The 61,394-nt window shown below is 39.1% G+C and overlaps 1 protein-coding gene across 1 annotated transcript; it reads right to left on the reverse strand.

Annotated features, from left to right (window-relative positions):
• Positions 1-8,597: 8,597 nt before the first annotated feature.
• CPSF6 (cleavage and polyadenylation specific factor 6) lies at positions 8,598-25,129 on the reverse strand (the record flags this gene model as incomplete). The annotated part of the gene is made up of 9 exons (XM_079539347.1): positions 8,598-8,784; positions 9,808-9,961; positions 10,251-10,366; positions 12,661-13,165; positions 13,809-13,982; positions 14,561-14,706; positions 15,631-15,734; positions 17,384-17,593; positions 25,070-25,129. The coding sequence occupies 9 exons, from the start codon at positions 25,127-25,129 to the stop codon at positions 8,598-8,600; spliced, it is 1,656 nt and encodes a 551-aa protein (XP_079395473.1).
• Positions 25,130-61,394: the final 36,265 nt, after the last annotated feature.

A 61,394-nucleotide genomic window follows, 5' to 3' on the forward strand; every position in this document is an offset into this window, starting at 1 on the left:
AGTCTGAAAAATGGAAACATCTGCTTCCTCCTGTCACATCTAATATACAGCTATGTACAGACCTGCGGCCTCGGGGGTGGAGGGAAGGGAGAAACACATAAGCACTAGCTCTATAAAACTGTAAACAACTGCAGGATTATTGGTTGTTTTTTTTTAAAAGCTAAACTTTGCACCCCTCAATGTGAACGGTTTAAGACCATGCAAACAGTTTAATATGAATGGCAGCGTCGACTAGGATCAAGACCGTGTGAAAGACACATTTTCAGCGTGCTCCTATCAGTGATGTGGGAGCACCTTCCTCAAAGCAAGAGAACACAAAGAACTGCAGTTTTTACAGTTTTATATGTCAGTGAGCAAGTTCACAAGCCACCCAGGTAAACACTGCTAGAAAGCAAAATAGCATTAGAGGTTTTTGTAACCACCTGCCTTCGTATCAAAATTGAGTGTGTGAGAGCAACATTAGTAAGTTCAACTCACTGAATGCAAGATTAGGTTGAGGCATATGCAAGAACTATTGCGATGTTTTTAAAGACAGCATCAATGTTTTCATTGTAACATTATCTTTAAATATTGCTGAACACAAGACTTTCCCTGAGGTGTAAACATCAAATAACTTGAACAGCTTTACACATCAGCCCCATTAAACAGTTTATTACAACACTACATCTACTGTAATCAAAGTGGTGCTGTATACAGACATTATCATATGAACATTTTAACATGAACAAACTACTATAAAAACAAGCATTTACTTGACTTTTTCCAATTGCTCGCACATTATAATTGCCAAATGTATATAACCAGTAATGAAGTTGCAAAAGCTATAAGGTTTAAATCACACAGGTTTCCCTCAAATAAAACAGTTAAGCAACATAAAAAAAGTAAAAGAGCTACTGGTTACCATGTATGCAGATTTGCTTTATTCAGATCTATTCCTGTTCATTTTATCCATGAATCCTTACAGGCTCAGTTCAATCACATGAAGCAAACTGCCGGACAAGCATCTTTCCTTGAAGAACGTATCTTGTCTTGTACGCTGCTCCTCTTCCTTCAGCTGTAATGTGTCAAAATTTGTGATGTAGATTTTGCTAGTCCCCATAATACACAGAAAATTGTTGCCTTATCTATACATACACAAGTCGTGCATCTACTTCACCATATGTAAACTAACACAAGCTAGCAGGAGCAGTAGCTACTTGTTTGTGCAATTGCTTTAGGATATGGTAATTAAAACCAATTGTGCAACAAAATTGAAAGAATGTGGATCCCACATTCGGAAGTATGCAGTGATAAAGTAGAAATAGCTACTGTTCCTGTGACTGATGGAAACATTTATAAAGAGCATTTTCTAAAGTATGGATTCTGAAAGAATAAACCAACAAGCATGTAAGGTAATTTTGCCCGCAGCTAGATTTTTACATTTTTACCTGCTCACTTACAGAAGTTTTAAACTGATTTAAATTTGACATTTAAGTAATGCACTGATTGTATCACGAAGTGGGAGGCTCACAGCCCAGTAACATTTAAGAGCGCACAGAATTTATAGCGACACTTCCAAATTCCCAGCCTAGTGGCAAGCAGGATGGACTTGACATCTAAACATACACACTCACAGTTTGGTCGCACAAACCCACTCTTTGAGCAATACAATACAGACCTGCAGGTCTCCTCCTGCCCTAGGAAAAAACCCAAGCCCCTACTTCCTACTCCCATCTACTTAGGCAACGAGGAACCACACCATTCAAAGTGAATTACTGTAAGGGTTCACAGAATACTTGGGACGGTATAATTCCATACACTGGCTTTCAGTTGAATTCCATTACAAAACAATTGACTATCTTCATTTCATTAATAATTCACAATTTCAACATTCAGTAACTTCAAAGTAATTTAAATCAAGTTCTCTAAAAACCAAACACATTCGATTGTTCATTTGAAAAACAGACATTTAGAGGAGCAATTTCATGAACGTATACCAGTACACAGCTGTCAAATATTCTTTTGCTATTATAATTGCAAAGCAGTTGGAAAAACAAAACATTCCACGTTTGTATAAGCGATTGACACATTTCTTCTTCCCTTCCTCAACACGATCATTAATGGCAATGTTAAAAAGAAGAATGTAAAACCCAAGCAGCTTAGGCTGTATACCCTCCAGTAACTGGGTCATAACTGATAAAGTATGCGGGCAAGGCTGAAGCAGCAGCTGGAATTTCTTTTATTTGCAACCTTTGCTCTCAAGTCGTCAACTAGTAACTACTCTGGAGAAAGTTCCCTCCCCAGAGGCCAAAGTTTCTGTAGATGTTACGCGTTTTTCAAGTGAACTTTTCAGAGGCTTAGCGACTCGGACACATTCCGAGGTGTGGGCTACATCAGCACAAACAGATGGGAGAATTTTGGGTTTTAGTGTACAAAAGGTATGACAGCTGTGAGACTGCATGTCAGAATTTGCTGCTCTCTGATACAATTGCTGCTGCAAGTCATGGATCTTGAGCACTTCTACGGCAACAGTTAACAGATCCAAAGCACCACGTGTAGGATCCATAATACTAGCATGAGAAAGCTTCTGTTCCTGAGAATAATTTGCTAGATTTGGTAGGCTACTTATGCAACTACAGGAACTTTCAAGAAAGCACAATGAACAGTATTTACAATTAATGCTTTCCAACAGGGATCCTAAGATGGTCAACACCACTCTAAAACTTTTAATTTTAATATTTTTAATTTTAAAACCACACTGCCAACTAAAATCCAAAGGGGTGCTAATTTTGACTCCAAATATTCTGCCAGTATATCCTGGCAAAAATCAGAAACCTTTGCAGTTCCAAAAGGAAGAAACATATGTATGGATTATACCTTCACTCTCAGCCCTTTTCAGTATTCTACAAGCAAGTAGAATATCGAAGCAAGAAACGCTTTGGGGAGAAAATAAAGATGAAATCTCTAGCCAATCCTTTGTTGTAATGCAGTTTTCCACCCGCCTCAAGTTTATACGAGCTATCTGTCCCAAGCATGTGCCAGGTTTGTACAATTTAACATCATACAGCAATCAGTTTTTCAGCATTTCCACTGATGATACCCAAAGAGCAGACTTATCTGTTGAATAGTTTGTTGTGGTTTAAAAGCTAAGGAGCATTTCACAAATGAAATCCCAGAGCTTAAGGGATCCAACATTTTTATATTTATGCAAAATGCAACTTAAGCGTTGTTTTTCATACCCAAAGACACTCTTACACCAAAACCCAAGAGATTTCTTATATATATGTAAGTATCTCACAGTAACAACTATTTTTGCCTTTAATTCCAATCATCAAGCAAGCATATGAAAGTTTTAAACAGCTTTTAGAAGTGTGAAAATTCTACAGTAATTTAAAGCCTTATGTGCATACATCTGACAGTTTATAATAGTGATTTATCAGATAGTTTCAGAGACTGAATTTCAATCTCACAAAACGTTGACATTTGAGTAAAACACATGATACATATTTGTCATCATATTCTGATAGCTCCTATGAATGAATGTAGGTCTCATTTATTTTATTCTATACATAGGGGAAAAAAATACACAAAAGCAAAAATCCCATTCCAAAAAAAGTTTGAACTTAAACTAGGTTCCAGACTGTCAGAAACCTTCAAATATTGTTGTTCAGCTATAACAGCACAACAAGAATTAAAGAATTTCAAGCTTGACACTGTATTTGCCATTCTGCATGTCAACTGAGATACGCTTCAGTCTTTGCCCTTCACACACATACAAATTACCTACCCTACCATCACTAGCAGCTGTTCCATTTGTTGCATTTTTCCCCCGTTATTAGTGTACTTACCTGATATCTTTGACTTAATGTTGCTCTTAAATGAAACACTAAGGCTGAACAATTTCCTGATGTTATAAACAACTTCATATGAACAGAAAAAGAACACTCCCAAACTACAGTTTGTTTCATTGCACGCTTCTCCTACTATCCCAGCCTGTCTATTCGCCAGAGACAGATGATGAGCAGAGGTGTGTTCAGAAAACCAGCTTTTTAGTTTACAAATTCAAATACTATGAGGTTGGAAAGCACCTTTCACATTAATATACGAGGAAGACACAAAAGGTAGATCAGGCTGCCACAGGAAAACATAAAATGAAAATAGTTCTCTCTCTCTTATTTTTTGAAAAAAGAAATCTTACTTCTCAAACCACAATGAGCAAAACAAAACAAAAAAAAAGTTTGTTTGTTCTCTGAAGAACATTGTACAAAACCCATGTTTTCAGTGCAAGTAATTTCTTTGTTTCAAATGCTGTAATTCTTTATAGACAAATTTCTTATGGAACTTCCACACTGCTTAAATTTGCCAGAACTACTGATTTCGCAAAGCAAGGGGAAAAAGCAGAGGCCACAAGGAACAGAAAAATGTGTGTGTCTTAAGACACTTCAAAAGGCAGCAAAATTACAGCAACATTCATGAAAAGAAGTAATAAGATTTTCAGTTCATTTGGTTTTCAAACCATCTTATCACCCTTAAGAAAATGAAATTACTAAACATTCAGAAACAAAACATATGCTTCTGTAAAGCACCAGAATAGCTATCAAACAGCCTCGAGGAGGCAAACAGAACAATGGCACCGTTTGTCTCTTACACTCTTAAGGTGGATTTCAGCTATTGAAACAGATGCACAATACATGATTTCTGTGGTAAATGCTAGAAACATAAAAAATGCCAACCCCACATACACTCTTCCTCAAAAACACACATAAAAAAAGGTAGGTAAATAATGTTTGTTACAGCTCAATACCAGTAAGATCTGGAACCGTTCTAGACATGAACATGCATATCTAGGGTCTTGGACAATGCTCCTATACAATTCACTTGGAATTCCTTGTTATTAAAAGCTTATTATTAAAATAATTTACAAAAATAAGCATCCTCCTTTTAATTTTCTTAAAAGGCTAACATCATACTTCATTTGGTGCTTAAGCATTTGCTAATACACTCTTACAGAAGAGTTGCTGCTTACGCAGGCAAAAATATAATGCATCTTTTTAAAACTATTAAGTACCATTTCCCCTCCTACTGACGTTAAAAAAAAAAAAAAAAATACAACCATATTAGTTCTTAAACCACTCCAAAGCTGAAACTATTTCAGATACCTGAGATGAGTTACTGAAGAAGCAGACCAGCCCCAGCAGTGCATTAGTATGCATTTGTACATCTGTACAAATGATTTTGCTTACAGTGGTTTGAGAATAGAAAAAAAATAATCAGAGAAAATTCATGAAAAATGGAATACAAAGTCCACATACATCATCAGCTGTTACAATGTTAGTGTATTCTTTCTTTGTAATTCAGTCCAAATCCAGTTTAAATAGGAAATCTCAGATGACCCAGTAACAAAAACATAAAATGAGAAACTTAACATTCAGTAGTTATAGAAATTCAGACAGATTAAGATTGGGACAATGTATCAGCTAGAAATACATCATTGAGTATCAGATAAACTAAAAAAGAAAAAAATCTGTCTAAAAAAAGAACCAGGACTCATGCTGATGAAGTTACAATACTATTCTGTTTGTACACATTTTGCTTGTTTGTTAATCCTAAACACCATTCTGTTGGACTCATAGCTTTCTTGACTAATACAAGTCAGACATTTGTCTTTTAAATCCATCATTCTTTTATATCTACAGACTTTCTATGTGCAAAAGATAGTTTAAGAAAATGTTTAGTTTACAGCGACTCTGGAGAACAGATTACTGATGCATGTGAAGCCTTCCTCAAGAGAAGGCACACAAGAATCTTGCAAGAATTTAATTTTAAATCATTAAGTGTACAAACAGAAGTGTAAATACCTGCAATGGTACATCTGAACTTTTAAAGTAGAGTTTTATAATGAACACATCCATTGAGTTATTCCAATTTAATCCATCTCTAAGTGTAAGTAAATACAATACAAAGTGAATTTTACTGTATACAAAAATATTCACATCTAAACTAGATGTGTAACACCCTTTTTTCTTTTTTTTTTTTTTTTAAATATGCCAGTACAGTATCACATTTATGACTATAGGTACACACAGAAATAAGGAAAAGTACAGGTGCCGACCAGAGGGTGAGGGCACACAGGCAACTTCACGTTACTTGGTCAAACAGTAACAGTAATGTGGGGAGTGACTTCAGCACTGCTGATGTTTATTAAGTGACTGAGAGTTAAATGTGTTTATGAAAATTAACTAATGTAAATAGCAAAACAAAAAAAAAGTATGGCAACATACATCTTGGTGAAAGTGAAACATACAAACCAAAAGTCACTGCACTTTTTTTTTGTCTGTATATATATATATGAATATATATATATAAAAACAAAGCTACAGTAAAAACCCCTCTTCATTTAGACAGAAACAAGACAAAATGTTTACAACTTAACTTCTAAAAAAATACCAAATGTCTTCATTTAGATGTGGAATATTTAATTTGCTCTTTAAATCAAGTTCTTAGAACCTATATTCTTTGTGCAAGGGAATCTTATCTATGCAACTCCTTTGAAAAGAAAGCTCCCAACACACAACAAAGTCAAAGTGGCACATATAAATCCCACCCAAACTGAGTCCAGTCCCACAATAAGATTGAAACTAATTTTGAAATTGTGTTTTGGATATTACATAAAGTGCAACCTAATGGTATTGGACATGTTTTGTTGGGGTGGTCAGGTAGGGAAACTGTACTTGACACAGAAACTCCACCAAGGCATACACAATAGTCTAAGTATACAAAAATTAGAACTATATTAACAAAGTATGTCAAGGACAAAAAAAATAGCTGCCAAACCCCAGATTAACAATTTTTAGCTCAGCTCCAATAGAAGTTAAAAAATAAAAAAATTAAAAAAAAATCTGGAAGTACATTCATCATTCAAGCTCAATGGTTACCTCCTAGTAATAAGAACTATTTGCAAATATCACAAATATTAATTTATGATAAAAGGGAAAAATACAGTTCGACAAAAGAAACTGCATTTGCTTCTGTTAAATCTTGATATTTAAGCTCTGACATTTTACAATTAAAAACCACAGTTGCTATTTTTATGCAACTCCAGAATGATTTCTACCAATCCGTTTTTCATGACAAAAAGTGGCATTAACAGATATGTACTACTGCCAACTTTATTTCAGTTGCCACATTTACCTTCTCTATTTAAGCCTTTGACTCCCCAGCTCAAGGTACATTACTACTTTTTTAGAATATAGCATCATCAGAGTTGGAAAAGACCCCTAAGATCATCTAGTCCAAACAAATAACCCAGCATGCCACTTCGTATTTAGTAGACTACAGAATTTAATTTGTTCTCTCAGTGACAGAAAAGCCTAGCATGTAATACATGACATTCAAATACTGTAAAACTATAGGAATGTTTTCACTTTGGAGTAAATTGCAGTTTACATGATTTCTAATGAGTTTTGTTCTGTTTGACTTCTGCAAATTAGCTTACATGAATGAACGTCACAAGAAAATCTGGAAACTAAACCTGAGAGTAGGCATAAGAAATGGAAGCTGGGCAGATCAGCAAAGTCTGCTGGGTTTCAATTTGAGTGTATGTGTAGTGGGAAATTCCAAAAAGGAAAAAGACTATTGCAGCAAAAACAATATGTAGAGTTCCTTTTTCCCCCTAGTTCCAAATATAAGGAATCACGAGCAGCTTGGATTACCAGTCCTTGAACCAGCGTGTTAAAGGGGAATGCTCACACATATTTTAAAGCTTTTAGCAGCACACTAGAGAAAGCATAATTAACCTGCTACTTGGTAGCTATCCACATATTTGATGCATGCAAGATTGCAGATACATGAAATGAAAGAACATTTTAGTATGTGAATAATCAGAAAAGAACCAATCCTTGCGTCATACACTCATTTACAAGTCTTCAGAAAATGAGCCTACTGTTCAGAGGAGGAAGAGAATGACAAAGCAGGATGGTGAAGAAAAATTGACCACAAATTTTACTGGCAATAACACCTAAATTTAGCTAGGAGACAGAAAAAAGTGAGAGGCCACGTTTTTTACAATAAGGTCCAAAATCCAGCTACATTTCCTGAACTTGAATAATACTTACTGAAACAAAAAATTTCTACCAGTGCAAGGACCTGCATGTATTTGTGTTCCCTACATCGAAATAATACTCACATGTCATACGAGGAGCTAATTGCTGCAGTAGATTTCCTTTGCTTTTATAAGATACAAATGAAAAATACAAACATACATTTACTATCACCTTTTAAGATTACGACAGAGCAGAATTACCAGTCTGGCTTACTGCTTGTTAAGAGTTGGTTCAACTGCACATCATAAAAACTGCAAACATTACTACCATCTAGAATTAAAAAGGCAGCATGCCAGCTGCAGAAGGAATCACACCAGTTCTCCCTCCCAAGGCCAGAGTTACCTGTCATTACTTACCTAAGTTCATTTCAGATGCTAAAAGAAGAAAGTAATTCATTATATACTGCAGGACCATTGAAATGCAAGCATTCACTGAGTAAACAATCCCAAATCTAGAGCAGTAACTTCAGTTACTCAGTAACAGTAAACTTCAACACAAAACAAACGCTCACCTTCTTTAGCGATGGCGATATTCTCTCTCTCTGTCCCGTTCTCTGTCACGATCTCTATCACGATCACGATGTCTCTCTCTTTCTCGGCTTCTTTCCCGATAATAGTCATCGTGACGATCTCTGCTACGTGATTTATGGCGTCTACTTTTTTCTCGTGACCTACTGTGGTCCCTCTCCCTGGATCGTTCACGTCTTCTAAAAAAAATTACTTCATTACTTTTTTTCCCCCCCCCCCCCCCGAACGCGAGCCACCCGCACGCCTGTTTTGTATTCTGTTGATTGGTACAACTTGGATCAAAAAAAAGACATGAGAGAAATACCTTCTCAGCCATGAAAGAAATGTCTCTGCACTGTGATGCAGATATTTTTTATGTAACAGGGAAGATGGCTGGGGTGGCGGCTAAGAACAGCTAACGGATAGTAAGATGTCATCCACTTCCAAACAAAGGAAAAGTCAGAAATTACACATTCAGAATGAAGGACAAGACAGCTAACACCAGCTGGAGAATGTGATGTGCCTCAAACGATTCCTATATCACGGCTGCTCACTGGCATTCTGAAAGCGCGGGCCAAGATCAGCTGCCCATGTTTTTATTACTCAACGTCAGCTACTCTACTCCTACAATATCCAAATAAATCCAAAGAAGTTAGAGGCTCAATGGTTGTTGCAACTCTGAAAGGGTTGTGAATAAGCAGTGCGTAGCAGGCTGTGAGTTTTAAACCTATTCTCAATTTTTTGACTGCATGAGGAGGAATAAGAGGAAAAATCATTCCGGCCAACCTCCTTCCCTTGCCAAATGTGACAGGTGAAGAGAAAGTTACTACTAAGCAAAATAAAACTGGTAACAAATACCCTTTAACTTAATTTTCAATAGAAAATAATGATAGAAATTATATATGTGATATACATTATATACAATATATTATATCTGAATTGATGAAAGTAATTCAATTCTGAAGTTTACTTTTTGCAATACTACCATATAGAAAAGGACACAAACTATAATAAGTTAAAAAGCTAGCCAGATCCACCTTAAAAACAAGAGTCAGTTAACAGACTATTTACATTCAGAAGTTGTATTTGGCTCTTTCACAAATTTCTTGTGCAGCTGAGCAAATCACTGAGCTTCTCACATGACTCAGATCCTCCTCTGTGAACTAGTCTTGTCCTACACCTTTCCCTTCAGAAGGGTGGATGGAAAAGGAAAGCTTTACCTGGATCCAGAACCATAGGACTTGGACTCGATTCCATGAAGGCAGTCTTGAAGAGAGCTAATAAGTACTTTACAACGATCATCAGCAGATACTTTGGACTGTTTAATTAAGGAAATTGCAGTTACCAGGGTCTCTATAGCACTTCCATAGTCCCCTGAAAACAATATAAAATCATGAGATTTTTATTTGTAGTAATAATAGAGTTTGGAATATTTTCCTTCAATAGCCTTCCAAATCATTTACTATAGGACTAAACATTACAACACTGTCCAGATCAGTACTCAGAAGACACTCTCAAACATCAGTACAAAAAGAGTCATAGGTTGTACCCAAATTCAACCTCCTAGTAAAAGGAAGTGGCTTCAAGGCCGCAGGCTTCCTAATAGGAAAAAAAACCGTAAACTCTTTTTGCTTGGGCAGAATAGAAAGCAAGTCTTACTAACCAGCACTGGCATCTGATACAGCTCTTGAAATGGCACTGCTTGAGATTGCCCTATTTCTGTTCATGATTTCTTCAAATTCTGCTTCACTCAGAGGTGTCCTTGCAGCATCCATCTCTCTGCAAGCAATAAAAATTAGTATTTAAAAGGTTAAGAAAACATTAATGAAACATCATTGCAGTTTTAACAATCCAAGTTTGCAACTTTAAGCAAAATGACAAATAGAAAAGAAAGCAGGATCTGGGTTGTGTTAAGGACCATGTTACAGTATAAAATCCTGAAAGCTTGAAAATAAATAAGTTAAAAAAAAAAAAAAACAATTATCACATCTGCTAAATGAGTAGAGTTATTCTTGTTCTACCAATCTAGTTTGAAGATTCAGCAGCACTTAAACCGTGCTTTACAAATATTTAACGTTTTCATAAAATCCTTCAAGGTATCTAAGCAGACATTACACCAGCTGAGTGAATGCAAAAAATACACATACATGGGTAATGCAACTTTCAGCAAAATTAGAAATCTTTTTATGACAATCTTGGAATTACAACTATATGATCCTGTTTCCCAGATTCTTAACTAAGACCAGAGGGCTGTAACTTATAAGAAGCAAATAAAGTTCGTCATCGTTAAAACGCTCAATTTTCTGAACGACACCAACATTTTACAGCTAATTCTAGCTTTTGTTTCTGGTCAAGTTCAAGGTGCTCCAATTTTATCTCCCAATCATAGAAAGGAGAAAGCAATTAAAGTGAATGCTTACACTCATTATACTTTTAAACTCTATTAGCTACCTATACACAGATTCTAAAGTAACAAAATTTACTCATACAAAAAAGTTTCCCACAAGTTTTGCAGTGTTCTATTAGCCAGTCTCTGAATCATATAGAAAACCTGAAGAAATGTGTTAGAGACAAAAGTTGAGACTGTCAAATTGATCCACTGCTTGATATTTCTAAAACAGTGTTAGTTCCTCTGGTAGAAAGAAAATGCAGAATAACAAGCAATACTATCCTCTTAAGTGCAAGAAGTGGAACAAGATCCTATAGCCAGTTTAGCATAAGAGGAAATGTCTAAAAATTCATACCTCCCTGAGTTTTGAGTATTATTTTTCGTGTGCCTCCCATAGAATGGAATATGTAATTTTTCTCTTATGGACATGTTATTTCCAGTGAAACGCCTATGATATATAATTAATGACAATTTAAATAGTTATGGATGATAGTCTTAACATTTTTAATGAAAATAGTGGACAGAAGTTCTTCTGTCCTATCCCCACTCCTTCCCTCCCCAGCCATTCTATAAACTGCAGACAACTTAGATTTTGTCCATCAAAAAATACAAAGCACCTTATTATTTCCAGGCAATTAAGCCAAATGCTCGGATCTGTACAATTTCTACAGGAACACAGTATGTACAATTGTTCTGTTTTTTTGAACTTTGTGCTCATATGTAAAAGGAAGAATCAAAGTGCCTTTGCAGAAAACACTTCAGGCAAGAGAAGACTCTCTCAACTATATCAGTAAAATCACAAGTGAAAATTCCACATGTAACTATGTAGAAAATATCTCTCTTAAAATCAGACCCCAAAAGTTCTACGGAATACAAGTATGGTGAAAATTAAGAAAACAGTGGCAAGACAGAGATGCTTGAAAGCACAGATGAAAAAGATGTTTCAAACAAGATGCGAAACACTTGACTAGTCAAGTCAGAGGGAAAAAACCCTGACCCAGATTGGATCAACTACAGAAAAGGCCACTGCTACAAACACAGAAAGACTGTACAAAATTACAAGTAGCTTGACAGGAAAGGAAAACAGAAGTCTTGCAACAAATTCCCACCCGGCTTTTGAGACAAAAGCTAACTTTTAATTGAATCCTTAAGAAAAAAGGAACAAGCAGGATTGCCAGAAGATGAAAATGACATGAGCTTGGTGCGGCACCATCCTCAACACATGCACATATCCAAAGAGAAGAACTCCAGAGCATTTTACAGTGACAGCTTGCAAGGCAAGATGGTGAAGGGACAAGTGAGAATTTCAAGTTATGACAGAAGCACAACCAGAAGCTACCGGCAGGAAGTGATATAATAAGCTAGCATGTAGAACACACAGAATAATGGTACTGTGAACAATGTACACAAACAGTTAAAAGCTGAAAATGGAAAGTAAGATTACTAGCATTGCATTTTAGGATTTTCTTATTGCTACAAGCACATTTACGAGTTCATATACTAAGAAGTAAATAGGCAAATCTCATGATTGCAGGGATCCCCTCCAGCTTTTTTCGTTTGTTCTTTTTTTCCCCCCCTTCTTTACTTTTTCTAACATTTGCATTAAAAACAAAACAAAAAAAATTATGTGTTTCCTACAAGGAATAAAGTTATATATAAAGCACGTTGCACCAAAAACACTCACCTTCCAGGTGGCCCATAGTCACCTCTGTCATACGGTGGAGGTCGGCCATACGGATCTGTTGGAGGTGGGCCACGGCTGTCTGAAGTAGGTATGCCACTATTGGCAGGTGGGGGGAAGAAAGCTGGATTCACATGCGGTGCGGGTGGTGGAGCACCTGGAGGTGGCCCAGGGAGATGTGGAGGAGGAGCAAGAGTCAGGGGTGGCCCGAGAGGGCCAGGTGGACGAGGGGGAAATGGACCCGGAGGTGGAGGTGGACCCTGCTGAGGTGGTGGCGGACCCGGTGGCGGCCCATAGCCTGGAACTGGTGGTGGAGGGCCTGGAGGAAGTGGCCCAAGTGGAGGCTGACCAAAAGGCTGTCCTGGAAACAGAACTGGTGGTGGTGGGCGGTCACCACGATTAGGAGGTCCAGCTAAAGGAGGTGGGAGGACCTGACCAGGAGGTGGGGGGCCTGGTGGGCCCGGAGGACCGGGAGGGCCTAAAGGTGGACGTGGGGGAGTTTGTCCAGCTACAAAAAAAAAATAGAAAAAAAGTTAATAAAGAAATAAAACAGTCACAGAAATAATTAAGATTCTTGTACTTTTTTTCTTTTCTTTTCTTCTCAGACAAAAAACCCTCACTGAACAATCCACAACTTGCACAAGCCATGCATAGTCCCACTTTTGGGTCCAGTAGCTTAGATAAATTTATAATTGGTGATCTATACTGAAAGAGAACAGTAACCTGAAAACAGGTGCAACGTATATTAAAAATGCATGAAAAGCTATATTGGAGAAAGTACAGTAAATGCAGCACTCAAAACGAATTTCATGTCCTTGTTAGGGGTTTGCTGCTTTTTTTTTTAATTATCATTTGTTTGTTTTATTTTATTTGACTGTGTTCCTTCGACTGCTAGTAGAAGATACACAGAATGACATTTATTAAGAATATTGAAGCTGAAATGAGAACTTCACTGCAATACAAACCTGACATTTAAACAAAGATTTGTCCCATGTCAGATACCTGACTATATATGAACACCTCCACTTCAAGTTTTTGGCATTCTAAGTGCCTGCTAACTGCCCTTGACTTCTGTAATTCCCAAATAAGCATACTGCATTAACAGAAGAAAATAAACATTAAACTGAAACCCCATACACTAAATATTTTACCTGGGAATGGTGGCGGTGGCCCTCCTGGCCCTGCTGGTCCAGGGAATCTGTCTCCACCTGGAATAGCACCGGGGAAACGGCCTCGCCCTCTATTACTAGGTGGAAATGCTGCTCTTGAGCTTCCTCCTGGTGGACCAGCTTTACCTTCCCCAGACATCTGGCCAGACTGTGTGGCTGCAGTGGAAAAAATTAATTATGTAAATCAAAACAGTTTAAAGCTCTTCAATTCTTGATCTAAAGTTTTATGTAGCACTAAAGCACCACTATGATCCTCAGTACCAAAAAGGAGCAAATGCTTCACTAAGATTCAACAGCGTTCCAGTATCCCCACACCACACTAAAGGAACTTGAGAAACTGTCAGTCCATGAAGTTAATCTAATCTGCCTATAAATGCTGTACCTTTAAATATTCTCATGCTTTTTTAAAATTAAATCCACAAGAAGGAATTGAGAAAGCTTCTCCAACCTTAAGAAGAGTTTTACAAAGCTGCATGATAAGCGCTTCCAACAAGTCCCATCTCCTAGTAAAATCACAGACATTCATTATATTGAATGATTTCTTTTATTTTCAGTTTTTAAGAGGATCTTCTATTTTATTTTTTTTTTAAGAAAAATTGCAACTTCATCCACTTAAGTATTTTACAGAAATTTTAAACTGTGCAGAAATTATCAAATACTGAGAGAAAAATTGCAGGACAACTTTTGGAATAAACTTCCAATTCTTTCCACAACGGCACATGAGACAGACTTACTTTTCCTTGACTGCATTTCAAACTGACTCAGAAATTGTTTATTGCATGGAGTCACAACAGGATTCTGTCCATGCAATTCTCTTTTAGGCAACAAATCCATCAACTTTTTGGAGGATGCTTCCGATCCCACACCCACAAGGGCAAACCTGAAAAGAAGGAAAGAACAGTCACACTGCAGTTTTTTTGTTCCCTGGATATCCTGATACCTCACAAGTAACATTTAACACAGTTAGCAGAAGAATATTTGAAATACAGAAACTTTCACAAGTCTTCTTCCAGTTTTAGAGATAGACAAAGCAATTCATTCTAGGACACAGATGGAGAACCACAATGTAAGTCCAAGATGCAGCAACGCAATGAAGGTAGCTTTCTCACACAGTATCAATATACCATCCAGGGATTATTATAACCAAGTTGTCATTAACAATTCACTGTATTCTCATTGCTACTCTCATTAGTAATACTGAGAGCGAAGTCAAGTAATGAAGATTACATTGCCAGTGAGGAATCAAGTCAAGTGCTTGCTTTCAACAGTTAATGGAAAAACAAGCATTTAAAATCATTCAGTAACAGGGATGGGATAGGTAAAAATAGCACTTATATTATGAAGAACAACATACATCACCACTACACTAACTGAAACTTAGGAATAGCCTTCATGTAAATCATAGAATCATAGAATGGCCTGGGTTGAAAAGGACCACAATGATCACATAGTTTCAACCCCCTGCTGTGTGCAGGGTTGCCAACCAGCAGACCAGGCTGCCCAGAGCCACATCCAGCCTGGCCTTGAATGCCTCCAGGGATGGGGCATCCACAACCTCCTTGGGCAACCTGTTCCAGTGCAAATGCCAATATAATTTAACTCATTAAATAGTAGGAAGTTAATATCCCCATAAAATTTATGCCTGGAATTTAATTAGTCCAAAATAATACACCCAATCATTGTTGGATATCAATACACAAGGGCCATAAGTTCACATACTGACAGAAATATTAGAACTCTTTCCTCACTTAGACCCTCCTAAACTTCAGCCAATTTACAGAAAAAGCAGACAAGAAGGTCTTACCCTTTAGATTGGCCATTAGCACGGTTTTCAAAAAACTTTATCTCCAAAATATCATTTACCCCCAATGAATGAACCGCTTCAGTTAAGTCTTCATCTGTCGTCCACTGAAAAATATAATATTCAACTATGAAATCTTACCAAAAACACTTTGATGCTTTTCCACGCTCTTATTTTGTAATGTAAGTGGTGAAGAGGAATACTTTACACAAGTTGTCAATATTTTCTGACTCCCAGAGGACCATCATTTATACTATACTGTGCCCAGAAAATTCATTTTTGAAGTATGCACTTCCTCACACACCACGCTGTCCAAACCCCTTCACACAGCAAACCAGCTCACAGGTACCAAAAAAATTCCTGAGTAACTTTCTGAAAGCACTTTTTCCAAGAATATTAAGCCTAAGCTGAATCACTTAAATAACTGCCACATTTTTTGACATCCAATCCTTTTTTTTTTTCCTCCCACTGACTCTACTTCCAAACCCAAAAATCAATTTTTAAGACCATATTAACAAATTTGCTCGCTCCAAGAGCTTTAACTAGTGAGGGCCTACTGAACCACATATTATTTTGCACAAAAATAGCAATATTTACAGACAAAAACAGGAAACTAGCACAGAAAACATAGCAACAACTATTTAATCTTAACCAAATCTCCTTGCTGTAACTTTCCATTAGTTACTATCTAACATTCAACAACTACATATACACTCAAAGGGATACAAGACATTTATACTCAGAGTTTTCTTCCTCTTCCTGTAACTCCATCACCTCTTTAAATCCTATCTGGGAAGTACAAAGCAGGCTTTCAAGATCCTGAATTACTTATCTGACCTTCCTCAAATCAAGGCTTCTTTTAAAAAATTAATAAATTACTTTGCTGAGATCTAAACACAAAAAAAAACAAATACAACAGTAATGCTCAAACAAGTTAAGTCTACTTTTAGTGGATAACTTCATTTGCAAAGCCTAACAATGAGCAGCAGGTACAAATTACTGCACACTGGCCTACCTACTTTAGAAATAGCCACATTTGACTTGGATGAGCTCAGCTGATTGCATTCCTGCATTTTAGAGAGGTACAACTGTGAAGTCAATTAACTCCCTTAGAGCCATTAGTTCCTGAAATTAGGTTACTGTACTAATTAGTGAAAAACACTTAAGAATGCCTAAATCATTCTTTTCCAAGCCTCCACCTAACAAAAATTTCTTCAAGAAGGGAAAAAAAACATGAAAGAGATTTTGCTTGCATGGACTCAATGAAATGGATTTCAGGTAAAGAGAGACCAATTGCAGTTAATTTAGCTGTTCAAGAGCTACTTGCACTTTTGTTGTTTAACTACAAATGATTTTAAAATACTTTATTGCTGACTAAAGGAATTGTCTGAAGGGAAATGGTAGTTCAGTGAGTTACCCTAGAGATGTTACTCCCAGGAATGCAAAAAGAAGCCTAGAGGCAAATGAAAACAGCTTTGTTCCAAGAATCAAAAAGGAAACAGGAAAAAGACAAAAAGTAAGGAAATCCCAGATAACCCTGTTTTCTTCTTCGTCTAAAAACTTCAGGAAGAGCTCACTGAAAACTGGATTTGTTTGACAGTTTTAAACTATCTCCAAGATGCTTGATATCTTAAGCTTATTCTCCTTCATCATATTCTTTGAAAAGACAGCTCTTCAAATAAAAAATATTTCACGACAAATCACGTTTGCAATTTTCAAATCGCTGGCCACTCCTGGATAGGAATAAGATACTCACCCAAGTAAGGTTTCCAATGTACAAGGCAATTCTCTTTCCAGTATATGTGTAGACAACATTTGGTGCAGCTCCTTTACCTACATCGTCTCCAACTGAAGGTGGGAGAGAATCCATATAGTCACGATCTTCTGGGGCATCTCCATTATTCGCAGACGGAGAGATTACATCATCGTACAGATCAATCTGATCATGTCCACCATATTCAGCTTCCTAAAATACACAAAGCACCTGGGTTATATTTAACATTAAACACTTCTCAGAAACAAAATAGTCTGACAACTGCCACTTTCCATAGACAGCTTGACCCGACACCTACACAACATCCGTAACGAAAAGCTAAGCCCCGACTTCAAACACATTCAAATATATAAAATTCTTATGTCTTCTACTGTATTCCAAACTGATAAAAACAAAAATACACCTCCAGCAACTGCTTTGCGCTGCAACACTCTTTACCTTGTAATATAAGCAGAAAACTAAAAAAACACAAGCTCTACTCCCACAATTATAGATGTGAACAAGTATGAGCAATGTGCAAAACAACAGGCTAATATCAGCAAGCAATTTTTGTCATGAAAATATTTGGTAGAAGGAAAAGATCAAACCTGAAGTGGTCTGCTCTGATAAAATTCTGCATTTCAGATTTCTACTGCATTCCTAATTTTATTTTTATCTCCTCGTTCACAGAATGAAAGAATGGAATTCTATTTTATGTCATTAAATTTAACAAACCATTGAGTTTGTGTGCATTGCACATTTATTTATTCCTGGGCTACAAAGGAACTATTCTACAATATCAACGCTGCCTCTGGAACACTCTGGTTGAGAAGAATATCATGGGATTTCGGAGTGAATCACCTCGTCCCCCAAGTTGGTACAGTTTACAGCACAGTTTTGTCCAAGTGAACTAGATCTCTTTCAGAGGGAACAGAATCATGAGTTTATTTACAAAAGCTCTGCTTCATGCACTTGACAACTGCATACTACCTGTTAAATGGGAACAGATGAGTCAAAATCAACCCGTGGCCCTTCAGATACCTTTGAACTGTAAGACAGGATGAAGTATTTGATCCAAAAGACCAGAGGAAATTTAGCCTGAGGCAGACCATGTAAGCAATGCATTAGGGGGAAAAAAAAAAGTAATAATAATAACAAAAAATAACCCCAACACTTCCCACAGTGCATTTAATTTCATACACTTCCATTCATCATACATTGGACAAAGTCCAGAAGAGGCCATGAGGACAATCAGAGGGCTGGAACACCTCTCCCACAAAGGAAGGCTGAGGCACCTGGGCTGTTTAGCTTGGAGAAGAGCAGGTTTCCAGTACCTGAAGTGGGCCTACAGGAAAGCTGCGGAGGGACACCTTAGCAAGGAGAGTAGGGATAAGACAAGAGGTAATGGCTTTAAACTACAAGAAGGTAGGTTTAGACTAGATATAAAGAAGAAATTCTTCACAATTAGTGTGGTAAGGCACTGGCATGCCCTGCTCAGAGGAGCTGGCTCAAGGCCAAGCTGGATGGGCCCTGGGCAGCCTGAGCTGGTGAGTGGCAGCCCTGCATACTGCAGGGGCTTGGAACTGGTATAATTTGAAGGTCCTCTGCAACTCAAACCATTCTGTGATTCTGTGATATTCTACAGTGATCAATTCCTATGCTGGGATGTTGCTGAAAAAGAGGCACCATCTCGATTTCTACTGACAGGAAGCCAGACCACTGTTGCTCCCTGAGAAGTTACAGAAAAAGCTTAAGAGAGCCTTTATATTAACTTGCAAAAGTTGCTTTGCCATACACAAAGGCTGCAACTTCCAAAGTTCGTAGAACATTCCTGGACTCATCCAGAATGATTCAGAACACAAACTGCCTCATCAGGTTTTGATATCAGAGATATTTCAGTGGCTGTTATCTTGTGATTTTGTATCTAGAAACCCACACAAGTGTCCTCAACAGAGTAACTCAGAATAACAGATACAGTGACTAGAGAGGATCAGCGTGGATTCCACAGCAAACAAGCTGCAAAGCCAGCAGTCTTGGTTGAAAACCAAATATATCCACGGTCATCGTCAGATATCAGCTCTTCTGAAAATATGAAAACATTCATTATTCACTGCTGTTCTTAGAAGGGTATCACTAGAATAAATAAAATCAGATATGCAAGTTTTGGCTTTGTCAGTCAAGTAGATTTGATTCTCAGTGAGCCGCACGACTGCAAGACAACACCAAACTTCAACAGAAAAGTAATGTTTTCCCAAGGAAGTTTATCATCACTACATTAATAAAGCTTTGCATTTTCACTCATTCTGTTCAGCTCTCCACCTACATTTGATTTCTCATATCGTTGTAATTAATGAAACTAAGGTCAAAGAACTGCCTGGGACAGGCCGAAACATGCTATCTGATGGTAAGCTTAAGAGCGATGTCACAAGGCAATTAAGGAAATCCTCTACTAAACGTGCAGCAATTCTTGCCATTTATGTGTGTAGATGAAGACTTTAGGAAAGAAGAATGCAGTCCTGGAGGACAGATTCAAACAAGCAGGCACCAGTTTTACAGCAGATGTACACAAACCTCCATCTACGAGAAGGTGGAGGTCAGCAACTGCCAAAATACCAACAGGAACAGTAAAAGTCTGCAGCTATGCTGTGCTTCCTTACTGGCAAGAAACTCCTCTGAACTGGTTTGTTTCTGTTCTGTAGGCTTTCAGATCACCATCACAGCACAGAGAATCCGTGAGCAGGACAGTGCAGGTTGCACCTAACTTTTCTGGGGCCTTAATTTAAATCAATGAAGAAAAAAATTGACACTGCTCACTAAAATTTCTACCTACATCGTGCTGGTTTTGCAGCAAGCATGGAATGCAATGGCTCAATGGCTGTTACACAAGATCCAATAACCCTTCCTCTTTCACATGCATACCATGGAAACTCACCCAAACACACCCTTCTTCCCTAGAGGTAGAAGAAGAAGAACCCAAGCAGCCTCACTTCTCTACTCTTAGCTATTTCAACAAACATTCCACCCAGATCACAAATTGCTTTTGACATCTTCCGACTTCTTTAGTTATAAGAGAAAGCCATCGAGCATGAAAGGATTTCTGCTCATTGTCATTCACACTCTTGCAGATGAACATCCTACAGAAAAGTCAGCACCATCACTGTCACTCCTCCTATACCCAAATCAGAGTAGCAGCGTTTCCACAGATCACGCTTTAACAAGATCTCTGTCTGAAATCAAACATCGTTTGTTCTGGAAAATCAAGACTGAAATTTCACACTCGGCGTTACTCAATGGGCTTTGGTGAATAAAAAGGGTAATGAAAAGATACACTGTCAAAAACTCACTCCAGACTAGCTGTTACGCTTCCAGTTACTCAGCCCTTCTCATGTATTTTGTATTTCAATCACTGCTTGCAGCATTTTGCAACATTCAAGTGAGAAAGGCAAACCCAGGGAGCATCGCCATCTTGTCCAGAAGGGATAAATTGAAAGTGTTACTTTGTTTTGAAATTCAGCAGCCCTACTCTTGTGCATCCCAGAAATTCCTGGTGTCTCCCACTCCCCTTACAAAGGAAAACAGTTTTTTCCTTTTTTTTTTTTTTATTTTTTGGGGGGAGATGGGAGGGTGAGGGAGTAAAAGTTCTTTAAACTGTACATTCATCTGAGATACCTGAGATTTGTTTCCTCTCTCTGTGCTATTTGAGAGTCAAAGGCTGCATGCCCTAAAGATATTTTTAAAAAGATGAAATTCCATTTAAAATTTTCTATGATTTCTGAGAAAAATCACTTAATTATTAAAAAGCAAATTATTCACCTTCTCCTATACCATTTTCTCAATTCAAAATTACAGTACATGCAGTCAAAGACTTCAAATGGATGTTAACAATCTCACTTCAAAAAACATCCGCGGGTCCTGAAAAATCACAAGTTGAAGGAACAGGCAGAAGTCTATCTGGTTTTGATTAGCTGTCTGAATGCACAAACAAACTGGAAGAAAACAAAAGCCCTTGTTTCCAAAATAGCACACAGCCCGTGGTGGACAAGTTTGTTAAGCCACAAGACTCCCATTAATTTTAGAAGCCCAGACACTGCAGCTCCACCAGCAGCACACGGGCAACATCTGAGCAATCCAATCCGTCAGCCAATGTGAGAAGAACAAACTTGCACACGGTCAAAAGCATAAAGGAAGTGCAGGCAGTATCACTGTTTGCATTGCTGCAAAGCTAACAGGCCCCAGCTGAGACGATCTCAGGTTTTCTTTGTAGAGTGATATTTGCAAACAACAAAGGTTACCTCCTGCCCAGTGCCCTTTCAGTAGATCTCTTGGTCAGTAGACCAAGACAATCAAGGAAAACCAGCCATACAGAGAGAGAAGTAAGGCATCACACACACTTTTTAACACAAACACAAGGTCTGCCGGCTTACTCATGACCAAGACAGTACTGCTTTTCTGAGTAAAAAGGTATCATGTCACAACATACCCATCTCCTCCAAGACAGCAATTGCCTTCTTGACATAATGGCTGTGTTCAGTAGTCAGTTTTTACACAACCAATAAATGGCAGCATTTATTATTTATTGAACAAAAAGTATTTTTCTTTGTGTTCTAGACAAAAAGTTGAGAGAGTAACAGAATCCACAGCCACAGTGGTTCCTACGTAATAAGTCTCTCAGCTGCTTTCTCCACCTAAAGCACTTTCATTACCAAGCTACAAAATACAAAGTCAAAGCTCTTTTATTTCTAATTTGTTAGTATTTAATTATTGAACAAGAACTCTTCAAGGTATGTTTACAGAAACCCAGCATGCAAGTACGTAAGTACACTTATCAGAGTATAAACAGCACAAGCATTTTTTTTCTTCCCCACAGCATTAAAATAAAAAGGTATTTCTGATCAAGCAGAGGATGTAAAGCAACAAAAAAACCATATACACACACACTCAGAGATAAAAAAAAATATGTTACTATTTAAGATGGTGGTAAATAATGCGTAGCATGTTTTTTTAATTTTATTTTAAAAGTTTATTTATGAGCATGTGTGTGCATTCACATACAGAAAAAAACTTGGGGGAAAGAAAGCCAATCAGACCACAAGAGAGCTTTACAGTGTGGTGGTCATATCTTCAGTGCAGGAAAGTAACTCAGTTCACTGGCCAAAGGTACAGGAAACCTTGAGGCAGAACCACACCAGCCTCACGCTCAGGCTCCTCACTATCTTGATATCATGGAGTAACACTCAGTATTGTGGAGTACAAAAACACATTCTAACACTTTCTAAAAGCACCTCTAATGTTACCATGGTCTTCTGCCACCAACAGGATGCCAGCTTCAGCCATTTGTATGCGGATAATACACTCTTGTGCACAGCACAGACGTAAATGTTTGTGGAAATGATCAAACCAGAACACACCATGCCACACGTATTTCATACAGGTTGCAAGTGATGCATGCAAAAATACTGTGGTTATGGGACTCTCAGTTCAGAACAAGACACTACATAATTATGAAAGACCTCTGGATGGGGAAGCCAGCTTAGCATAAAAAAATGAATTGAGCAAATTATCAAGAAAAGGGAGGGCAGGAAATGAAAAGGAAATGCAGTTAAAACCAATTTAAATACAACTGATGGGAGACAAATTGAGTAAAGCATTAAACACAAGGACAAAGGACACAATTATGATGGTCAATAGATTAATGAAAGAGGCAACACAGGCACATACAGTTTTGATGAGCACCAGATGGAAAGTTGTGTTTTCACTGCAAAGATGTGACTTCAAGTCCAGTGAGCCAGCTCCTTGCAACCTGCAGTTTTCATTCAGTTTAGCCAGCCTGTATACCTGGGGTCTGGAGTCTACTTCAGCCTTGTAACCCCTACTTCATTTAGTGCTAATCAGGCAGAACATCCTCCCACCTCATGGAAGCAGGCATAAAACAAATCCCCAAAGAGCTCCAATGATAAGCACATTGAGGCCGAGAGCAGGACAGAGCAACGAAGGGCTCTCTCAGCCACAAAACCTAAAAGATTTATTTCCTGCAAGTAAAAACATTCTGTCCCAGCTCTGCTATAAATACAGTTATATTGTACTTGGAAGAATGAAGAAGCTACACGGTATGTTTTCAGTCCCTGCTACTGACAAAACTAATGGGAAGGGTTCCTGCAGTCCAACTAATATTGGCAACTGAACACAGCACCATGCAATTCAAGAGAAGTACGTTGTTTTACACATAAAACAAATTTTCGTTAGAAATACAGCATTGCATAAAATGTGTTACATAAATTACCATCAAATTGCCATCATTTTCTCCCTACAGCATTTGACAATTGTCATCTTCACCCTTGCACAGACATGCTGAACTGTAAGTCCTCTCTTATTAATTCAAGCTGTCAGCTTCAAATCAGAAGCCCTGAATAGAGGTTTCAAGAGGACTCATCACAATGGCATCAGAATTAGAGGTAGCAGCACTGTAGGTGGTAACAATTGGCTTTTGTTCATGCTCTGCAGAAGGAAATGGAAAGTGCAGAGGTGTCAATCTTTGCCAGTCTACCTTTCTATTTTAACGTAATATAGTTCAGCTGAGGGGTGGAGACAACACGAAAGTCCCAGAACTCAAGCTTGGAAAAGAATAAACAGAAACATTTTGCAAAAATTAAACAATCTCTGTCTGCACGGAGGTTACAGCCACAAACTGCAGCACCTGGAGGTCTCCCCCCTATGCGAATCTAGCACTACTAGATTCAAATTATTTTTTCTGAAGAACTTGATTCGTTTCAGTTTTTTATGTGGAAGCGACTAACACAAAACCAAAGCTGGTACAGAAGCTGCTGAGATAGAATCAAAGAACAGCTTAGGCTGAAAGAGACCTCAAAGTTTGCAGGGGCAGCTACAAGTTGTTCGCGGGTCCGAACCCCACTGTGTTCTCCAGGCAGCCCGTAAGCGCGGGGCTCTCGCGGCAGCTTCGTTCTGGGGCAGCGCCGCCCCGAGAAGCGCGGCACCCGCACGCGGGACGGACGGTCCACAAAGCCGATAGGAACGTCGCCTTTGGTGGGAGGGGAGGAACGCGGCTCACGAGGGAAAGGCGAGTGAAAAAGGAACCGGAAAAATCAGTCGGTCAGTCACTCAGCAACCCAGGAAGTTCTGCGCGTTTCACCGCCACTTCCTCGCGCAAATCAATCCCCTCCGCTCACGAAGCGCCCGGGCAGCGCGGGCGGGCTGCGGTCCCCCCAGCGGCACAAGGCCGCGCTCCTCCCGCCTCCCCGAGGGGCCACCGCCGCTCCTCCCGCGCCGCGAACAATGGCAGCACGCCCCGCCGCCACCGGGAACGGACCGCTCTCCCTGGCGGACGGCCGCAGCAGGGAGAGGAGAGCGGGAGGAAAGGCGCCCGCCCGCGGCCCGCTTCTCTCCCTCACTCCCTCGTTCCGCCCCCGAGCGCCGGCGCTCCCCTCCCGGTCCAGCCCCGAGCCCCCGCGGGCCGGGCCTGAGGCGCGGCCTCGCGCCGTCCCGTCCCGCCCCGCGGAGCGCCCTGCGGCGCGGCGGGAAAGCCCTGCGGCGGGGCGGCCGAACAATGGCGGCGCGGCGCGGCCAGGCCCCGCGCGGAGGGCCCTGCAGGCGGCGCGGCGGCATAAGGCGGGCGAGGAAGGAAAAAGGAAAGCGAGGGGAGGAGGGACCGGGCCGCGCCGCGCCGGCCCGTACCTGGTTGAACTCCTCTCCCACGTCGGCGTAGATGTCGATGTGGTCCACGCCGTCCGCCATGATCCCGCCCGGCCGCGCCTCGGGCTGCCGCCAGCCGCGCCCGGCTCCGCCGCCGCTGCCGGGAGGGGGGAAGGTGCACGCGGCGTCACTTCCGAGCTAGGAGGGGGAACTTCCGGCGGCCGCCGCTTCTCGGGGGGCCGCCCCGCCCCACCCGCCCCCTCGGGGCCGCCCTGGGGCAGAGGGAAAGCGGACCGCGCCCGCCTCACCCCCTGGTGCTGCTTGGGCCTGCGCCCCAGGGCCCTGCCGTTCCCCCTGCGCGCCCTTGCCGGGCCGCGGCGCGAGGTGCGAGGCCCGCCCTCGGATCCTGGAATGCGGAGCACAATGCGCCTAACGCTCTGCGCGGTGCGTCGTGTTGTCCGTTGTATATGGTGTTGCTCATCCGAAAGTAAAGCTGCCTTCTGACAACGAGAAGTTTCTCTTTCGCAGACCGAATGGAAAGAGCTTTAAAGACTACAGGTGGATTCAAAATTCTTTTTTTCTGTGAGTGGGAGTGCGTCCCAGCTCCTGGATCAGCATCCATGTCCCAGAGCAGCCCTGCTTCATATTGGGTGCAGCGCTCGCATGCATGCCTTGGTGCTCTCACAGTATAGTTTTATTTGAAAGGAAAGATTTGTGTTTTCCTGACAGAAAAAAGGTGAAAAATCAGAGAGCCACAGCAATGGATATGCTGTGGAGTATGCAGTCTGATGGTCCTGCTGTACCTTGGGCATGGAGATGCTCAGGTTGTCCCTGGAGTTCTCATCCAATTTGTGGCACACACAAAAAAATTGTAACATGTGCAGACCTCTTGTGTTGTTCTAGGTGTTAACAGACAGAAAATCTACAGCTGGGTTTGTTCTCGGGTGTATGGGCTTTCCTGATGGAGGAACTAAACCCTCCTTCGAAAGAGCTCTTTGGAAAGGTTCAGAATACCACCTGAAGAAACATTTGCTAAGGTGTATCTAGGCATTGAGTATGGAGATTTAAACCGGATCATGACTGCTTGATGATGATCTTGTTACTTGTAACAACATGAAGCACTTTGATGCAATACTTCTGTCCATCTGTCCAAATTGGATAAAATTACTGAAGAAAAATTAACCCTTCCTATCCTGACAAGAATTCATGGGAGACAGCAGAAAGCTCTCTCCTGAGTGGCTATCTGGGCACTGGGACAGGCTGTCACAGGAAGAGGCCATAGTCTCAATCACAGAATCACAGATTGGCCAGGGTTGGAAGGGACCTCAAGGATCATGAATCTCCTACTCCCCTGCCACATGCAAGGCCACCAACCTCCACATTTAACACCAGACCAGGCTGCCCAGGGCCCCATCCAACCTGGCCTTGAACAACTCCAGGGACAACCTCTCTGGGCAGCCTGCTCCAGCACCTCACCACTCTCTGTAAAGAACTTCCCCCTGACATCCAAGCTGATGGAGTTCAAGAGGTATTTGGACAATGCTCTTGGAAGTGTACTTTGAATGTTGGATGGTGCTGTGTGGAGCCAGGAGATGCACTCAGTGATCTGTGTGCATCCCTTCCAACATTGGATATTCTACGGTTCTGTAATTATATGATTCTATGTTAGGTTGTGTGCACCTAAATCTTTTATGTGCATCTGGATACTTTATGAAAATTGCACGTAGATTGTAATTATGTTTCAAAGGGTAAAGAGATTAAAGAATGAATGATAAAGTCATTATGCTCACCTCAGAAACCACCTCAGGGATCACCACTAGCATTTCAAGGACCCTCCAGGGGTCTTTGAAGAGACAGGAAAAGGCATTGCCTCTTCTTTGCTCTGTGAGAGAGCAGAGAGTGATAAACTTGGACTCCCGGCCTCATGCTGTTTTTCTGTGCTCAGGAAGCTTCTCCGCTTTGGAGCCTTTGTAAATAGATTCAGCAATTTATTGCACACAGACACGTACAAAATTTAGTATGATTATTTTTGTTCTTGTATACATACCATTAAGCAAATTCTGTAAACAATGTAGGAGACTAAATGTCATGCAAGCTGTTCTATTTACGCTGTGCTATGTTTTCATTCTTTTTGTGAGTAGACTCAATAAATACGTCTCCAAGTTTCTTGTAGTCAGCAACATCTTCTTTATGAATAATTCCCTCTCCATGGAACAACTTAAGATAGATCCACTCTAGTGAAAATGTTAATGCTTCGTATTTTGTGCACATGAAAATCATTTACACCATATGTTGCCTTCGCCCAGTAAAATTCAGCAGGCTGAGCTAGTGTGAGGGCTGAAGCAGAAATGTGGTTGTGAAAGAGATCTTGGTGGCACAGCCTGGTCTTGGAGATTGTGCTTCTGAAGTTTGTTGGAGACAGCAAGTGATCAAATGACTGCAAGCCTTCCAGACCCATCTCTGAACAAGAGAGCACACAGATGAGCAGGTGTCTTCCCTCAGTTCTTCTTTCACACTGGTTTCCAACTGATAAAACAGCTGGAGCTTTCTTCCTATCAAAAGCAGGAAGGAAAGGGGGCCCTGACAGCTATGCATAAGAAAGCAGCCCATACCTTAAGCCTGTGTTTCTCATGGATCCCCAGGAGCCTATTTACTTGTATATCGCTCCCTTAGTCTCTGGTGCTGTAATGATGCAAATTCAAGCCTAATCCTGATTTTAAACCTAAAAGCAGCAGCTGGTGCTGTTGAGAGTCTCACTATACATGCCTCACCTGCCCACAGACCTTTGTGCTCTCCTCCCAGAGCCCTTCAGGGCCTCTCTATGAGGATGTAAACTGCTGCAAGACAATAGGGAGAAGAAGGCTTTTCCACCCATTTTTATTGCATGTGAATATTTCAAACTGCGTGTATATGTACTACTTTTGCTAAGAGCAGCAGAACCAGTTTCAGTAGTACAGAAATTTTAAAAGTGATCTATTTTTGCTAACATCAACACAGGAAAAATGTCTTTTTATATTAAAAAAAAAAAGAAGTGAGAAATTTCCCCAAGGAATCAAGACTGAGAATGGCACATGAATTTTCAAACAGACTACTCCTGTAGTAGTGCTAAGGACAACTAAGTGAGAAGTTAAACAATTCAGTAAAATGCTGCATAAATCAACGTGGTGCTCAAAATCAGAAGAGGCCTCAGCCTCCTTGAGATGGACAATGTATGCTTTGTTATATAAACTTATGTCCAAGCTATGTTAGTCCAATGGTACTGAATATATGTTTTGTTTGCTCAGCTGTAGTCCTGAAGCTTTTGATCTTTCCAAAGCTGCCTGGAGCCATTGTACAAGCACTTTTATTGTTGTGTTGTGTTTTGTTTTGTTTTCTCCCAGTAAAATAATCCAAATGGTAGAAATCCGTACATCTCCAATGGTAAGAAATTGTCTTTTCCACTGAAATTCCTCAGTTTATAAAACCACACAGAGAGCAACTGAGGAGAAAACAAAACAAAGCAAACAAACAAACAAAAAAACAACACAACCACAAATAAAATGCAAACGGGCACAAATCCTTGTTCGTATACTTGCTTTCAAGGGCTGAAATTTTTGGATTTTTTGATGGTAAGATAATACAGGCTGACAAGGAAAGGGGCAGTCATGCTCATGCCCAAGCAAAGGTAGCAACAGCCTGTGCAAGAAAAGAGAGAGTATTTCCTCCTCACAGGTAGGTGGAGTAAGTCTAACATGAAAGTACAACAAAAGGGCATCCACAAGACCCTCTGCTGACAAAGCTGCTGTAAGAAAGAAGCAGGTGGCAACCCTGCCCTCAGCAGGGTATTAGAACTTGCTGATCGTTAAGGTCCCATCCTACCCAAGCAATTCAGTAATTCTGTGTAGTTCAGTAGATTCTATGGTGTCTTGCCCAGATTTGCCTTTTTATAGGTATTCAGTTCTGTGCTCGGAGTTTCATAGTTTATTCACACTGCACCTCCCCATCAGTCTGCTCGCTCTCTTGGTTCAGCTACATCCCCTGTAGTTCAGAGCCAGGTTGCAAATTATGGGGAATCAGGAGATGATTCACAAATGGCGTGGATTTCCCAACCCACAAGGCAGGGAGGCGTATTAAGAACAGCAATTACAGGATGAGAGATGATAATAAATTTTGTTACCCCATTTGAATCTACCCTGATATAGTAAGTTAGAAGGCTCAGTTAGCTTCAGAAGGAGTACGATATAGAATTTTCAGCTTTAAATCACACACTATTTTGTATAAATAGCTTTGTTTAAAAAAATTTCTCATAATTTTACCCTTAAGAAAAGCACTAGAATATTTTATGCAATACCTTATTGCAGCAAATTTCCACTTCTAAATCAACTGAAAGTTTTTAAACTCGTTCAGTGCATTAAACACCTTTGCCTCTGAATGGGCTACACAATATGCAAATGAAACATCCCAGTACAAGTCACTTTCAGATGTTTGTCATTTTTCAAAAAAATTTAATATCAGGAATAAGTTAATTCCATTGTTTTTTGTTCATTTGCTAATTTATTTTTCTTAAGGACTTCATCTGAATTAAATATATACATATATCTATACGTCCTGTAGTTGACTGGGGCCATTTTCTGCGACAGTACTATAGTAAAAGAAATGGAAAAAGAGGAGAGGAGAAGAGGTTGGACAGGTAAAAGCCACATCAGGGTTTGGAGGAGTGTATCTCGAAAGAAAATTTTGGGGAAGTAGTTGAGGCTTGCCTGAAATTGTGAGCTAGACAAAGGGGACTATGTAGATGCAGTGGTACAATGAATTCCCAACTAACATCGTGCCATCCATTATGGCACACTCTGCACATGTGGCATGCTGCTCTACCCATCTGGCTGGGAGCAGGTACCCCACTTCCCCACAGCAGTGCACCAGCACCACACCAACTTCCACCTCTTGCTGTGGGACACGTCTCCAGCCACAGAAAAATGGCGAAGGAGAGAGAATATGAAGCTAGGGGCCAAAGCTGCAGAAGATGCACCCATGTGAACAGAGGTGGACAGCAGGGCACAGAGGTGTCATGGCTGGGAGAAATCTACATCTTCATGTGAATGCCATGGGGAACAAGCAGCACTCTGGCAGCTGCCTGCAGGGAGGATGGTGGTTCAGAGGTTTTCCTTCAAACATCCCATCACTATGCCTCCCTTGAGTTCTCTGGGTCAAGGCTGATGGACTCACAGGGGGATTTGGTGTCAGGGTGCTGCAAAGTCAATCATGGCAGTAACACTCCTGGCGGCTTCTCGCTACCCTGCTTGTCAGAGTGGAGGGGGCTTGCCCTAGAGAAGCCCTGCCAGCACCATAATGATACGTGCACCCATTGCAGGACTAAGGTTTGTCTTGAAAAGGAAGCAAAAGGAAGTCTCTAAGCAGAATTTAAAATATTAATACATGTGCCCCGGTGACCTGGCACCATCAGCCTTACTATCAGAATACTGTTATATAGCAAATTCATATTTTTCAAGGCCATTCTCAAGGAGTGTTTTGATGTTGATTTCAGTTCTCTAAATAGAACGTACTTCTGCTGTTAACAGCTTAGTGGCAGAAAAGCATTCCTTATTTTGACCAGGATTGTTTCTTTAGGAGTCTAACAGATATATTAGGAATAAATAATTTTTGTATGCAACAATTAACTCCTGGTCTGTAAGGGATTCTGATAGCTCAACTTCATTTCATGTTACAGAAGATACACAAATACTCATCATAATTTTGCATTTTTCCAACATTTTACATCTGAGTTTACTACATGCTTTACAAATTTTAGTATATATTCATTAACACTCTCCCTTGTAAGTTAGCTAAGTATATAATGATACTTATTTTAATAAGGAAGAAATATTTGAGTTCACATTTCCAAATACACCTACTGAATTTGTGAGGATCTCTTATCCAGAGTGCCAGCCACTACAGCTGGCATGTTGATAAATCAACATTGATAAATGCTGATAGAATTTAGCACCTTCACCTATTTGAGCTACTCAGAATGAGTAGACATTATAAGAAACATCGATTTTTCTTTCCTGCAAGTGTGAGGTCGTAACATATAACCAAAGCATATAAGAAAAAGAAGCATCAAATTTCAGAAATACTGGAAGAGCAATTCAAAGAATGAAAATAGTAACAAAAATTGTATAGTTTGATGAATTTTTAATGCAAGTAAGTGAATACAAACTCCAGTTTTGTATTTGAAATCCATCTGAATGATTGAAGATGAGAAAACTGCGAGAAGAGATGAGAGTATATATTAGATTCTTATAAAGGATGATATCATCCCAGTGTTAATCTAATACTCCATTAAAACAGAAAAGCAAAGGAACAGCACCGATGACTAATTTTGTTTCTTATGTGTATCTTTATTCCTTTTGTTTGCCCAGTCTAGCTAGAAATAGACAATTATTGTAGATTGAGCAGAAATATATGAGGAGTGATGGAAAGTTTCAGAGATGATATAATAAATGTATATTTGGGCTTTAGGTAAGTATGCATCTGTGAGTCATTTTGCATTGAAATGGAAATCAAACATGAAAAGAAAGAAAGGAAAGCAAGAGAAATCAGAAAAGCAGGATCAGGAAATGTGAGGTTTGTCAGCAAGATATAAAATGGCTCTAATGGCTGTTTCTATGGCAACTAAAAATGAATGGCTCCGAAGATAAATTCAGTTTTTTTCCTCAGCAGGACGTTAACATTGCTGTCTGTTGTCACGCTCTCCAGATGACAGGCTTGGCTCCAGACTTGTACAGGTGAAGATTGTTTTACAGCAATGACCAGCACCAACTGTCATGGACGAGATGGACCCCTGGCAGAGCTTTGGCCAGGCCACAGAGTGGCTGCAGGCCTTGCTGCACCGTCTGACACCCCAACAGCAACAAAGCCATAGCTTGGCAGACCATGGTGAACCAGGTCAGAACAGTGGTCCGGCTCCAAATGACCTTGGCAAAAAGAATAAGACTGCATGAGGCCACGTGAGCCTTTGTGTGAGCAGGTGGGAGTTAAGGGGTCGAGCACACCTGGGGATGGGCTGCTGGGTCTGGGAAGGGTAGCATGACCTCTTTCATTGGCAGTTCTGCTTTATCTGCTTTCAAACACCTGTGAAACTATGGCCTTGCTTAGCACCTCAGTTTGTTATTTGGTTTGTTAAAGGTCTTTTCCAGAAGTTCTGGCACCTTACTTCATGGAAAATGGCCATTTTTTTTCAGCTCTGTATATTTTAAATGTATTGAACAAAGGCTTTCAGAGAAGAGTGCCTTTGGTTATGTGTTTTCACATAGGCATACTGAAATTTAGGAACAAATTCTTTACTCAGAGGATGGGGAGGCATTGGCAGAAGCTGGCACAGGCTGCCTAGAGAAGCTGTGGATGCCCCATTCCTAGAGGTACTCAAGGCCAGGTTGAACGGGGCCCTGGGCAGCCTGAGCTGGTGGGTGGCAGCCCTGTCCATGACTGGGCTGTCAGAACTAAACAATATTTAAGGTCCCTTCCAACCTAAGCCACCTGTGATTCAGTCATTCTGTGAAACTATCAGCATCAAACACAACAGGCTGAAATGAAATTAAATTCTTAGAAAGTCTGATCTGGGTCACAACTGACTTGCAGCATTCTTTATGTTAGATGACCTCTCAGTGAACTGTAATATCATGTGTTTCTTTAAGGCTTTTTTTCCATTGCTGAATAAAACTTCCAACAGAAGAATCATTCACAATACCTGTAAGAAGGAGAAGAACATACAGTGCAATTCTCTGGAAAGAGGTAATTAGCTGGCTGTAAATCTCCTGTCTTTGCAGTGCAACTGTCAGCTGCTAAGCAGCCTGAGAAAGCAGCAAAGAGACTGCTTTAAAGAAGTAGGTATCAAAAAGAACAGAGAGATTCAGATGCACTAGCCTGAGGCACAAAGCAGTAGGGGCTTATGTCAGATTTCATGTTCAGTGATGCAACAAGTTGTGACCTGCAGCTGTGAATCCACCTAACCTGTAAGCTAATGCACACATTTTTAGGAAGAAATGAAGTGATACATGGCTGCAGGTTAAGTAAATTAGTGGATTTTGTCTAGAGTGTGGACAGTAATCAGAGCATGCAAAAGCCGTCTCACTCTCCAGTATGAAGATTTCTTTCTTTGCACTTAGAAAACCAAATACAGACAAGAAATGGTGCTATGCCTGTTTGTTCATAGTGGTATGTGATGTAACTACAGACTTACATCAGTGTGGAGGGCCTCTGGAACATAATTCTGCTCTAATGATTGTATAGAAAATGAGATGCTTGGATGTCACTAACTACTCCCAGGGCTGTCCTGACTACAGCATCATGATAAACATCTAGGCTGCAAAACTGTGTTGGCTATCCCCATTCCTAAGAACTGTTTGTGTCCAGTCATGATACCAACAAGTCAGAAGGCTCTCAGATGGCTCCTCCACATCTGCTTGAACTGGGGAAACTGTCTCTGACTAGCTTCCATCTCTCCAATGTGCTGCAAGTGTCTACACAACGACAAGGGTTTCACCCTCGGTTCCGCTTTTGCAGTCTCACTGCAGGCATTATGTTCTGTCAGCGTCCTCTAGTATTTACTGGTATTCATTGCACTAGGGCACTGGGGGAGAATGTATATGTAAATGTACAACTTTGCAATCCTGCTGTAGGGCACAAACTTCAACTCTGTGGCTTCTTTTGGGGGAGGTAGGAGGTTAATTTTGGCAAATAGTGCATTTAATAGTACAGAAAAAAAATGCTGCTGCAGTGGTTCAGAGGAACATTCATCTGGTGTAGGAGCCTCTCCAACAGCAGCACTCTTGTAAGTTACAAAAGAAGCTGTGAAAGCTCCAAACGTGGCAGGTACAGGAAAATTTAACAGCAGAAAACGTTCATTCTAATTCAGTATTTTAAAACTGGCTTTTTTCAGCCATTCTGAACCGCAAAGTAATAGTTACAGCCACTCAAGAAGTCATTTTTGTAGTCTCGATGTTTGTCTAGTTTCCTAATATCGCACTCTAACCATGTTTTTATCTCTGGATGTCCCTTCTTTTAATATTCATAGCTGATAGTATTTTGTATGCTCCTAAGCTCATAACTTGATTTGATTTCAAGTGCAGCAGAAGGGATTGAAAAACATGCTCAAGACTGTGGCTGTTACTACAGTAGGTGGCACTACAACTTAAGTCAAACAAGCAAGTCAGCTGAGCTGGGATCTTACATCCCTCTGCACAATAGGACTCTTTGTGCAATTTTAAAGAACATTCCAACAAACAAAGTAAGGATCAGGCCTTTGGCATGCATCTGTGCTGGGACCAAATTCCAATTTTAGGTTTTCAGGTCAAATTATTTCCTTAGGAAAACTCTGAATCATGCATAATAGTTCTTTCCATCTGCTTGCATTTCTTCAGTTTAGATTTTTTTCTCTGTTCCTTACAATATTTCACCTGAAAAAAAGAAAACAAAAACCAAACAAGCATATATCTTGTTTTTTTTATTAAATTCTGTGAAAACCCAGTTTTTATTGACAGCATATAACATCATGATCTAATCTTGCTATCATAACAAAACCAATCATCCCTTGCTGTAATTTGTGAAAATCACATCCTAGAATGATACCACACATACTCTATACTTTGTATACCTGAGCTAGAATGTATACCTGACTTTTTTACCTGTAATACTGGAGCACCCTAAAATGATTTACTGTTTCCTCTGTTGTAAAATCTCAGGAGGTAAGATGGAAGTGTTTCCAAGTAAAAAGCCAACAAACAAGAAGGCCAAATAGCTTCACTTCATTCTTGTAGACACTGTGTTACAATGAGTACTTGAATTCTATATGGAATATTTCTGCATTTCAGATGTACATAGAGCGCATTTTTGTTTGCACCCCTTTTAAGCAAAATAGTGCACATTCTTCTACTGTGTTGTTTAGGCTCTTGTGTTGTTTTGAAGCACTAAGACTTGATCTGAAACAAGTCTTAATTATAAGTCCTATATACTTTGGAAAGAGCCATAAGGATACCGAAGATTTGAAATAAAAATGTTTGCGTAAGGCAAGAGCATTTGTACATGTTTCCAGTATATTAAAAAAAAAAAAAAGAGGACAACACAGAGCTTTAAACAACTCTTTCCCTTCATAATGTGTTTAAAACAGAAATCTAATAACTCAAAGTAGAAGAGAAAGAAATTATTCCTCATGAAAGCATAAGAGATGTAAACAATTCCCATGTGCATCGTTTTATTGTTCAGTGTGTACTGAAATTCAGCTGTGGCAGCTACTGCATTCCAACAGGGTCATAACTTTCCTCAGGATAATTTTGGATATGTGTGGACTCTTGTTTCTTCAGTAATACACAGCCAAAATAGATTTTGAGGTGCAAAGATTTTGGACTGTGTTCAGGAAGAATGCTTGGTATGATTTACATCATCTTAATTGGAGAATGTCACATTCAAAAGAAAAATGAAGGAAACAGCCTAAATAATTTCATTTTACACTACCAAAAAATTGGTATTTTCTCAGTTGATCTACCTAGACTAGAGGTATCTGCTCCTTTATTACGATAATGACTTCAATGGAGAAGCAGTGCAGAAAGGACATGGCATTTTTTATTATATTTCTTGGCATATACATTACTATGTTTGTCAGAGCTAGTTTTTTCTACAATGCATGGACATGTTTTTCTAGTATAAAAAAATGCGACTTAGAAAAAACAAGAGCTGAATCTGGAAAGTCATAGAGAACAAGGAACTGCTGCCTTAGGAATATTATTAATTTAGTAAAGAGGTTGTCACAAAGCCTTTCCAAAAGCTAAATCTTGTGTGATTCAGGTTTACATTAGAGTACGCTAGACTGCCAGAATGAAGGGAGATAGAACATTTTTATATAAACAAAAAACTGTTCCGTAAAATGAGAACTGTTATTCGAAGTGTATGTGTTTCTGAAGATTGTTTTCTTTTTCTTACATTAGCAATCGTGTGGGAATTCTCAAATGAACAGTAATTGAGGACATAATTTGAATCAGTGAGCAAATAGCAGTTGGTGAGACAAATGATTGAAACAGTGAAGTAGTGAATCTAAGTGAATAAATGCAAACTGCAGGCACATTTTTTATTCCAAAAAGATCAGTTGCTAACAACTATTTTATGAATAAAATCTTACAGTGCAAATTTTGAAGGAAATTATATCCACTATGAAATACAGTACAGTTTGCTCATCTTCAGTATCATAGGTGTCTTCTTTCTATACAACCTGTCTTAAAAACAAACACAGTGAGGGTTTTCATATACCTTGTGCTTAAGGTCTTTATGCAGGCACTGGAAATAAATTTCTCAGTTAGGTTCCCTGAGTTAACCAGGAGAGGAGCCTCACTCACTCCATTAAGAAGAGGCTTCAGAAATGAATGCCTTAGTTCAAACAGCATGACTGTCCTTCTCAGGGTACTCTTATTTCATAATGCATTTTGTTGGAAAATGACATACTATTCAAATAACTTGGATATTAGATGTTACTGCTACATCATTAAGCGACACATACAGTAGAAGACTCAGAATGCTTAGGCTGAGGGTACTGCTTTAAGAAATGTGTCTCTGGCAAATCTATGGCTTAAACCAATTATCTATGTGTGAAAAAATAATCTTGAAAAGACGTTTTTGAAATAGCTTCTTTTCCAGTTCTTCAGCCTTTTCATCATCTGTGTCTGGAAAAAATACTATTTTGTGCTTATTCGGTGGGAGTGTAACACCTACACAAAACCGGTACTGAACGGAGGCCTTATGAGCTAAAATTTTGGCTAAAACACTGAAATGGAGTAATGAATTGGCATGAGTTCTGATCTAGTTTTAATCCAAATAGGTAGACTTTTCTGCCCATATGATTACAGACGTAGTTCGTAGATCAAAATGAAAATGATTATATTTATATCATGGAAGGCCAATATTGTCTCATACAAGGATAAGTGTTTCTGTGCCAATAACTGCTTTTTATAAGAAAAAGTAAATATAAATATTCCTCATTGCATTTAGTACACTTTCCAAAGCATCAAGTTTATAGTAATTATTTGATTCCAGGTATTACCTCATGTATGACCAAACTGACCACCACTGGCAGGAGAATTACTGGCATTTTTTGTTTGTTTTTCTTTACTTTTAAAGAGAAAATCAGCATTTAATTCCTCAGCAGATGCCTGTTCTTTTGTGGGTATGTTGAATTTAACAGACATAAGCTGAACAAAGCACATGCATTTATCAGAAAAGCTTAAGAACCAAACAGGAACAGAGCAAAATCTCCAGGGTGACACTTGCCTTTGGAGACAGTAGTAACAGGCAATCACATGGTTTCTTGCATTTGTCATTCTTGGTGCCATGCCAAAATGATCAGGGCTGTCAACCCATCTTTTTTCTGACTTCAAAAGAGCTTCCCAAACCCTGAGCAAAGTCTTCAGCTTTAATTGAAAACACCTCATGCCTGTGTTTTCTACAAAGCGAGACAATGTCAAAATATTTATCTTAGAGACAAATTATTGGAAAAGTGGTGGCCTGAAGATAATTTGTTAGGACAACAGGATAATTGGTTAGAAAAAGGGGATGATTATGTAAAAAGATTTATGGCTTGTGCTGTTCTCTGTGTTGGACTGTGGTATTCCCATAAGCAAACTTTTCCTCCGGTTCTGCCTCATGCCGTGTCATTTCAATGCCTATGGTGTATGGAGAAGGGAAGAAATATTGTGAGGAAATAGTGGGCAGTTCTGCAGTTCTGTTTGCTTTCAGACATTTCGTTAATGCATTTCTATTCTTATAAGTATGAACTTAATTACGAGTGAGATCTCAAAATATGCCAACCATAGAGGGAGCAGGTAGGAAGGCAAAAGCCCAGACAGTGTTCTTCCTTCAACTGTTCCATGAAAAACAAGGAACAAGTGATTTAGCAGCAGTATTTCTAACCCATACAACCAACAGGAAGTAAAAGGGCTTCTTGTTGAGATGGCAGACACCAGCAGCTGATTAAATCCAGCAGAGGAATAAAAGGGCCGCTTTTGCAGGAGGTAGCTGATACCTCCCAGCTACAGCAAAGTGCTCGAGTTTCTTAAACGAGCTTTTGTTACATTCATGCTCACAAGGGGAATGCTTAACGTGGGTAATCTTTCTAATCACTATGCAATCTGAAAGTTTATTTTTTCTGGAAAGGTCGCTGCTAGAGCTCTTGAGAGAGGATGAAAAGGGTGTGAACTCTGAGAGGTTGTAAACTGAGAAAAGAAGAAAATCCTGTCCTTGTGGGGCTGTTCCCTTGTGGAAAAGCAAAAAGAAAAAAAAACAAAAGAAGGAAGGAAGATGAACCAGAGAACAGAGTGTAGCAAAACTGTCACAAGCTGCGTGAACCTTCTGTAAGGGAATCAATGGGAGCTGCATGCAATCAGTGTGTAAAGCTGGCCACGGAGACTCTCAGGATAGCAATGAACGCTGTTAGATCAAGGAAAAATATCTCCAGATGTTGTTTCTTTTCTTTTGCACTCCTTGTTCTTTTGTCTATTCTGATCTCTCTCTCTCCCTTGTGGAGGTCTATATCTTCTGCTTTTATCCTTCTATGTGTGGACAGATGCATTCTACACAGAAAGAATTCACAGCCATACAGAGAGCAGAATTTTCAGTTCTAGTAACTAGAAAGACTAAGATATTTCCCCCCATGAGTTTCAGGGGGACAAAATAAGCTGAATGTGTATCTTGATGTGTGTGTTGTAAAGTATTTACACTCTGTGCATTGTTAGTTAAGCTTATTCTGAACACTCTAATTTCAAAGAAAAGCAGTGCATTATATTTGTTTCATTGGCAGGACTTACAGTGTGGCAGTATGGAGTCTGTTTATTTGACGGCAGAAGTCCCGAAACCCCACTGTAAAGGTTCCTATATCCACTGTAAAGTCCTAGACTTTCAGGATAATGATAATTAAGGTTGGAATGGATGCCAAGAAGCCCAAAGCCCAGTCTCCTGCTCAAACGAGAGTCAGCCACAAGATCAGACTGTGTAACTCAGGGTTTAATCCAGTTGGGTCCTGAAGACCTCTGAAGATGGAGGCATCTTTGGGCAACCTGTTCCAGCGTTTGAGTGTTGTCATCATGAAAAATATGTATATATGTTGGTGTAAGCCAGTATCCACGTTGCTCTTAAGGAAGGTTTATCAGTCGGAAGTATAAACAAGCACCATTTTAATATTCAAAATTTCACATTCAGATTCCTGAATTACTTTCTTTAACCATGATGTAGGAGTGCAAATGTGTGTGCAAGGCTGAAGAGAGTTCAGAAGACAGCTGATTAAACAGAGAGCCACACAAATACCCAGCTGGCTGACAGCCAACCCAGATTAATATTAGGGTATAAAAAAGCATAGAATTTATACTTTTAGCTGTCTATTTTATGAAATGTCATGCAAGAAACATCTGTGGCTTCACCTTCTAATGAAAGGAAGTCTGGATTACAAAGCTGTCATAGTAATATACACTAATCTATGCAGTTCATGGAGATTTCAAGGAGAGGGGAACACTGAACGGTTCTCAACCTTCGGAGCTGGGAAGCGATGTGAATCACAACCCTTCAAAACCCCAGAGACAGAACTTAATGTTTCATGAGATTAGTTTAAAAATAGAGATTTTAAAAATAGTAAATGTTCCTTTAGTTGGTATGCTGGTTTTCAGTCCATTTAGGTCACACTTGCTGGCTACAAAGGCCTGAAATCCATTGAAAAGTACAACTATTTAAAAAGCAACTGAGATAGCAACTGAGACCATTGCATAATGCAGTGGCACTAGGAACTGAATTTGTACTGCTGAAAGGAGCTGTTATGCTGCAAAAGTACAAGCAAGAGTCAGGTCCAAGAGAGTCAAACCAGACCAATACTTTCTACAGCATGATGTTAATTAAAAGCTAACATACTAAATTAACAAATCTGACTCAAGATAGAAGAAAGCTTGAGCTGGAGCCATTTTAAGCCACCATTCTGAACTCCTGTTCTACAGACCACCCCTCTTACCTAAATAACAGAGAGAGGCCAGCTGGGGCGGATGTTGGCTGCCTTCTGCATGTTGCCCTGCTAGCCCTTGCTGCTCCCTGACTGCAGGGCTGTGTACTGCAGTGGCATTTCTAACATGCCATCCTCTGCTCTGTCCCTGAATTGCCCTTTGCACTGTGACTTGGTGGTGTTATTAGGAGACATCCTTACAGCCACTTCCCATGATGCCTGCCTGCACTCCAGAAGCCATCTCAATTACAGAGTGCTTAGGACTCTTCCACAATTTCAATTTCTTTTTCTATTCTATCCCCGTCTCCAGAGCATAAAGGTTTTAGAGTGCTGATGAGAATCTTGTGATAAAGGGTCCCTTCCAACCCAAGCCATTCTATGATTTTACAATTCTGTGATAAACCAAACTTAATGTCCTCACTCAGATACCGTTTAAATTTTACTCAATCAAAACTCCCACTGACTTCACTAACTCTTCTGAGATTTGGCCCTATCATATTAGCACATTGCAGTCAGCTATAAAAATAATGACAGAACTGAATCCCAAAGAGTAACATCAGAGTAGCATGCATAATTTCCATCCAAGCAAAAAGATCTTCCAAGATTTTCTTTTCTGGCCAAATCTAAGCTAAACACATTCCTCATCTGTGCACAAGTCTGCTTGCTTGCCAAGTCAAAACTCACCAGAAAAACAGGAAATAATAAGATTGTGATATATAAAACTAGGTTGCTCTATTCTGTTAATTTGTTACAACCACAGAATGTGTTTTCCATTAGCTTCCAAGTACAGGGTGAAATGTTTAGCTCAACTATCCATCCTTCCTTCCTTCCATCCATCCATCCATCCATCCATCCATCCATCCATCCATCCATCCATCCATCCATCCATCCAAACATCCTTGTTTTTTTTCCTGAGCAGAGCAAAAGTTCAGAGCATTTTTCAGCTATACAATCCCCATGAAAAAGAAGTAAATGAGAGTCAAGGACTTCGTGCCTAAAGGTACATCTCTGCTGGCACCAGTCCAAACAGCTTAGAAAGTGTGACTTCCTACAGGAAGCTAAAGGCTAAGGAAAGTCATTGGAAAAATCTTACTGAACTCCAAGTGCACTGCATTATTTGGATCATTTGCCTCTCATTTTCAAGCTCCTTAACCTGCATCCTCTCACTGGACATGCAGTGATCAACCTCCAGATCTCTTCACTTTCTGATCATGTTTTCAGAACCAAATGAAATGATTCGGTTAACTGGTTTTCAAAGACTATTACAGATGTTTTAAGAGTATGCATGCTGCATTTAAATCTTGGAATCTGTGGCAATTTTGTCTGCCTGTGTAGAAAACAGGGCTTAAAAAATGTAACATAGGTCTTTGATTTTGTAAACTCCAAAAATATTTATGATTATGCTGCATAGATGTGGAAAATAGCAATCATCCCTGAGAATTAATACACCCAAACACTCAATTTTTTAATAATTTGTTGTACTAGAAATAAATGGTTATGTCTGGTATTATTTTTACTTATGCATCTATTATTAATTGTGCTTGTAATGATTCTATGGGAGAAGTCAGAAAGTCCCATTTACTTGCAAATACATTAATCCTAAAAATAGAGCCCAGGTAAATCTAACTCAAGTCTTCCTCTTAATATACTAAACTTCTGGACAATATTAAGCCTTGCTAGTGTCTAAAAATGTTACTAAACACACTGGTATAATAGAACCCAAACTGTCAAGCAGATATATTTAAGATAACTTTTCTATGACTCTGTAATACTGTAATGCTGTAAGGTGATGGAAAGTACAGCAATAATAGCAGAGTGGCACAATGTTAGCCTACAGCAAATGAGAACAAGTCCAAATGCAGCAGCTGTGGATGCAGAAATGAAGAAAAACTGCTTACTTTCAGAAGGCCTCTGGTAGGCATACAGATTGAGTGATTGCAGCAGATCATCCTTACAAAACTGAATGAATGCTGGGAATGCTGAATGTGTCTTTCAACAGATTTCATGAACATTCCACAAAGGATACGGATGTGAGGATATCAAAATACCAAATTATTAATTGCTTTCATTATAAAAATAAAAACTACAAAAGGACAGAAGCTGTAACGAATTTCAGAACTTCTGAGGATCACACAATGACCATACAATCATAGATGTAATTTTGGAACTGGGTGAAGCCAGAAAATGTCAGGTCAGTGAGAAATACGCAGATTTATTCAGGACCAACCTCATCTTTGTCCAGGTGAGCTACAAATGTGAAACCCAAACTAATTATAGGCTTGGCTTCATGTTGTAGAATAAACCGTGTATTAATATGTTAAGTAGATATTTACATCATGGTACTAAATTTCTCACTGACATGTACAACCCTCTCTGCCAATAACTGAATGCTACATACACCCCAGACATGTAATTGCCACTGTGGTATTGCTAATTTTTTATTCATTAATGATTTAAGGGACAAAACCAAAAATGTTTGCAGCTCACGTGTGTTGCTGAATGCCATATACTTCAAAGAATGTCCAAGAGTGTTAAGCAGTTCTGCAACTCTTTCCAGAATCAGAGTTGCAAGGTAGGCCCATGTCACATAGACACATAACAGTCTGTTAGGCTGGAGGCAGCTGCAGAAGAAAGCATACAGAGAGAGGAAAGTTGATGCTGTAGAGGCTATCCCATATGGGAGAAAAACAATTACAAGATAGGGCACAACCCCAGTGCATAAGCTGAACAGCCGTACCTGCAACTGTGAGCTTCAGGTAGGGTCTGTACAACAGCAGGAGGTCCTTATGGCATGGAAGAAGGCTCTGTGCTCTTTTATAAGACTGGGATAGGATACAGGCAAGGCATTGTTATATCTCTGAGAGTTCCATATTGTTTTCTATTTCATGCAAACTACTCTGTACCTCATCAGAAACAGATTTTTTTTCTGTCAAACTGTCTTTGGTGGTCTGTTCCAGGAGGACTCCCTCTCGTACACCAATGGGACAACCATGGAGGCTGCTAATTTCACTTAAGTCATGTTGTAGTTGCTGTGGTACCATCACCCTCTTTTAACAGAAATGCCCCAGAGTCGCAATCCTTGGCCCACTACTTTGCCTGGGAGCATTAATGGCTCCTTTTCCATATCTCCTGTCTTTTTTGAAGGCTAACTTAGCCACTGATCCGTGAGTTACTCCACCTTCCACATGAATCTGTGCCCCTATGAAGAAAAGAATTAGTAATTTCTTTGGCCAGAGGGAATATCCAGAGAGAGCCTGGCTCTGATTGCAGCCCTCGCTCTGGTAAGGCAGGATGCTGCTGGTCTCTTGGCTACCAATGAGCAATACAGAAGCCATAATAAAGTCAGCATGGGAAGAGAACCTGCCCTAGAGGCTGTTCCTGTGATACTGGAACAGAGACTGATTCCCACGAGCTGCTGTTGCTCCAGACAGTGTCTGAGACTTGCCACTGGGAGCAGCAGGACAGACAGAGGAAGCTGGGAGAAGCTGGGAAGGAGAACGCTAGGGAGGGGCCACCAACAGCAACGGCATATCGGAGGACTGAGCACGCTCATCTTCTTCCCCATTCCCTGCCCCTTGCAGCCTCCCCTGACACAGGCAGCAGCATGGCCAGTGGAAAGACATCAGAGACTTGCATTTCATGGGAGACAGCATCAGTGAAAGCCAATCAACATGACACTAAATAAATAAAAAATTTCTCTTCTGAGAGCAGATGCTGGAGTTGAGCTGACTGCCTTGTCACCTGGGCAGCCATCACCCTTTTGCTGGCATTTTTGCTCCGTGAACTTTGCCCGCAGCATTAAGGAGGTAAGCGCTTGAGCAGTGAGCACGCTGTGCACCAGATTCACACTCTGCAGGCATGTTCCTTAACTGAGATGTGCCTGCCCATTATGCTGGCTCTGTGACTTATTGTTTGCCAGACTGAAAACCCTAATCAACAGCCTTGTGTTCTCAGCGAGTTGTTATGTGCTGGGGGAGTGGGAGGGTTCAGTGGAGTTCTTCTTTCCCAATCTTCATAAGCAAGCAGCCTCTTTCTTTCCTCCATGCAAAGCAAACATTCAATTATTGTGGGAAAAAACTCACTGCAGGGACAAACTGTAAACTTTTTCAGCAAAAAGCACAAGCAAGTCTGACTCTTTGTTATAAGCATTTCATTCCAGGTTCATGCATGGAAGGTCTGGATTCATGCAGTGTGTGAAGCTGAGTACAGAGGCATAGAGAATGAGGGATTAAATCAAAGGGAGGGTGGGGAAAAGAAAACCATGGGAGTGAAGAACAAGTGGCCAAGAAAGACTGGAGGCGTGGAGAGGGGATGGGAGAAGGTACAGACAGCTGAAGAATGGGAACTGGCTAATGGATGATCATATGAATGGTGAGAATCATCCTGTGCTAATCTCTTCTTCTACTTGTTTGATACTGCAGATACCACTTGGCATTTTTCCATGATGTCCTTCCGAGAATAGAAGTATCTCTTGTTTCTGGTGTGCAGGAACTGAACTATTAAAAGTTAAAGACTAGAAAACAGTAGCTTTTGGAAGACATGTGGCACCTCACAGATCTGAAAATAGAGCTGAGCTGGAAACTTCATTAAAATGTTCAAGTCATTGCCACCTGGCAGGTTTCCTACTTTCTGAGGGGGTGGTTGCTGTCCAGTAATATATTTTGCTAAACCGTGGGAAATGATTCATGTCTAATGTGGCATCCCTAAAAGAATTCTTTTCACTGAGTTGCATTTTTGCCTTCTCCTAATTGATTTGAGATGTGTAAATATCAATATATTATGTTTGTAACTGGAGTCAGTTCCAGACTTTTTGCTAAACTAAACGTACCATCCACCAGACATCCGAGCATTTTCATAAGGAATGGGAAGACAAATTTTAAAGGTTTGTATTTCCTCAAGGGCTGCAGGATTTGGCTAGTCCAGTTGCATGTAGGACGTATCTGTCTTTAAGACTTTTCTGGATCTGGACAGGGATCTCTTGTACTTCATCTTCTACCACAAATATCCCCCTTGAGATATATTCATCTGTCCCAGTAGTACTGCCAAGAAGAACTGATTGAAGTAGCAACTAACAGTATTGTTGACACTGTGATTTTAATTTCCAAAGTGACTACAATAATTTTTTTCAGCTGAGCCTCAGTGCCCTTGCTGGCAGCCATCATGTTGGAGAGGATGAATGTGTTCTTCTCAACTGTCAGCAATCTTCTTTTGCCAAATACTTTCTTGATGGTATTTAGAACAGTTTGAATGCATCTGCTGTTTTGTTCTGGAGGATTGGGTTGGAAGCTCTGGAGGTAAATGGATATCCAGATACATGTGGTCTTGGCACGCATGTCCCTCTGTGCCATGGGGCCCTTACCCTAGCTGCACTCCCCAAGTGGACTACGAAACCGGCAGAATTTGACTCTGTTTTTCTTCTTTTGCTTAATGTAGTGGTAGCTTAAGGTCGAATTTTATTATGAGTATAAAATTTTGAAAAAGTGGTTAGTTAGAGGGAGTTTTGTTTTACAGAATCATAGAATCATCAAGATTGGAAAAGACCATTAAGGTAATCTAGTCCAACCATCAATCCATCACCACCATGTCTACTAACCACATTTCTCAGTGCCACATCTCCACGTTTCTTGAACACCTCCAGGGGTGCTGACTCAACCAATTCCCTGGGCAGTCTATTCCAATGTATAACCACTGTTTCAGATAAGAAATTTTTCCTAATATCTACCCTGAACATCCCCTAGAACAACTTAAGGCCATCTCTCATCCTATTGCTGTTATCTTGGAGAAGAGGCCAACCCTCACCTCACCACAGCCTCCTTTCATGTAGTTGTTGAGACAAATACGGTCTCCCCTGAGCCTCCTCTTCTCCAGACTGAGCAATCCCAGTTCCCTCAGCTGTTCCCCATAAGGCTTGTTCTCCAGATCCTTCACCAGCTTCATTGTCTTTCTCTGGACATGCTCCAGGGCCTCAATGTCTTTCTTGTAGTGAGCGGCCCAAAACTGAACGCAGTATTCAAGATGTGCCCATGTACAGAGGACAGTCACCACTCTGCTCCTGCTGATTACACTGTTTGAGATACAAGCCAGAATGCCATTGGTTTTCTTGTCCACCTGGGCACACTGCTGGCTCACGTTCAGCCAGCTGTCAACTAGCACCCCCAGATCCTTTTCCTCTGTGCAGTTTTCCAGCCATTATGCCCCAAGCTTCTAACATGGGTTTGTTGTGACCAGTATGCAAGACCCAGCACTTGGTCATGTAAAGCTCACACAATTGGCCTTAGCCCATTGACCTATCTTATCCAGTTCTTTTTGTAGAGCCTTTCTACTCTCAGGCAGATCAACACTTCCTCTCAGCTTAGGTGCACTCAATCCCTTCATCCAGATCTTCAATAAGGATATTAAATGGGGCTGGCACAATTTTGCCACAGTTTTGCTGATGAACCAGCAGTGACAGCCATTGCAGAGACAAAATTAATGGATAGCAAATACAACACCATAAGTTAGATTACCATTAATATGTCTAAAATATTAGAAGGAATGATATACACACAATATAGGGAGATCATCTAGCAGCCCAAGCTTGAAAAAAGGAATGCAAGATCCGTAAATGAAAGCAAGAAAAGCTGTTTTCCTCGTTTTGAGCACAACTGTGATATGTATTGCAAAGTTCCTGCCAAACAAAAACAAGGAAAGCCCACCCAGGGACTGCTAATAGGATGAATCAGAAATAGCCTTCACAGTCTTTAGGTCTTAGATTTACCTCTGTGATGCTGGAAACCAAAAAGGTATGTAATCATAGAAACGAAGATCATGGCATATTTCCAAATAAAACTAGAATCATCAGGTTAGAATTTTTTGAATTATTTATGTGTTCTTCATCAGCTTAGTTTGTCTGAGGTTGCATTTTATCTGTAACTAATTTGAAAGAATAAATAACCTGGATAATGTTGCATGGGCAGGTCTTCCCATAACCTCAATATCAACATGTGGAATTGCCTTAATCCGGACCTGGAACTGTTACCTAAACAGAAATAGTCCTTTTGTTTTTTGCTTTTTAAAACTGATTCCAAATTCCATGTCCTTATTTCATGGAAATCCTACTCAGCTTTCCAGTAAAACTAGAAATTTTTATTTATCAATTGTACTTTATTTCCAGTGAGACACAAGGAACAGTGTTGTCTAAGCCTGCTGTCAGAACTTTTCAAACACAGAATGTATCAACACAAATCATGCCATATGTTCTTCAACGCTGCAAATTGCGTGCCTTCTGACAACAAGATGGAAGAGGAAGATTTATCAGGAGAATGTTGCCAGATGCTGTGCGGAGAACAGAGGCGGTCTGTAGCTCTGAGGCTAAAAGCTTATTCCATACCAAGCCAATAAACTTCTGGCATTGTAATAAATGTGTATGAGTATTTAAAAGTTTGAGAGGGAGACAGTGAATAATAAAGTCTGCTAGTTGAATAGGAATAGTGTTAGCTTTTAAAGCTTCAAAAGGTTTGTTAATTTTGTTTTGTTTTGTTGTTGTTTTTTTGCAGATTTTCATATTAAAGTACATCCCATTATAAAAACAAAACAAAACAGAAACCCTTAGATGTTCCAATTATCTATTAAAATAGATGTTTGGTATAATTTGTGGAGGCTGTGAGCTTTAGAAAGATGTTTTGCCTGTTTGGTCCCCTTGATGATGACATTGGAATAAACAACGAACTAACTTTGAAGGTAACAGTTAAGTGGCCTTCAGCTAGTGATTGGTAAATTGCTCATTATCTCATATGAAAGATCAGGTTTGTTTCTGTGCTGACCATGTTTCTGCTCCTACTAAACACACAGCACTTCCAAAAGATGGAAATAAATCTTCTATTCCCTATTCCCAGACTAAAAATCACAAGAGATAAATCACGTGAGAAACTAGCAACAAGAATAAGAAAGGCATTATGAATTTGGAGAAAGGTGACTGAGTAAAAGCAATGAACAAACTCGGGGAAAATATACTTGCTCTGTTGAAAAAAAAAAAAAAAAGAGGCAGAATGGAAAAGAGAAAATTTTGCTCTTCTTCCCACTTTTGTTGTTATCTTTTCATTTGATGTTTTTTATTAAATTTTATTTCTATTTTTTTACATTTGTGGAATCTGTAACATGGCTTCTAAAATGTTCTGGAAGAGAGAGCGCAGTATGCAAGAATGTTCCCACTTGTTAACAAATCAAAAGCATCTGAAATGGGAGATTCAAGATAAGCAAATCTAAGAGGTAGCAGCATAAAAATTAATAGATCAGGTTTAATGATGGCAGCGTTATGAAAATCAGTGTGTTTTCAGTTGTGAACCATTTGTGTGATTACGTGCTTAAATAAGATCCTGCAGCAGTCTGTACATCAGCTGCACAGTTGATAGGGAAAAAAAGATTAAAATGAATATGTTCTGTGAGTACCAACATGAGTAAGAGTTGAAAGAAATGTGGGTTAAGGATATACATTTGAAGATTTGAGATGGAGAGAATGAATTATCTTCTCATTGAGCAGGGATACATTTGGCTTTGGAAGATGGAGCTCAGCTGTAATTGTGTGTTTCTGACCACCAATGTTACAGTCAATTTTGCTGTTTATTTAAGGAGGGACTGTTGATTTAAGTTAAGCTGTTTCTGTCTTGTTATAGAAATGGAAATAGTGGGTAACGTACATAAAATGAGGACTGATACACAGATCAAAAGAAACTCCAACAGTAGCTTAGATTTGTTTAAATTTTTTTTTGTTCTATTTTCATCATCACATATGTGCAAACAGAAAAGATGTGATATGATCAGATTGATTTCTCTAACTGAACCTAAAAAAAAATACAAACAGAATGAGGTGTACAAATAGATCCCATATTAACCATGCCATCTCCAAACACATTAAAGCATTTCTCTCAGTAGGGATAAATGTATGTCTGTTATTAATAAGAATCATGGCTAGCAGCTCACTAATATATAGGTGAAATGTCTGTATATGTAGCAAAGTACATACAGGCAGAGGAGTAAAACATTGAGCACTTTAAAAAAGAGGAGGCACATCAGTTAAGAATAGAAATGATTATTACATTACAAAGTTCCTTAAAATTTTGGAATATCTTACATCATTCTACAGCAGCGGAATTAGGAAAAAGCAACACTGTACAGAGTTACATTGAGTATATTTTTTAATGTTGATGAGTGGTAATTGATCAAAAGGAAATATCACATGGCTAAAACCAGAGGTTTGTCACTTGTGGACAGTAATATTCAAAGATTTACGTTATTTGTACACTCCAATTTAATAAAAAGAGGCATTCGGATTTTTTTCCTTCTTTCTTTTTTTAATTAAAAGAGCCAAGCAGGTAATTTGAGAAATGTACAATGGTGTTTTACACTTAACATATTGCTACTGCTGTCATAAAATCTCACGTTCACCTGCTTGCTCAGGTATTATAATCCAAAACGTGTACTTTTTTAACCCTGCTATCTGTCTGTGAAGATGGATGAGAGCAGGAGTAAGCTTTCTGGAGAGTTTAATTGGCCAGATATTGCTAGCTCAAATTGCAGATCAGCCTGTGCAAAACAGCTGTGAAGACCTGCATTTACAGGTCAGAAGACCTGCATCTCTTTTGATACATGAGGACATATTCTGTAAAAATTTGCTTTCAACACAACAAAGAGATTCTGAAGCCAAATTCCTGTCTGCTAGAATGGGAAGGGCATGCTGGTAGGAAATGGCATTACAAAGCATATAGTCAGAGAAATGGAAACAAAACTGCAGTGTCCTAGACGTCAGAACAGGCCAGATACCGTCAGCGAAAGGACAAGATTGGCGCAGTGATATGCATCCCAGAAAGGCAGGACAACAGCCCCACTGTAGTTTATTTCTATGAATACAGAGAACTAACACAGTAACAGTCCGTACCAGAAGGCAATATGCTGTGTTAGTGGCTTAAGGACAATATTAAATCTTCCAAAACATACGAAAATCTCCGTGCAAAGCAGGCTTTACACAGACTGCTAGTAGAGGATAATTTTATGATAAGGAAGACTGGCTTGTGATCCTTCACAGGAAACCTGTTCAAAAAACTATCTACAGAGTCCTCATCATTGCAAAAATATGCAGTACCTAACACTGGTTTGTGGCAGCCCCATAAGCCACCACAGAGAGAGATGACATTCATTGACACAGGACAACTGTTGTGCAGCTCTTCACTCAACGCATTTATTACACGGAATTTTTCACACTATAGATTGCAAGAGCCTGGTATCCTTAAATTAGCCTCAGCATTCTTGGAGTCATGTAACAGAGGATCCAACAGTCCGCCTCCCAGTAGCAGCAAAAGGCCACCCCAACCTCCATGTCAGGGCCTGATCCTGCACTGCAGTGCAAATAGTCTTCTCACAAAGTTGTAACAAAGCATAAACAGATAAACCCTCCCAAATAAAGATCTCCATACGTGTTAAATCTCCTACCAGCATGTACTTTTCTTTCATTTACCATTTGTAGAGGTAGAGCACTTAACATATGGTAAAGTGCAGAGAGCTCCTGCAAGATGAGACCAAACTGATTATACTATGCTTTAGGCAAAATAGTATTATATCCAGCACTCTGGAAAGGGCTATCCAGGTCCTATCTTGGTTTGCCTATAAACAACAGATTCACTATATAATTTTTATGGGTTTTTTGTTGTTGTTTTTTTTTTTTTCCAAAGCGTTAGGCAGACCCTTGTGAAATTTCTGTAAAACACCTCTCTTAAGCAAACAGGGCACCAAGCTGACGTTCAGTCTTTGCTTACATACACAAACTGAAAGAGCTAAAGGTGTAACAGAGCTGCTGCAAACTCCCTTCTGTGCCTTGGAGGAATCTTACACTAGAATGATAAGGACTTTATTTGACCTTTCAATTTAAAGTCTTTCCTGATTGTGATCAGTGACAGTATTTTCAACAACATGAGAGTTTGTTACAGGAAATTTTAGTGAAGGGCTCTTTTGTTCTGCCTGTACTATTCTTAAAGTATTGTCATACTGAATGCATGTATCTGTCAATTTCTTTCAATGATTTGACTGAGAGTTGTAACTGGTGATGAAGCCAAGGTCCTGAGCTTTGTGTCTTTTCAAAGTATGAAGTGATGGGTTTGTCTGTTTACAGAAAAAAAGAATGAGTTGGAATAGTCAATTCTGGATTTATCCAAGGCTGGATTTAGCCTTAAGGTCTGGACAAAAATTCAGTGTTTTCACCTTGGGTTTTAATACTCTAATATTTCTGTTTCATTAATATTTGGGTATATTTATTTTACCGTCCTTCTGGTGTCATTTCGCTGCATATGTCTTGTCATTCTTTAGATTGTAGTATTTAATATGAAGACTTTCTTTCTACTCTCAATATTTTGTTCCTTATGAGAATTATGTTATCTAACTATGTGTATATTTAGACATTAATTTAGCCCTTAAGGAACTTGACATACCTCCTACACATTTGAAGGCACTTGTGTCTATTTACAGAAAACCAAATTTTGACCTGCAGTTTTCTTTGTAAATAAGGAATAAGGAACAACAAGGAGCTTAGGTCATTAGTTAAGAACCAAGTCATTAATTGTACAAATTCATTGCAACTATTCCTTTGCTTATATTACATAGATACTTCAAAGCCTTCACGTCAATGAACCGCTAAGCAACTCAAGCTTCTTGAGTTTCCTTGATAAGACTCCTCTGTGCTCAGATTTTTTTGCTGGATGGATGGTACTGAATCAGGACCTGAAAACCTCAAATTACCAGCCTGATTGCTGTCTCTGACTTTATAGTTCTCTCATTAGTAACAATTCTGTATTGTGGAAGTATGAAAAAGCTGATAATATTTGGATTTTTAATTGTTGAGAGATACGTACAGTATACTTAAAAATGCTCTTTTATTATCAGTACCTCTTCTCTCATTCTTGTTGAAAATTTATCATTTTAAAATGAAACTATCCATTCTCCCCAGTTCATTCAGGTATTTCTTATGCTTTCCCAAGATATTCACTCATATCCACTTATTTCATAATCTGTGCAATTCTGCTATAGTTTTGTATTTTAAGAGCAAATATTCTGTTTGCTAAAAGGAAGAAAGTTCAATAAAATGGGAGAGTTACATAAACAAGGAGAAGATACCACACTTGTGTGAATTCATACACTACAGTATATTAGAACATGCAATTACTTTCAACTTAGATGTTGAAATTAGTAGCATTAGTAGCTTACTTGTCATGGAAAATCAGTGTCATCTATTAGGTCAGAAAATCCAATTTTCCATTGCCAGTTTTAATTTCCATAAATAGAAAATCTCACATATAGTGGAAATTACATTCTCAATTTTCCTAATTTCCTATGTGTTGTACAGAGTAATAAAGAAGCCAAGAAGGCATTTGTAATGCCTCTCAGCACTGCCAGAGATTTATTAGTGTGGCAATATTAGGAAAAATAGAAATAACTGAGCCTAAGGTCACCAAATGTTTGAGAGATTGCAGCCACTGCTGCACATGTATATGAGAAGAAAGTAATCTGATCAGTGAGGACCTTGGCTTGCTATGCTTGGCTGCTTCCTAAATACTTCTGAGAAGGTCATCAGATCTTCCTGAGTTTAAGCAGAGAGAAAGGAAGAAATGTTTGTAGCCTTTAAGAAAATCTTAAGAGTGGCCTTACAACCTGCTGGGTACCACGTGATACTTCATAATCAGGCTGAAAAGGAAAAAAAGTCTTTTGAAGATTCTACAGCAAATGGTTCAACTCTCTTTATGTTTTCTATCCTTGCAAATTTTTAAGCTTTTAGCAAATACGACAGGTGTCAGTATTACCAAATTACCAAATACTTGTGCAATAATTCACTTTAGCTAATATAAATAAAGTACACAGAAATGGTAGGGAACGAACAATGAACTGAATAATGCAATGCACCCTGATCATCAAAAAAGCACCATGTAGGCATTTAGCACTGTACAGATTTACCTGACATGACAGACAAGAATTACAGTCATTTTATAGGTTCAGGAGTTCGGCCTATTTGGATCTCTTAAGTATTCAGCTGAACACAATGCTGTGAATAGAAATGTAAGTGCAGAACTTTGATAAGCCAGATGATCTTGAAAGTGAGAAGATATTTTTGCCAATGCAGAAGTCACAAAGATATCTTTGAGGCAGATGTGCACATCTAGTATCCAAGTTTTTTAATGATGGCTTCACACAGTGGTACACATGGTGGTATGTGCAGAAAATAGCTGAAAATGTGTAGGTAGTAGTGACTGACTCAGTATAGAAGTGAGTAATGTAATTGACTCAATATAGAAGAAAGTAATGTAATAACTTTTTTTAAGTAAATGGAAGCAAACTGGACCTAGGAATATCCTTGGTGCATTTTGGGAGTCTTGTCAAGTAAAGAAAATCAAATTGGAAGAAGTCAGGTAGCACGGTGAATCAGCCTGGAAATTGAGGGTTGGTGAGCAGAGGAGACAAGAGGTCAAGCTGGGCACAGATACTGAGAGCAGATCCCTGAAGTTCCCAAACCTCTGCAGGCATCGAAGTGCTTTGAAAGGCACAGGCATTGTCCCTGATGAACCTGCGGACACAGAGGATAATAAACTCTCAGTAACTGAATTAGCAGTAAACAAATATAACCTTGTTCATGAACTACACAGGGGTTGGTGTAGAACTGAATGCTTGTTCTCTCCTTTTTTTTTTTTTGTTTTATTTTTTGCACAGGAGGTTACATAACGAAACCTCTTTTCTACAAGAGCATTGTTACAAAATAGCGTCCATGAATCTTCTTCCTGGTCCCTTCACACATGGACTTGTTAAATGACACTTGACTTTAGGCTGTAAATAAAAGACATAGCTGAACCAAGGGTCCTACTCTCATTTGCTGCTGAAGCTGGAAGGAATTACACGAGATCACAGAGTGCAGACAGAAAACACAGTTATGTGTTTAAGGTTGCTAATGCTGGTGAGGATTTCATAGGATTATGTCTCTGCCTCTGCTATGTGATATGCCTTAGTAAAATAAGACTTGCCAGATGTGGAATGTTCCTTATTTTTAAGGCAAATATAAGGTTAAATTAGCCATATTCATTCTTGTGTATTATTCACATTCCACTTTCATGAACATGACAACAACAAAAACCCGCAAAATAAACCCTCACCAAAAACAAGCAAACAAAACAAAACAAAACCAAAGCACAAATAAATAAATAAAACAAAAACCTGAGAAAACTACTGATTTGGTCTCCCTACAAGAATTCAGAATATCTTTTTTTTATTTTATTTTTTTTATTTTTTTTTTTTTCCTGGTGGTTAAAATAGTGGCTTATTGAAATTAAGTTAATAATTTAAGGAAATGCATCAGTATCATGCAAAGGAAATTATGTTTGTAGTTCACTCCAAATATGAAAGAGGATAAATACAATCATGTTTTAAACGAGTCAGCTACTAAGTTGGTCAGAAGAGATTTCTCCATAAAAGACCTTCAGATGTAAGGACAGAAGAATTAAAGTCTCTTGAAAATGTAAGCAAAGAAAATGTTTCTTGTTTAACTCCTACTGAGTTCAGCAAAATACAAATTCATGACTGTCATTCTTTGTAAATGAAAGCAATTGTATTAACAAAATGTTTGATTCCATCACCGGTCTCCACTTGTAAAGGGAACACCCGCAAGACCTCAGATTGACTGATCTCTGACATGAAAACAGGCCACCCACTGAAAAATGAATATGAAACAAAATACTGAATAGTTGTTCATCAAGAGGCATTACTTACTGTGTACTCTGACCAAAATAGGCTTCCTGGGTGTGAAAAACAGTATCAAGTTTGTATAACAACTATCATAATGCAGATACAAAGCATGAAAGTAACTATTTCGTAGTAGTCTTTATTCTGTCATTTATGTCTTAATTTTCAAATGCTGGATTTTTGCCACTCTAACGATGTTGGGTTTTTTCCAATTGTATGCATATAGAATTCTATTTCATGTATCAGGAATTCTGTATTCCATGTATCAGGAGTAGGATTACTGCATAAACTGAGATCAACACACAACGCATTGTCCTCAGAGACCTCAACTCCATTTATAGAAAGAGACATTAGAGAAACATTTGTTAACTCAAATAGATGATATTTCAAAGGGAGAAACTAAACTACTGTATTCAAAAATTATTCCTTTGTGCTTCTAGCTATATTAAAATTAGAATCATGACTGAGATTTGCAAAACAGCAGTGAGAAAATGAAAAAACAAAACTCTTCCATTTTAATTAGTTAAATTCCAAGTCAATCAAAGCATTTTAGCCACATATTCTATCTCATTAAAGAAAAAAAAGTACTTAATGGAAACACATCTATTTTCATAGCACTTTCCTGTGGACATCTTTGTGGGCATTTCTGACCAGAGAAAGAATGGGGATGAAGGCACTTACATCTTCAAACAAGAGTAAGCAACAATGTATAATCGTATTTTAACCAGATAAAATGCTTGTATGGGACAGGGAAAGTTCATTACATCACTACTGACCTAACAACTCACCACAATTTTGTTTTGTTTCAGAATAGGGTGTGAGGAATTCACGATGACCAAAATTCTGATCCCGAACCACGAAAAGAAGACACAATGGAAGTTACATTTGCATATGTCCATTTATCAACTTTAATTTTAGGTAAAGTTATGTAAATTCCAGAGTGATCAGTAAACACTGATATTTCTAGAACTGTAAAATTCCCATCCAGGAGAGCTCCCAAGCCCATTTCCTCTCCTGCAAGATAGTACACAAATAATAATAGGTTTAACTGTGATTGAAGTCAAGAAAACTTTTGCATATATGTAAAGTTGTTGGAACATATGGTTCCATTTATGGGCACAAATTCTGTTTACCGCTAGGTAAAGCTGAACAACAGATAAAGATCTTTTTGTAATTCTAGATCTAGTAAAAAGTACCTAAAATACAAAGATTAATTAGGACAACACTGGCTGGAGAGGAAGAAATAAATTCAGGTCTTTTTATAAACAATAATATGTATGAACTTACACAATAATTAATTCAGTATTTTTTGTGTTTTCTTTCCTCACATGTAGGTAAAAGAAATATCGTTTGTTTTTAGACAAAGAAATTAGTCTGATAAAATTATCTAGTACAGTAAACAACCAATTGAATTTCATGAGGAGGTTTCAGAGTACATCTTTCTGGATATATTTAAACTAAAAAGGCCAAATTTAGGAGAACAATATCATGAAATATGAATTGTAGGGAACCATAACAAGTCAAAATTAGAAGTTTGCATTCATGTAGCTTACACTGCAGAATCAGAAGGAGGTGCAAGTTCTGCCAACTTGGACCCTCCTTTAAATTTGGCCCACTAATCAAAACAATTACAGATAAAATAAAAACAAGAATTTTCTTCACTTTACTTAAGAACAAGTCAGCGTTCTATTTTTATAAAACATGGTTTGATTTTTGGATTGTCTTGTGTAGAACCCTGAATTGGACTCAGTGATCTTTGTGAGTCCCTTCCAACTTGAGAATGGTTCTACCTGTCTACCACCATGAAGTTAAGCTCTCTACTGTGAGTTTGTAGGCCAGCAATCACATCAGGCTTATATTGAAATACATTCATAATGGTGATAGCCAATTTGAAATAATACCAAACATTGGAGCACAATATATCTGTGATTAGGGCGAGACAGAATATTTGGTATTCAAAGAAAATAGGTGCAGGAAGTAGCAATATTTAAATGATCAGATTAGGTATTCATATCCATGTCAATCCAGAAGCAATTTTTATAATATGTAGTGCAAGTTAGAGTATTAGCCCACAACAAGATCATTCTAAAGCATAAATAATTCTTTCAATAGTCCAGTATTTTGTCACACAATTCTTTATGTAGATAAGCTTGCATAGGAGCAGTCAAGGCCTCAGATAGTTACTGAGCATGTAATGAAAAGAGCAGACTGAGGATTCATAGTCATCCATTCAAACTGCACAGAATGAAAAAAAAAAGCCATGAAAAACAATGCAGAAATGCTTTTGGTAAGCAGCACATGAAGGCTTAAAATGCATGTAACCTTCAATCTTGCTATCTGTAATGGAAATTTCAACAGAAGTCTTAAAATAATGGCTACCTTTGCATTAACTTCATTTAGTGATCTCCACCACAGGTTCTCTGAGGGATTAATACTGTTTGCTTTCTTCATGCTCATTTTAAGGCATCCTCTGTGGGAGACTGCCAAAAGGTATTACTAGTGCAAATGAGAAGAAGCAGCTCTTTCTTAAACAGTTAAAAGCCTCACTCCACTCCCAATGCAGAATTTTGTATTATGTACACGGTCATATATTAAAAATAAAAATGAAGATGTTTGGCCCCCAAGATTTCTTTCCTTCTGAGGCTGGGACAGACAATTTGGATCTTGTTCAGATACCAGGTTGCTACCTGATAACCATGCGTAAGGCTGTTATAACGTGTGTTGTTGTGACACATCCATCCCAAGGATATGATGAGAATGCGAGAGTGTCTCTTGTCTTGAGCATCTTCTCTAAGCATGGATTTGACTGTACAGGAAAAACTACTGAGTGGTTACCTCTAGGGAAATAAAGAGTAGCAAAATAATTATTCTTACATGATTTACTTTAAGTACAAAGCATTCTAAATTGAGAAATTACTTAAAAATATTTCTAAGTAAGTGATATCAGAAGAAGCTTAATCATATAAAGATTCAATTAACCAAGACAAAAATTAAGGCTTGCTGCATCTTTCTTGCACTCTCAGCTTTCTAAGTCTTGTAGTCATTCCGTAAAACACAAAATAGAAAAAGAAGCATCTCTGGTGTCAGTAACAAATTTTTTTAATCACTGTTTTTTCCGATGAAATTATGCATGAACTCCAATAAACCACACTCAGTGCCTGAGGACTGAAAGATATTTTCTGTCAGGTATCTTGCTTGTGAAAAGCTGCTCTTTTGCCAGCCACCATACCCATCTTGGGAGCAGCTTTTCTCCCTGGATTTGAAAACATTGGAGAATAAAAGTTATTATTTCCAGTGCTTATTTGTGCAGTTTATTGAGTTTGCAACCACAGATTGTGTCAAGATAACCTAAGTAAGTTTTCTGTCTGAATAGGCTGCCTTAGAAGTCTTATTTATCTGAAGGATCTAGTCAGTGATTATCCTTTTCTATGCAAAATAAGCAACAGCATAAGACAAACAGGGCTTTCTATATTGGAAATAGCATTGCCTTTCTTTATTTTTTATTAAGTCAGCTAGATAGACACTAATTAATCTATGGTTAATTTCAGTAATACAATGCCTATGTTGCTAGCAGTGAAGAATTACAGGATTTCATGTCCAGTCTGTCTGTCAGGAATGAGCCATTACCAGAACTGAGGTGACTGTCAAGAGACAAGAGTCTTTCTCTTCTGAGCACATCTCACTTCTATGAAGAAGTTCTCTCTTGACCTACGTTATCAATATCCACCTACCTCTTGCCAGCAGTTCACTTTAAATATCCCATCTAAGTTGCAGTTGCATGATTGGTGCTGGCTGATCCAAGGTAGGTTTTTCCCAAGAATATTCATATTCTTTCTCCTCTCTGGCCAACTACCCTTTCTACTCCCTCAGTCAAGGCCAGTGCTTACAATGGATGGACCAGCAACCTGAACCAGGTGAAAATGAAGACAATTTTTGGATTTTGTGTATGTGTTTTTGCTGAATTACCTTCCAGATGAATCAGTTCCCTGATTCAACTGCCCACATGGCTGCTTGCGTGCCTACACTAGGAAATAGGAAGCAGCAGGGCTGGGTGCTGTTATGACTTTCCCAGTATAAGTTCAGTTTTAGGTTAGTTAACTCTGACTATGACACCACACCCTTCTCTCTGGACAAACGGAGTCTCACGGAACCATACGGTTTAATAAACAACAGTCTAACCAGTACACAGCAAGTACAGATTAATCCAAGAAAGGCTCACCAGCTGCTTTCAAGGAGGTCAAGCAAGTTGCATGTTTGTTTACTGCTTCACTAAACATTCATTTTTTAACTGCTGATTGATAAAATCATAGACATCGATATCTAGAAAGCTCCCTTTTCTTTTCTCTCCCCCAAAGAAAAAAAAATAGTTCAAAATACTGCTATGTTGATAGGAGACCGCAGTGCATATTGTTTAACTGGTTGTCTGTGTAGAGGCCCAGTTTGCATAAATCAGTGCAGAGAAATGGAAGTTTGGATTTTTTTTATTATACAACCAAGTTTTCTAAAGATGTCTTAATTTATTGTTCAGGAAATGGCACCATTGTTTACTTGAAACAGATACGTTGATTAAGTGGCCTGAGGGAATTTTGTTTTAAAGAGACAGGCTAGCCATTAATGTGAGTAAGAGTGTTGCATTCTTCATGACAATGGCAATTAGGAAGATATTTGGATTTGAAGATGGTTAGCAAAAATGATGAAAATCTTTTCCAAAAATGATATTTCCACATGTTCAAAGCTGAAATTGGTCCAGCTGTTGGGACAGAACTCAGATTTCTCAAAAGTATTGCTTAATATCAGCAAGAAATTATCTAAGGAGAATCTCTGTAATTTCCATGGTATTAACTGCAATGCATTTAATATACAAATTAGGAGACCTGACAGGGTGCTATGTCAACATCTTAAATCCCTCAAGTTTAATTATCTTGTACACAGATTAGCAGGATGTTGGTGAGCAGAAACTTCTCTCAGTTCCTTTCTCCATGAAACACCCCCACTGAATCCTCCCAGTTTCTTTATCTGGACAACAATGTCCATAATACTTCCACCTTCAAACCCTTCTTTCCAGATTTTAGTCTTCCCATCTCCTCAAAACCCCCACAGACATATCTTCCCTTCCTTTTCCTATTTAGTTCCCAGAAACTCACTAGTTTCCAGCCCACTGATCTTCCCACTAAACCCTCCTGGCTTTCCTCATTCTACTTAGCTACCAAAAGACCCAACATCCTACAGGGGCTAACTTAAATTCTGCCATTCTGGAACTAATCTATTTTCAAATTAGGTCTAATTTTGTGCATTACTGAAAGGGCAAGTATAATAAGCCAATTTAAGAGGAGAAAGATAAATCCAAAACATTTTACAACTGTACTACAATACTCAATGCATAACACCGAAGAACTCTGCTTTGAACGAGGTCATGTTCCCATGCTTTCTGTATCTAAACAAATAAATGCTTTAACCTACTGCGGAGCAGAACTGACCTGTTCCACCATAGCACGACTGTGTGTTGTCATACAGTAGCTCAAAATCTCTGCTGTATGCAGATGTTGCTGTTTGCAAGATTGGAGAAGTGAGAGGCTTGTTAAGCAGCTAGTTGTGGTTCCAGATTCTTCAGCTAATTCAGTGCTTGTCTGGACAGCTCTAAACTATACCAGCTGCTAACAGTCCCCCTTGGGATAATTTTCTAATTGCAGATTACCAGACACAGCAGGGCATCCCTTTCTTCTCCAGGGGTAATCCTCGTGCTGGGATGGAGGGAAGGAGATTTATGAACCGAGTATGCAAGCCTCAGATTAAAACTATCTGCATAGTAGAGACGACTAATAAGCTGGTGAATACTTGAGTGACTTCTGGTGCTTTTGTTCTTTGTCATACAAGGAAAATAACATTTGCCAGGCTAAGAAGCAGCCTGTTAATTCAGCACGGTGGGTGTTGTATTCCACAAGGACTTCATCACAGCTTATTCCGGTGATTGGTATCTGGGTTTATACTAATTCAGGACTGAGAAGTTGTACCAAGTTCTTGTTTCTGTGTCATCACTTGTACTGAACTCACCCATCAGATCCTCCTCACTTGAGAAAGACTTTATCTCATGTCTTTTCCCACACCACAGATCTGATTGTGAGGTTCTTGTTGCTACCTAGACTGAGAGACTCAAAGAACCTGAAGCTCCAGTCTGTAAGCCTAGGACATTATTTCAGATGAGAAAATTTTAAAAGCAGCAGCAGCCCTCAAGAAAAAAAAATCTTGTTAGTGGCTTCTTTTATTTCTCCAAATATTTCAAAAATATTTTGAAGCTTCCATTATAGTGTGGGATACCATTTTTTCTTACCAATCTTTGGAAAGTGATGAAATCCTGTATGACAGATGACAAAACACTGAGCAAGATTTCAAAAGCCAGGATTTGTTTTGTGACTGGCTCTCAAAAACCACAAAGCTTCCAGAAATTTTTACTGCTGAGACCCAACCTAAATATACTTCTGTTGTGCGTTCTACAGCGCATGAAGAATTTTTCCTACCTGTTGCTTCTGGCAGGATTTTCTTAACCTGTCACTAGAGGGCAACACAGCCACTCATATCGTTACAGTACTTCCATCTACTTCCAAGTAACTGCTGAGATTCACAGGT

Source organism: Tetrao urogallus (genome assembly GCF_951394365.1).
Source record: "Tetrao urogallus genome assembly, chromosome: 1".
Classification (NCBI taxonomy): Eukaryota; Metazoa; Chordata; class Aves; order Galliformes; family Phasianidae; genus Tetrao; species Tetrao urogallus.